The sequence below is a fragment of the Bos taurus genome, chromosome 2 (assembly GCF_002263795.3).
Source record: "Bos taurus isolate L1 Dominette 01449 registration number 42190680 breed Hereford chromosome 2, ARS-UCD2.0, whole genome shotgun sequence".
Classification (NCBI taxonomy): Eukaryota; Metazoa; Chordata; class Mammalia; order Artiodactyla; family Bovidae; genus Bos; species Bos taurus.
In genome coordinates, this window is record NC_037329.1 from 130,200,678 (window position 1) to 130,269,588 (window position 68,911).

At 54.9% G+C, this 68,911-nt stretch overlaps 1 protein-coding gene across 3 annotated transcripts; it reads right to left on the reverse strand.

Annotated features, from left to right (window-relative positions):
• Positions 1–24,923: 24,923 nt before the first annotated feature.
• Positions 24,924–59,803, reverse strand: EPHA8 (EPH receptor A8). 3 transcript variants are annotated; one of them, XM_059879804.1, is made up of 17 exons: positions 59,645–59,803; positions 54,250–54,314; positions 47,218–47,881; positions 39,419–39,574; positions 37,000–37,335; positions 33,854–33,978; positions 33,614–33,776; positions 32,228–32,321; positions 30,774–30,841; positions 29,715–29,879; positions 29,331–29,516; positions 28,954–29,015; positions 28,182–28,391; positions 27,063–27,212; positions 26,785–26,975; positions 26,343–26,516; positions 24,924–26,210 (listed from the first exon to the last, which is right to left on the reverse strand). In XM_059879804.1, the coding sequence occupies exons 1-17, from the start codon at positions 59,736–59,738 to the stop codon at positions 26,096–26,098; spliced, it is 3,018 nt and encodes a 1,005-aa protein (XP_059735787.1). In that variant the 5' UTR covers positions 59,739–59,803; the 3' UTR covers positions 24,924–26,095. The 3 variants fall into 3 exon arrangements, with proteins under 3 accessions (XP_059735787.1, XP_059735785.1, XP_059735782.1); XM_059879802.1 differs by lacking the exon at positions 59,645–59,803 and having other exon boundaries at positions 54,250–55,198; XM_059879799.1 differs by lacking the exons at positions 54,250–54,314; positions 59,645–59,803 and having other exon boundaries at positions 47,218–49,000.
• Between the last annotated feature and the right edge of the window lie 9,108 nt (positions 59,804–68,911).

Sequence of the window (68,911 nt, forward strand, 5' to 3'; positions counted from 1 at the left end):
CTCTGTCCTACCAGCAGCTCACAACTGTCCACTCTAGTACCTCAGGTCCAATTTCCCTTCTCCTTTCCCTGAACAGGGGGTCAAGCCTGGGGGCAGAGCCGGGATCTGGGCGCGGGTCTGTTGTGAGGGGTGGCTTCGGAATCTGGGCAAATGACAGCTGCTTCAGCCGGTTCCCTCCCGCTTTCCAGCCCTCTGCTGATTACAAATAAACACCCAGGCTACGTGGGAGAGTAATTAACTCTCCAACATGGGGAGAAAGTAATCAGCCTGGAGTTTGCTGCAGGTGGGAAAAGAGCAGGCTTTTCCTAAGGAGTATGCAAATACATTGGTAGTTTGTAAACCACCCCTCGGGCTCCAGGGAAAGGCTGTCAGAGCCGGGGGCGCCCAGCTGCTAAGCAGGGACAGGCACCGGGTGATGCTGCCCCTCAGCTGCTGGGGGGCCTGGCCTCTCAAGTTTATGGAGATCGGAGGGGTCAACGTAGGAGTGGGGGCCTTGCCTTCGGGGCTCCCCTGCACACCTGAGTCTTTGCGTCTGGAGCTCTGTGGGGAGGCAGAGGGAGAAACAGGCTCTGGGAGGACTGGCTTTGAATCCACCACTGGTCCTTGCTCATGTGACCCCGGGTAAGTCACTCCAACCTTTCTGAACCTCAGTTTTCTCACTGAAAGATGGGGATACAAAGACACACTTTTCAGGCTCGTACGGAGAGCTGGACAGACATAAAGCCTCTACCCTGGCCTGGCACTCGGGTGTTCAGCAAGTGGGAACTCTTATCAGAAAGCATCATGGTCCGTGTGGGCCACATGCTCCCGAGTAAAGGCCACGACCCCTCGCGGGACTCATGGGTGCCTGGTCTACCTTTCAGGGGGTGCAGTCAGCCTTGTGACATGTAACTTGAAAGGCTTCAGGAATGGCCCTTCCCTTCTGTTTCCAGGTATCTTATTTGGTTGGCCAAAAAGTTCATTTGGGTTTTTCAAAACTATCTTGAGAACTTTTTGGCCAGTGTAATATTGCCCCTGCCCTGCTTGAAATTCTGGACCTGGATTAGGGTAAGGAGAATGAGGGCCCCGTGGGAGAAAATTTAAGGAGGCATTCACTCAAGTAGGTGTGATTGCAGAGCTGATCCTGAGGGTGAGCACTGCCTTAAACACGCCCCGGGCACTTGATCCAGCTCATCCTCATCCAGGCTCTGATGAGACCCCACCTTTGTTAAGCCCTCTCTCAGAATTAAGCCTCACCCTTCAAAGAGATTCTGGAGGGGAGCAGGGAGGGAGCAAGAGGAAATTTTCTGAGTGATGGAAATGTTTTATGTCTACACTGGGGTGTCAGGGGCATAGCTGTACGTGTTTGTCAAAACTCACCAAATAGCTCATTTAAATTATGTGTATTTCACTGTATATACATTTTATTTCCATAAAATATAATTTTATATTAAATAAAATGTAGGTATCTTCTGGGAGACGTCTCACATTAATGTACAATTATGGTGATGATCAAGGTGGTCCTTCAGCTTCTGCTTGTATAACTCCTGTGACAGGGAGCTCACCACCTTTGGAGCCAGGACATCACTTGTTTGGCAGTAGAACTGGGATCTGAACTCAGATCTTACTCCAGAGTCCAAGGCCTTGAGCTCGGCTCTACTGACTGTCCCAGGGTTGTGTGTGCTCGGGAATCATCGTGAGGGTTGTATGAGGTGTGACATGTGAAATGTTTGTCACATATTGCTGAGATATTTAAGAGCTTCTGTACATGTGGAATTGTACTTCCCCAAGATTGCCCGGAGAAATATCAATAACCTCAGATATGCGGATAACACCACCTTTATGGCAGAAAGTGAAGAGGAACTAAAGAGCCTCTTGATGAAAGTGAAAGAAGAGAGTGAAAAAGTTGGCTTAAAGCTCAACATTCAGAAAACTAAGATCATGGCATCTGGTCCCATCACTTCAAGACAAATAGATGGGGAAACAGTGACAGACTTTATTTTTGGGGGCACAAAAATCACTGCAGATGGTGACTACAGCCATGAAATTAAAAGACGCTTGCTCCTTGGAAGAAAAGCTATGACCAACCTAGACAGCTTATTAAAAAACAGAGACATTACTTTGCCAACAAAGGTCTGTCTAGTCAAGGCTGTGGTATTTCCAGTAGTCATGTATGGATGTGAGAGTTGGACTATGAAGAAAACGGAGTGCCGAAGAATTGATGCTTTTAAACTGTGGTGTTGGAGAAGACTCTTGAGAGTCCCTTGGACTGCAAGGAGATCCAACCAGTCCATCCTAAAGGAGATCAGTCCTGAATATTCATTGGAAAGACTGATGTTGAAGCTGAAACTCCAATACTTTGGCCACCTGATGCAAAGAACTGACTCATTGGAAAAGACCCTGATGCTGGGAAAGATTGAAGGTGGGAGGAGAAGGGGACGACAGAGGATGAGATGGTTGGATGGCATCACTGACTCAATGGGCATGAGCTTGGGTAAACTCCAGGAGTTGGTGAGGGACAGGGAGCCCTGGCGTGCTACAGTCCATGGGGTCGCAAAGTCTCAGACACGACTGAGCAACTGAACTGAACTGACCTCATCCTAGCAGCTGGGTGGGATCTGGGACCGGTTCGGTACAGTGACATGTGAGCAGAAGGGACATTGCTGGCGCAAGTCCTCTAACACACTCTTGTCCCACTGCCGCTGTTGTGGAGTCCTCGTGCTGCGATGCTTGGAGCCACAGAGTCCAAGTGGCCTGGCTCACTGAGAGTCTGCACGGAGGATACCCGTCCTGGAGAATCGTCTGGACCACGACAAGCTTTGCAGGAGCAATGGGTAAACCTCGGTGCTGTCGAGACGCTGAAGTGTGGGTTGTTCCTCTAGCGTGCCTGCCTTGTCCTGGCGCATACAGCACAGGGTGGGCCTGCCACAGAATATGATGTTAATATTGTTGCTAGCCTCGTAGTCTGAATCACCTTCCTCCTCTTCATTTTCAGGCTGTCATTGTCAATGACAGCACCCTCAAAGAACCCTTCAGGCCGCAACATTTTCCGCTTATGCCCACTGAGCTGTCCAGGGTCCTGTCCTCCGTCTGAACTCTCCAGCACTGCTCAGACTTTCATCAGCTCTGTGTAGTCTAGGCTGGGCTGCAGAGTTTCTAAAATGAGAAATAACCAGATTCACCTTTGGAGAGCTTAAATTCTGTTGTGGGGAGGCAGGCGTGGAAATAACTCCCAAAGTAAGAGGTTTATCAGGTGCCAGAGAGTATAGAAACCGGAGGTGGGAGCTCCCAAAGGGTAAAACAAGTCACCCCAGTGCAGGAATCTTGGGACACTTTCTTGGAGGAGGAGGAGGGGAAAGGAGGAATGGGAGGGGGAGGGGGAGGAAATGGACCTGGGAGGGGTGAGGAAGGGGGTGGGCCTCAGTAGCTCCCTCTGGATACTCTGGGCTCTCATCACGACTCCAGTCTGAGTCCCAGTTCCTCTACTTCCATCTGCTGTGTAAGGTGAATCAGGCATTCTGGTTTTCTCATCTGTAAAATGGGGACAATAAAAACATACCTTTACAGGGTTGTTGTGAGAACTCAACAAGTTAATACATGTAAAGTGCTTACTCAGCGCCTGGTACTGAGCATGCAGTAATTGCTCAGTGAAGAGCTGTTATTATGACTGCGTTTGGCCCTTGCAACTACCCTGCAAGAAGACAGAAATAACCAGCATTGTCTCTGCCTTGCAAATAAGAACAAGGAGGCTCAGAGCACACAGCTCAGAAGCGGCTGAGCGCGGCCTGGCAGCTGTGCCTGCCTTTCACCACAGCCCATTTGGGGTTAGAATCTGGGTCCTCACTGCTTCCTCTGTCTTGACCACTTTTCCTAACTCTTTCCACTTTTGAGACTCCACTCTTCTTTTTCTTTAACGTTTATTTAATTTTTTAAATTGAAGGATAATTGCTTTACAGAGTTTTGTTGTTTTCTGTCAAACCTCAACATGAGTCAGCCATAGGTATAAATATATCCCCTCCCTTTTGAAGCTCCCTCCCGTCTCCGTCCCCACCCCACCCCTCTAGGTTGATACAGAGCCCCTGTTTGAGTTTCCTGAGCCACACAGCAAATTCCCGTTGGCTGTCTATTTTACATACGGTAATGTAAATTTCCCTGTTACTCTTTGCATACATCTCACCCTCTGCTCCCTCCTCCCCATGTCCATAAGTGTATTCTTTATGTCTGTTTCTCCACTGCTGCCCTGTAAATAAATTCTTCAGTACCATTTTTTCTAGATTCCGTATATATGGGTGAGAATATGATATTTATCTTTCTCTGTCTGACTTACTTCACCCTGTATAATAGGTTCTGGGTTCATCAACCTCATTAGAACTGACTCAAATGCGTTCTCCACTCTTCTTTTTTAAACTATGGCAACATATACATAACAAAAATTTTTTAACCATTTTGACCATTTTAAAGTGTGCGATTCAGTGACATTAAATACAGTTATATTGCTGTGCAGCCATTGCCACCATCTGTCTCCAGAACTCTGAAACTCTGTACCCATTAAACAGGAACCCTCTGCCCCCCTCCCTCCAGCCCTTGGCAGCCATACCCTATTTTCTGTCTCTGTGAATCTGACTACATTGGGCACCTCATGTAAATGGCATCATACACTATTTATTCTTTCGTGACTGGCTTATTTCACTTAGCACGAAACATCCTCCAAACTCCTCCGTGTTTTCACATGTGTCAGAATTTCCTTCCTTGATAAATCTGAATACTATTTCATTGTATGCCCATTGAGTTGGTGACACTATCTAACCATCTCATCCTCTGTCACCCCCTTCTCCTCCTGCTCTCAATCTTTCCCAGGATCAGGGTCTTGTCCAGGAAGTTGGCTCTTCACATCAGGTGGCCAAAGTATTGGAGCTTCAGCTTCAGCATCAGTCCTTCCAGCGAATGTTCAGGGTTGATTTCCTTGTTGGCCAACGGACTCTCAAGAGTCTTCTCTAAGCACTGCGATTTGAAAGCATCGATTCTTCGATGCTCAGCCTTCTTTACGGTGCAACTCTCACATCCATACATCGCCTATTTAGTATTTATTTACGGCTGCATCGAGTGTTTGTTGCTGCGCTCAGGCTGTCTCTAGTTGCAGTGAGTGGGGCTACTCCCTAGTTGCGGTGCTCGGGCTTCTCATTGCGTTGGCTTCTCTTGTTGCAGAGCATGGACTCTATGGCAGTTGTCCTCAACCTTTTCAGGACCGGTTTCATGGGAGACAACTGCTCATCTTCTGCTGTGCAGCCCAGCTACTAACAGACCATGGGCCGGGTTGGGGACCCCTGCTCTAGGACAAGTGGACTTCAGCAGTTGTGATCCATGGGGTTAGTTGCCTCACAGCATGTGGGATCTTCCTGGACCAGGGGTCAAACCTGTGTTGCAGTCAAATTCTTATCCATTGGACCGCCAGGGAAGTCCGCCTCTGATTACTTTACACCTTACATTACTATTGTCTGTGCTTGCCTGCGGAGAAGGCGATGGCACCCCACTCCAGTACTCTTGCCTGGCAAATCCCATGGACGGAGGAGCCTGGAAGGCTGCAGTCCATGGGGTCGCTGAGGGTTAGACACGACTGAGCGACTTCACTTTCACTTTTCACTTTCATGCATTGGAGAAGGAAATGGCAACCCACTTCAGTGTTCTTGCCTGGAGAATCCCAGGGACAGGGGAGCCTGGTGGGCTGCCGTCTATGGGGTCGCACAGAGTCGGACACGACTGAAGCGACTTAGCAGTAGTAGTAGTAGTAGTGCTTGCCTGATCTCACCAACCCCCTTCCTTCCAGAATAGGGAGCTTCCTTTAGCATGTTGTTGAGATAATCTCCCCTTGAAGGGAAGCAAAAATGGCAAAAAGGAGAGTCCTCCTCCCACCAACCTCCCCACTCCCCCCAAGAATGTGTCCAGATAGAGTGACCAAACACTCCTGCACTAGTGGGATGAATTACATGAACTAGAGGTAACGTGGCTTCCCCTGTCTTGTCTCACTCCGACTTTTTAATCTAGAAAAGTAGTGGCCCTGCTCACCTGCCAGGCCACCTCTGTCACCTGAGGGGTTGGGGCTGTGTGACTTCAGAAAGCTTTCGCTGCTTGTCTCGAATGCTCCTGCCTTCCACTAAGCTTCTGGATTCCTGAAAGCCCTCTGCCTGGTTTCATTCGCTCTGCTGTCTGGCTTTACTCAGAACCTAAACCTCAAGGGGGTTGGTTCTGGTTCCCCCATCTCCAGGCTGGGTTTCTCAGAGCCCAGGTGGGTCCTGGGTCTTCTGTAGCAATGAGGTGGTCATGACTTCCTAAGGCTTTCAGCCTCTGCGGAGGGCTAACTGGGGCTGCCACTCCAGAGCACCCCTCTTGGCTTCTCAGCAGGCAGGGGTGGCCAGGTTATTTTTGAGATAAAAGTTTAATAAATTGAAAGGCACGTTTTTCACTCTGTGGGTAATTAGCTGTCGCCGCTGTGCTCCCTCCTAATTGTCTCCCTCACTCCAGACGGGCGTAGATCAATAGGAAGCGGCCGCTGCATGGTGAAAGTCACAACTAATTAATTGTCGGGCGTGTGTGTGTCTCCATCTCTGTCACATCAAAGGCTCGGGGGCGGCAGCTGCCCATATTTCTGGCCCTGCTGGGCCGGGCCAGCCCAGCCCAGAGCCCCAGATGCACGTGACTACATGCCACCGGGCACGCTTCCTGCCTCTCCCCTGGGCAGTGAGGCTCCTGGACGAGGGGTCCCCTGACACCTCTGGCTCAAGGGCTTTCTCCGACAGCCAGCGTTTTCTTGGTACCCCATCCCAAACGCAGGCTCCACTCGATCTTTGCCCAGGTACGTGTCCCCTGGTCCCCTGCCTCACGCTCCAATTCATTCTCCTCCCTGTGGTCTAAATCCTCAGCTTCTGGAGCTCTGTGATGAGCTAGAGGGGTGGGATGAGCGGTTGGTGGGAGAGAGGTTCAAGAGAGAGGGGATACATGTATACATATGGCTGATTCACTTTGTTGTTCAGCAGAAACTAACCCAGCATTGTAAAGCAATTATACTCCAATTGAAAGAGAAAAGAAAAACAAAGTAAATGAAACATTAGAGAAAAAAAATCTGTAGCTTTTCTAGGTTAAAACTTTGGCTGTATTCAGAACAGTGGTTGATTGTCTCTGGTGGTGGAGTTAGTTATTGACTAGAAGAGAGGACATTCAGGGATGCTGAGAATGACTTACGTTTTTATCTGGGTGGTAGTTTCATGAGCTGTGGGCTTCCCTAGTGGCTCAGATAGTAAAGAATTGCCTGAAATTCAGGAGACCCAGGTTTGATCCCTGGATTGGGATGGGAAGATCCCCTGGAGAAAGGAATGGTTCCCCACTCCAGTATTCTTGCCTGGAGAATTCCAGGGACAGAGGAACCTGGTGGGCTACAGTCCATGGGGCTGCAAAGAGTTGGACACGAATAACACTTTCATTGGTGTGTACCTATATACTAAGCTATTTCGCTACACACTTCAGTTTAGTGCAAACTGTTAAACATGCAAGACTAATGCCTCTCCCCTATTCAGTATGAACAACTTTATGTGCCAGGCATGGAAACAGGATGGTGAGGAACATGGCCCCGGGATGATGAAACCACAGGCTCTGCTTAAACATACTTTCCTAAGCTTCACCATCAGCCTTGGAGAAAGACAGCGTGATCCCCATTTTATGTTTGGAGAAGCAGAGGCGTGAAGAGACTGTGGGTTGGAGGGGAAGGACCTGTGTGTGTTGAGGGGCTTATGTGCACCCCGCACAAGCTCAGTGCCTCACACACCTCCACCACTCCATGAAGGTGGAGAAATCTGTCCCATTTTACAGACAGTGAAACTGAGGCTCAGGCAGGCAGGGTCCCTTATCTGAGGTCACGCACCCTGGGGGTGCTGAATTGGGTCTGGAACCAGGGTTGTCTCATTTTCAACATCTCCCTGAAGGGCAGATATGGAGGAAGAGGGAAGGACAAGGAGAAGTGGGGGGGGGGGTGCTTAGGGGCCTGAGAGGGGATGAGCCCACGGGGTAGTACGCCCAACAAGGTGTGAGCGTGAAAGAGGTGGTGCTGAGGACAGACTTGTGGCCGCACCCACACACGTGCACACATGTCCAGCACTTCTGTTCCGTTCCATCCTTCCTAGTACGGCTCCCTGCTGCTTTTCTGGGGCCAGTGAGGCCAACCTGCCCTCCCCCATAGAGCAGGAGAGGAGCTGAGTGGTCTCACCTGCTCGGCACCCAGAGGGGGCTGGTGGGGGGTGGCTGGGCTTTCCTCCTCCATCTCAGCTGGGCTCCCAGCCCCACCCCAACCCTCCCCAGCTCAGCAGGTGACCCTTGGCCCTGGGAGGGGTCAGCGCCCCCCTACCCCGTCCTGGACCCCAGGGCCAGAGCTCCATGCTGTCGCCTACCCCTTCCCCCCTCCCCAAGCAGGATGATCCTCCCCGACCCGGAACCCGTCGGGTTGACAAATATTGTAAGAGCTTCGTTGCTGGTGGGGCGAGGAGGTGCCTGTCCTTCTGCCGGCTGCATCTCGGTGAGAACACAGCAGCGGGTCCAGCCTCCCCTGCCTGGCTGGGCGTCAGGGGAGGCCACCTCCGTGCTCCCACTGCCGGGGCCGCCTGTCATCGAGCCTTTGAAGTGGCGCCTGATTTTCCAGTCTGTCTGAAGTCGCTGGCTGTTTATGCAGCAGCTGGTCCAGCAAGTCCCCCCGCCGGGCCTTTTTCCATGACGGTGCCAGCCACCAGGGACTCCGGGAGATAGCCACCGGGTCTCTGGGGTGGGGGGAGGGGGGAGCAGGAGGAAGCTGAGATGCCATCTCTGTCTTCAGGGTCTTTTCTAGACTGAGGTTTGCTTATTTTTTGTTTAAAAGGACAAAAAAAAAAAAAAAAAAGTTTCCAAGAACCCTAATGTGCTATTCTCTTCAAAGAAAAAGGAATAAAGATTTTTAAAAAACAAAAAAAAATATTAAGGGCCAAAGGTAAAGCTTTTAAATGTCTTTGAACACTTTTACCGTGGTGGCAGCCACACTGGGGAAGGTGCCAGGCTGGGAATCCTTTCATGGATGCTAATGTGCCGTGTGACCTTGGGCAAGTCACTTCTCCCTGCTCGTCAGATCCCTGGTGAAGGTTGGACCGATTTTGCCCCCTTCCCCACTTTGGGGCCTTCTTACAGGCTATGCTGTTTGTTTTCCCCAAGACTCACTCCCCCAGGCCACCTCTTTCTTCTCAATATGAAAAGTCTTCTTTAGCCCAGGAAATCAGAGAGCAAAGTGGAAGGGCCCTCCAGGGATCAGACAGGCAGCATGATCCCTCTCAGACACAGGTGCAGAAAAATCTCCATTTGGGGGACTTCCCTGGTGGTTCAATGGCTAACATTCCTCAATCCCAACACAGGAGGCCAACACATTGATCAGGGATCAATCCCTGATCGGGGAACTAGATCCCACATGTGGCAACTAAGACTGGGCATGGCCAAATAGATAAATAAATAAAAATAAAAAATTTTAAAAATCTCCACTTTGAGGATGTCACAGCTGGGGATCAGAGAGGGCAAGTGACTTGCCCAAGGTCACACAGCGAGGGAGTCTGTGGCAGCAGGGTTGAATCTGTGTGTTCTAGCTTCCCAGCCGGTGGGGGATGGGGTTGCTTTTTCTCCTGCCTCATTAAGCAGTAGGAGGAAGTGCCCAGAGAGCAGTGGCCATGATCACATGATTTACATTTTTCAACTGAGGCCCTTGAGAGTGGAGTTTAAGTGTGAGAACTCTGGAGTAGAACAGAATTTGGGGTTCTGCATTCACCACCCCATTTATGTGGATCTTAGGCAAACAGTTTCCTATCTCTGAGACTCAGTTTCCCTAACTGTAAAATGGGCCTATTCCATGGGTTTCCTTTGTGCACAGCTATAAGGATTAAGGATAATATGTGGTTCCTGGCACGCATGGACCTTCCCTAAATCCGGCAGCTACTCCTGCAGGTCCTGAGCCTGGGGCTGGAGGCACATCTGTTTTCTCTGTCAAGCACTTGGAAAAGGAGGGCACCCAGGGCCCGTCTCCCAGGCCCAGCTGTCACGTCTGCTTTGCATGCCACACCCCTCCCTCCAGAGCCCCTTCCTGGAAGAGACAGGCGGCCATGGCGGGCTGTGCAGGAAATGTCAACCTCATCTCACTGAGGGGACTCTGCTGACACTGCTGAGATCCCTGGTGGGCAGAGTGGGCAGGGAGCAGCCCAGGGCCCAGCCTCGCTCCACGGGGCTGCCCAGACTTTCTTGGTCTCCCTGTCACAGCCTGGCTTCCACCGCTGGGAGACAGCCCTGAAGCTTACCTGGGGTTGGGGCACCCTCAGTCCAGGGGCCCTAAATGGAGCCTTAAGTGGTGGGTAGTTGGGTGGGCTCAACCTCAAGCAAGAGGTGCACAGGGCAGGTGTCCAGGAGGTTTGGGCTCGGGACTCGGAGACAGAATGAACTGGGCTGGAATCCTGACCCTGAGTCCACCACCTACAAACTGTGTGAGCTGGTGTGTGCATGCTTAGTGGACTGCTCAGTCGTGTCCGACTCTTTTGCAACCCCGTGGACTATAGACTGCCAGGCTCCTCTATCCATAGCGTTCTCCAGGCAAGAATGCTAGAATGGGTAGCCATTCCCTTCTCCAAGGGATCTTACCAACCAGGGATCGGACCTGGGACTTCCGCTTTGTAGACGGATACTTTACCACCTAAGCCACCAGGGAAGCCTGTATGACCTGGGTCAGGTCTCTAAACTCAGGTTCTTGAACTAAGAATAGGAAGAGGGTTAATGCCCTCTCCACAGGGCTGTTGGGGACACTGCAACAATCTTCCAGAGCCAGTACCTGACACATACAGAAAGCACCTAATAGGAGGAAGATGTATGAAAATTGTCAAGCTCTTACCCTCACAGCTGAGCATGGGATTCTTTCACCCATCCATTCATTCACTCAGTATTCAGTTAGGCCTCCTTGTGCACTTGATATAATTTGCCAGCCCAGTTCCAGGCACTGGGGAAGCATTACTGAACGTAGAAAACATCTCTGCCCTCCTGGAATTGATATTCTAGTGGGAGAGGCCCAGAGGGGACAAAGAACGGGGCTGGGCAGCAGTAAGAAGTAAAGAAAAGGACACAGAAAACCTGTGCTCAAATCCTGGCTCAGCCGCTACCTTGCTGTGTGACTTTGGACAGAGTGTTTCACCTCCCTGGGCTTCGGTTTCCACATTTGTAAAACAGGAGTAATTGCCCAGCCCGGCATCAAGAGATGAGTCTCCACTGAGGAACTAGGGGAAGGGGCTCCTCCCCACTGCTCAGCTTTCTTCCTGAGACTCAGGGCTGGGGAGCCAGAAGAGGATGGGGGGTCCCACCTACCACTTCTACTCAACCACGATGCCCAGCCCAGCATATCCCAAAGCTACAAACCTGGGAATGCCTGCCCCACCTATTCAAGTCTGGCCCTAAGGTGGGGGCAATAGCTCTGCATGTCTTCTCCAGCCCTAGACCCTCCAAACTAGGACCCTGAGATCCTGGTTCTTCCAGTCACCCTCAGGGTGCCATCTGGGGATCTAGGCAGCCTTGTTGTTGGAGAAGACCACCTTCATCCACTCATCCACTTTCTGTTTTAAGCAATCAGCCAGGCAACAAACGCTCATCCAGCACTGACTGTGTGGCAAGCCCACGCTAGGTCCAGGAGCTCAAGGGTGTGTCAATTTCTTTAGCAAACATTAAACATCCTCTGTTCTAGGCTCTGTGCCTGGCCCTGGGGACAAAGCGATTCATTGATTTGTTCAAGGTTTAGAGTGCCTGCCATATTCCCTATGCTGAGTGTCAAACAAATATCGAGGCCCTATTCTGTGCCAAGCACTATGACAGGTGCAGGGAACAAAGACCCAGGGGCTCCCTGAGCACCAGCACAGAGCCAGGTGTACCACACGGATGGGAGACGGCGGCCAGCATTCTGTATGCGGACCTGAAACCCAGAGTTTCTCCCTGTGGCTAATGAATCATTGGGCTTCACAAGAGAAGTGCGAACAGAACCCCTTGTCCATGAATTTGCTAATTGAGCTCCTCGAACTCAGACATTAACCTGCATTACCATAAATACTGCAGAGAACAGCCGTCCGCTATTGATGCTCAGTGCTAATGGAGAAAACCGGTCGAGGAATAAAACTGAAATGGAATCATAAAACCTTATTTTCACCATTAATTTGAACCTAGTCTTCCCTAAATACCTTCGGCTAAATCTTTCTATAACGTTCCAGGGCTGGGAGAGGGGGTGTGGGAGCCAAAAGAAGGGAGCGGCTGTGCTGTGGAGGCTGGGGGTGGGGACCCTGGAGCTGGAGGGCTGGGGTGGAGCGGCCCTGGGCTGGCTGGCCTGTCTGCTCTGCTTCACTGGGGGCCAGCCAGCCCTGGTCCACGGCAGTCAGAGGTGGGTTTTGGTGATGAGCAAAGCCGTCTCCACACATGGAGAGGAGTGAGGGGTGGGAAGAACAAGGTTGACGGAAGGGCAGACAGAGAGGAAGGCAAGAGTGACCCCTTGGCAGGTGGATAGGGGGAAAGCACAGGCGCTGAAAGACAGATGGGCTGCTGGCCTGACCAAAAAGACCGTTAAGGAACAGACAGACCAATAGGTGGAGGAGAGAGATGGGAGGCCGTCTGACCACTGGGAGGACGGACAGAGAGACCTGATGGCGAAACAGAGAGCAAGACCGATGGACAGACTGACAGACAGAAGGACAGCCAACCTGACCTGACCCACGAGAAGCCTGACGACCGACAGGCAGACGGACAGCATCATAGGCAGACAGACGGGCACAGTGACAGTCCGAGAAGCAGATCAAGGGGGAGGCAGGTGGCCAGTCTGCCCGTTGAGAAGGCAGATGGACAGATGGACTGAAGGGCCATGGCGAGCGGAGGCTGGGTTTGGGGCAGAGGCTGGTTGCTAACCCTCCCTGGATGCGCTTAGGGGGAAGAGAAGGGGGGGAGGCCTGGTGGATGTCTTCCTCTTGCGTGTCAAACCCAAACCCCTTGCGTGAGGGAGTCTGGCGTGCAGGGTGCTCCCCTGGGCCCCAGGCTTCCCGGCCTCTTCCCCTCCTTCTCCTCCTCCCAGCCACGTGCAGCGTCTGGCACGCAAGGCAAGAGGCTCAGAGTTGCTGATGAGGTGTGCTCCATGGTTGGAAGGGGGGGGCAGTGCCTGGACCCCTCCCTGGGTCACCAGGGCTCAGATCCAGCGAGGGGTCCTAGCCCTGGTCTGCCACCCCTTTGCCTCATGTGTATGCTCTAACCCTCACCACCACTCTCTGTGGAAGGTTCTACTATTACCTCTGTTTAACAAAGCATCAAACTGGGCTCAGAGAGGGGAAGTGCCTAGGCCAAGGACTCAGCATGAGGTGGTGGGAGCCAGGCTGCCCATAGGAAGCCCAGGTGGGCACCAATCCTCAGCAGTCAGTGGGGCTGGCAGGTCCAGTTTCCTTGTGTCTGGGCAGTGTGTCTACCAACCCCTGGAGTTCGCCATAGGAAACCTCCCAGCTCTTAGACAGAGGACGCTTCCTTCCTCTGGGATCAGCTTTTCCAGTGACCAAGATGCCTTTGGCCTCCATCTGAGGGACTGCCATCTGCCTCTCAGCTGGATGCAGAGTTATGTGGGCAAACCCCCAATAACCAGAGCCCTGATCACTCTGACTGTTGCTTGTTCTTTGCTCCATGAACATGGCTGGTTGGGAAAAATTTGAGACTCCCCTAAGGAGTACCCTGCTTTTCCATGAATGGAGCCTCAATTCCCATCCCCTTGATTTTTATCCATTTCTCTTTCAGGTCATCAAGTGCTCAGGACAAGAAATGCTTCCATTCATCAATATAATGGTAGTAGTAGTAGCAGCAGCAGTAGCAGCAGTAACAGCCATCAATGGAGTGTTCAGTGAGAGAAGATAAACTATGTTCTGAACTCCAGATACATTAACTCACACCTCACAGTGGGTCTGCGAGGCAGGCCTCTTCCCCATTTTACTGGAGGGAAAGCTGAATCTAGGTGGCTTCTCTACAGTCTCATAGTAAGAGGCAGAGCCAGGATCTAGATTCTGCTTAAACCCAAAGCCTGGGCTAGTTCTGCTGCCCCAGGCAGGCTTGGAGATGCAGCCGGAGCTTGGTGGGGCTTCTGAGAGCCATGACTGGACCACGGGCAGTACAGGGGGAGGGGAAGGGGGTGGCAGATGGTGGGGCAGGGCGGGTCAGAGAACCCACAGAGCTGGGAGGCAGGTGGCTTGGTGACTTAGAGACAGCTTCCTCCACCACCCTGGGTTGCTGTAGGTGAGAATTACTGTCCCATCCCTCATGAAAGAAACATCAGTGTTAATCGGATCAGGCCCCATACCCTGTGCTGGGCATCTCATCCATTTTTAATTTATTTCTTCCTTAAAACTTAACCCATGGAGAGGAGGTGGGGGAGGGGTAGCTGGGAGAAGGCTATGGAGGGATGTGGGCGAGAGGATAATTCCACACCTTCCGGATGCATCCAGGGAGGCTTTGTAGCACAGCAGTTTGGAATCACATACATGGGGGTGATTTCAGCTCATTACTTGCTAGCCATGTGACCTTGAAGAAGTCATTTCCTCTCTCTGTGCCTCAGTTTCTTCCTCTAGAACACGAGGCTAATGATATCCATGCCCATAGATTGTGCCAGGCACATAATAACATGAAAAAAAAAAAAGTGAAAATGAAGTTGCTCAGTTGTGTCTGACTCTTTGTGACCCCATGGACTGTAGCCCACCAGGCTCCTCCATCCATGGAATTTTCCCCAGAGTACTGGAGTGGATTGCCATTTCCTTTCTCCAACAATAGGCACATAATAGGTGTTTAGTAAACTGCAGCCATTGTGCCTAAGGGCTGGTCCAAAAAATGGAATGTTTTGTCATTCTCATTGCCTGGAAATGCCTTTCTTCCTGAGGCAAAATGATCCTTCACTGAAGGGACTCTGACCCTAATAAGGGGTTCTTAAGTAGAGTTGAAATCTCTCTTTCTGAAACCTCAACCTTCTGACTGTGGGAGGAAATATCCCAAGCCCGTTTCCCAGGACAGCCCCTCCAGGATCTGAAGACAATGATAGGAAATGTTCCCCTGTCCTTACTGGGGTCTTGCTACAGTTTCTAGTTGCCATAGCTTCCAGAACCCCCTTCAACATAGTATCTTCCCCTTAACACACCCAAGGGTTTGTTTTTCTCCTCCAGCACAGTCTAGCAAATATTACTGAACCAGGACATAAGCTGCCTCAGCTTCACTTAGTCCACAAGACACTGAATCAAAAGTATTTGGACAAGAAGAGAGGCAAGTCTCTAGATACGCCAGGCCAGCATGGAGCATGGCAGGAACTCAGTACTTCCAATAATCCAGCCTCAGTCCCTCCCAAAGTCCAGAGGTGGCCTTAGAGGCAGGCGCCTTCAGACGTAGCTTCAGCACCAAGGACAGCTCCACCGGGTTTGGCGGAAAGATTGTCCAGCTGGGTTTGAGGCTCAGCACAGTTCAGGCAAGGTGATGGCTCCAGACCTCAGACAACTGGCTCAAGGCCGGTAGTTATCTGGTTGCAGGGTGGAAGTGCTGAGTAACTGTTGAATGAATGCTTGATTGAGCGCCTTGGTTTCAGTCAGGGCCAAATTATGGAGCATAAATTCAGAAATTGGAGACCTTGAGGGGAAAGCAATTTGGGCCTGAAGTTGGAGGCAAGAGTCTTATCTCATCTGAGCCTTAGTTTCCCCAGCTGTGAAAGGATGGGGAGAAGAGTGGAGATATAGAAAAGGCCTGGTATATAATCCTTTTGAGACTTGACCTTTCTTGAGGATAGAGCCAGGAGTGTCTGCCTGGCCTGTGAACGATGCTGGGAGGATCTCAGAGGAGGAGGCAAATGCATGTGTTAAACTGGATTCCTGGGGCTCTGCTGTGCATCTGAAGTTGGGTATTCCATGTCTGGGATATCTCTGTGAGTATCCTTACACTGAGGCCAAGTGATTCCTATTCTGAGCATCTTGACGGACATGCAGTTCTGTCATTGGGGGAGAGACTAGGGGAGGGAGGGAATCAGAGGTGACCATCTGAGCTTGGCATGCGTGCATACACACACACACACACACACACACACACACACAAATGCTCTTACCACCCTCTACATACTCTCATACTGTCACCCTCTACACCACTCATATGCTCAGTCACACACTGATTCATGTCACAGTCATGGAAATGCATGTATATCACACACATGTATAATCACATATACAATAGTATTGAACGTGAAGTCACTCAGTTATGTCCAACTCTTTGCGACCCCATGGACTGTAACCTACCAGGTTCCTCTGTCCATAGGATTTTCCAGGCAAGAGTACTGGAGTGGGTTGCCATTTCCTCCTCCAGGAGATCTTCCCAACCCAGGGGTTGAACCCAGGTCTCCCACATTGCAGGCAGATGCTTTACTGTCTGAGCCACCAGGAAAGCCACATACAATAGTATACCGGCTCCAATCACACACATTTGTATGTTTCATGTATTTTGGTCGCTGGGTTCTACATACAAAGACATCCATTAACTTCAGCCACCCTCACTTTCACAGCTTATACTTACTCATCAGAGTCATACTCCAGAGACCCAGGCACACGCAATCCTAAATCAACAGTCATATATCCTCATGGAGATAATGTTACACATGCCCTTTTGCATAGTCACATGCCACCACATGCACAAAAATGCCTGTGCAATCTCTCAGAGTCACTGAAACACAAACCCATAGCATTAGGCACCACCCCACTCCCTGGTCTGCCCCATCCTTCATCCTCCTTGTCCAGTGAGCCTGGGCTGCTTTCCCAGGTGTGATCAGCTAACTGACTGGGTGACTCCTGATCTTAGGACAGGGTCCACATCCCTAACCACCCCCTCCAGCACACCTCACCACTGCCCCTCCCCGCAGGGGTCAGAATGACTTAGTTTGGCTCCTGGTTCACCACTCACCAGCTCAGAGCAAAGTTTCCTGTGCCTTGGTTTCTTTACTGGTATAAACAGGATGCTGACAGCAACCTTCTCATAAGGCTGCTGTGCGGACTGGAAAGCACGCCTGGAAACGCTTGTCACCATGTCTGGCACATGATACAAGGGTGGTAAATCATGACTCATTAGTATTAATAACAGTAAACCTCCCACGTAGGTTCCCATTAGATGCCACACAGACAGCCTTCTCCCCAGAGCCCCTTTCACACAGGTGGGTGGAGGTGGAGACAGTTACTTTCAGCATCCAAAGACGATGTCCGCTTTGGGAGGGGGGGGCTGCCCCGGGCTCCTTTCCCCTCACTGCCCTGGCCCCCACCCTTGGGTCACCTTGGCTATGCCCCCACTTGAACTTTCTCCTGATGGTTCCCAGCCTCCTTCACCTGGATCTGCATCACCTCGACCCCTGCCAAGGCCTCCAGCCCGCTTCTTCTTCCCTCGGGCTCCTGCTATCTCAAAGCCGGGAGGTGGCTTTCTGGTTTATTTTATTTGATGCTGGGCCCCTCACTTTTGGTATTCTGAGAGAAGCTCTTGCACTAATCTCCCCACTCTAAATGCTCGTCACATTTCTCTTAAAGCCACAGGAGCTCCCCCCACCCCATTCCCATCTTTTATTCATCACCTTCCACCAGCCCCAACACAGGAGACATGGAAATGCAAACCCTCCAAGGACTGCGAATTTCATGCCAGCAGCTGACCCTTCGCCAGCCGCCTAGGGTGGGAGAGATGAAGGTATCCTAACGAGGTGTCTAGGCATTGGGGATGGAGTTGGAGAGCTGGTCGTCCATGGGCCTGGGCCATCACCCCCTAGGCAAAATGAGAGCTAGGGGAACAAGGGTAAGGGGGCTTCCCTGGGGGCTAGGATGCTAGCCCACCCTTGCCTGCTTCCAAGGCCTCACCCACACTCACCAACTGCCTCAGCCTTGCACCATCCCAGAGACACCCAGTCACCCTCCTCCAGTCATAGACACTGTTCCCATGTCTTACCCTCATATCATCTCCTGATCCTCATGACAAGCCTGTGTAGTGTGTGGTGTATTGACCCCATGTGATGGGTTCAAGGTCATGTGGAAGGGAGGATGAAGAAACTGACCCTGAGACAAAGCAGATGCCCAGGGCCCCAGGAAGGGTCATTTGCCTGTGCTTCTATCATTCACTGAATTCTGACCATGATCCAGCCCTGGGCTGGGTACTGGGGTTGTCTGGCTACATAGGGACATTCTTGGCCTTAACCAGTGGTGATTAATCACAGTGCCATGTAAGTGCTTTCATAGGAAGCCTAAGGGTCTGTGGCGGAGAAGGCAATGGCACCCCACTCCAGTACTCTTGCTTGGCAAATCCCATGGACGGAGGAGCCTGTTAGGCTGCAATCCATGGGGTCGCTAAGAGTCGGACACGACTGAGCGACTTCACTTTCACTTTTCACTTTCATGCATTGGAGAAGGAAATGGCAACCCATTCCAGTGTTCTTGCCTGGAGAATCCCAGGGACGGGGGAGCCTGGTGGGCTGCCATCTATGGGGTCGCACAGAGTCGGACACGACTGAAGTGACTTAGCATAGCATAGCATAGCAAGGGTCTGTGGGCACTCAGAGAAAGGAGGCATCCAGCCCTAAGTCAGGGGAGGGGGGTACCAGAGTTTGAGAACTTCAGTATGGGGAGGAATTAGCCAGAGAGGAAGGGAGAGGAATATTCCTCTAATGGAACACACACAGCACAATCACAGAAGAGGCTGAGAGTGTTTACGAACCTGCAAGTGATTTCTTGTACCTGGAGGGTCCTCTGTGTGTTTCAAGGGATGAGACAAGATACACCGGTGGGGCCAGGTAAGAAAGTTCTGCTTGATGCCTTGGAACATCTCTTCCCATGCCTCCTCTAAACCCCAGCTGCACCGTCTGTCTTCCTCTCCCCAGAAGTTCCCTCAGAGGACTAGGAGGTTTGGCCAGCTTTGCCCACACTGAGGGACCAGAGGGTCATTCTTCCTGGTGCTTCTGTGCTTCTTCAGAGGAGTCCAGGTAGAAAAAGACTTGCTCCAAAGAGAGATGATACTAATGGTGAAGATTCAGACATTGTGTCTGATTAAAGGGTAGGGTCCTTATATATTTGAGAATTTCCTTTTGCTCCTCAAATGGCTCCTCTAGGTAATTTGTTTTCCTTCATCAGGTGGTTCCTAGAATGGTGATGCCAAGTACAGGAAGTAGAAGAGAGTCCAAAGCTGCTTTGGGAAGCCTTCCTTTAACTCATGCTATGAGAAGTTGGGTGGCCTAGGTTCAGAACCAGGGTGCGTCTCTAATGCTGTGCAAACTCGGGTGAATCCTCTCTGGGTAAGTCTAGGTTTCTCTATTTAAGAAACATAAAGGGGATGTTGCTGGTCATCCAGTAGCTAGCCTCTGAATTTCCACTGCAAGGGTGGGGGTTCCATCCTTTGTTGGGGAACTAAGATCCCACATACCACATGGCCAAAAAAAGAAAGAAAGAAACATGGAGGGTGTGGAGAACGAACAAACTGGTCCTCTCAAAGCTCTCTGATTTTATAATAAGAGCAAAGAAACTTATTGCAGTTTTCTATGATCCTATAATTTGGCTTCTCTATTTTCTTTAGCCTGTGAGCATCTTGAGGGCAAAAATTATCTCATTTATTCCAGAATTCACAGATTCAAGCAAGGACCTGTCACATAAGAAATGCTCGGTAAATATACAATCATTCATTTATTCATTCAACAAACATCTGTTTACATACAAATGAAAGCCACCAGTGTGCTGTGTGCTAGTGTTAAAGCATTGAGTAAATTAGATACCATACCTGCTTGTTGGAGTATGTTGAGTGATAAGGGCAGAAGATAAGTAAATAGACAATGTATAACTTCAACAGGTTTTAAGTGCTATAAAAAGAATAACCTTGTGTAACATAGCAGAAAGTGACTCAGGAAAAGGCAGTCGTTTTGGGGGTTGATTATTTTGAAGACATGGAGGAACATTCCAGGCAGGAGGAAGAGCTCATGCCAACACCTGGTGTGTTCAAGAAATCAAAAGAAGGGTTTGAATGAGGGGGAGGTTGGGTGGAGGGAGGTTGCTTTAAAGCTGGAGCAGGTTTGCTTTAGGCCAGGTGAGGACTTTAGATGTCATTATCAACTTGATAGAAAACTTTTGGAGGGGTTGTAACCCCTCCAAAAGAAGGGGTGTGTGTTGTGAAGATCCCTTTGGCCAGAATCCCTTGTGCAGAATGAATTATGGGGGTGAGAGAGGAAGAAGGGACACCTGTGAAGAGGCTCCCACAGATGTCCAGAGGAGAGGGGGTGTCGGTGGCTCAGACTTGGAGGCAAGTGTGGAATAAATGGTTAGATAGAACCCACCCAGATTCTATGACCTGCAGGTGCACCCAGTCACTGGGGTCTAGCACCCTGGACAGCGCACTCCACTCATTCCCAGAAGGGCTGATTCTGGGTTTCTCCCAGACACGAGATTCCTCAGAACACCCTCCATTGTGGTTTTAAAACATTTTAATTTCTAATTAGAAAATGTTCCAACATACAGGAAAATCAGAAAATACAGTAACATACAGGTATATGCCCACCCAGGTTAAATGGGTGTTAACATTTTGTCATATTTGCTTCAAAGCCCTCTCTCTTTTTAAAAAAAGAAAATGGATGGAACACGATCAATACAGCTCAATACCTCTTTCCTCCTTGCCTTTTCTCCACAGAAGTAACTAAGCTGAAGCTGATGTTTACCGTCCCGGGCATGTGTCATCTTCTATTTATGCATGCAAAACCTGCAAGTCTATTGTTACATATATTTCAAAAGTTTATATAAATGGTATAATACTGTACACATTTCTTTGCCATTTATTTTTTCATTCCATATTTATGTTCTGGAGATTTACCATATTGGGAACATGTTGATCTAGTTTGTTCATTTTAACTGTGATAGATGATTTCATTGTGTTTATAAAGCAGCTTATTTTCCTGTTCTCTTGCTGAGAGGCAGTTAGACTGCTCCTCACTTTTCTATCACATACTAAGATGTGGTGAATATCCTTGACCACATATCCTTTTGCACATGAATATGAGTTTCTCCAGGGCTTCCCAAGTGGTGCTAGTGGTAAAGAACCCACCTGCCAATGGAAGAGACATAGATTCAGGTTCGACCCCTGGGTTGGGAAGATCCCCTGGAGGAGGGCATGGCAACCCACTCCAGTATTCTTGTCTGGAGGATCCCATGGACAGAAGAGCCACAGTCCATAGGGTCGCAAAGAGTCAGACACAACTGAAGTGACTTGGCATGCACACACACCTGAGTTTCTCTAGGATGCATGGAAAACACTCTGGGTTCTGCACCCAGATTCTATGACCTGCAGGTGCAACTCATCCCCCAGCTGCTGTGAGTGCTGGCTGCTAGGGATTCACAGCTGCTCACAGCTTCTTGGGAACTTCTTTATTCAGGAAGTTATAAGTTACCCACCACCTTGCCCCCTACATTGGGCAGCCCACAGTCAATGACTGATGGATACAGCCAATGACTGATGGATAAGTCTTATCCGTCAATGACTGATGGATAAGCCAATGACTGGTGCAAAAGCCTGGCCTCTTTGCCTCAAGGCAGATTCACTCTGCAACGTTACTAATGCTTCAGAGCTCCCCATGGGGTCAGATTGAAGATAATCTCCAGCTGAGAACCTACCATCACTTAACATTTCTTCCTATCCTATCTGCCTGACCCTCTCTCTCCACCTGAGAGTCCTCCCTCTAGAAACCACCTGCACAAGGATCTCGGGCACTGCTTAGGGGACCTAACTTCAGACAGGCACACACCTAACCTAAGGCAGAGCCACTGTGTCTCAGATTTGCTCATCTTAAAACGGTTTCCAAATTGTTCTCCAAAGTAGTTGTACCAATTTACGTTCCCACCAGCAGTTTACAAACATTGCTGACCGCCCCCACCCACCACACTCATCTATTCCAGTGTTATAGACTAATTTTGCCAATCAGATTGTGTAATATGCTAATTTTTGTTTTAATTTGCATTTCCGTGCTCACTAGTGATATTGAGAATCTTGTTACTATCTTTATTGGCGTTCAAATTTCTTCCCCTGTTATTTGTCTGTTCACATCTTTTGTCCATTTGCTTACTGCTTTGGAATGTCTATGGTAAATTGATTCTTTGAGGCTTAAATTTTTTATTTTGGAGACTAATTCTCTCTTGGCTGGTTATCCAAGTTGAAAATACCTTCTGCCAGCTGTGGCTTTAACAAATTTGCTTATTTTTTTGTCATGTAGACATTTTTGACTTTAAGGAAATAAGATTTATCATTTCCTTTCATTTGTGTTTGTGTCTTATTTATTTTCTACTCTGAGATCTTCAAGTTATTTCCCTGTTTTGTTTGAAAAGCTTTGTACTCTGCTTTTTATACTTACTGATAGGACTTTGATCAACCTGGAACTTATTTTGTGAGTGGTGTGAATGGGGATGTACTTTTATCTTTTTCCATGGGAGTATTTAATTGTCCTAACATCACTCATTGACTACCGTGTTTCAAACACTCAGATACATTTGGGTCTGTTCTTGTCATTATTCTGCTCTTTTTCTCTGTTTCTCTATTCTTGGGACCAAATCAAATAATTTTAATTATTTAAAGCTTTGTAGCAATTATTGAGATCTAGCAGGGTAAGTTTTCCTTCCTCTTCCTCTTCTTTCTTCTTCAAAATTGCCTTAGTTATTCTGGGTTCTTTATTATTCCATATGCATTTTGGGATGACCTTGTCAAGCTGCAGAGAAAACCTCATTTCAAATCTTATTGGGTATAAAATGTATAGATTAAATTGGAGTCTACTGGCCAACTTGATAATAGGGAATCTTCTCACCATGAGCACAGTTTGTTTCTCCCATGGCTGTTATTCTTTCTTTCCTCTGTGTTCCACCCTTGCACAGGGGGCTGCCTGGGAAATGACTCTCCAAACCCTTCTCATCCTCCAATGCCCAGGTGAACACTCCCTCCTCCAGGAAGTCCTTGATGATAGCCCTGGCTCTCCAGGCTCGGTCGCCCTCTCTCTCTTTCTCCTTTGACATCCTCTAAACCTGCTGTGTGTACCATTTTCTGGACATAGCCTCCTGGATCTGATCGAGGGAACCATTTTTGGGCTCTCTGTACCTCCACCTGCTCTCAGCTTCTGAACAGAAGGGGCTGCATGTCCATCTTTGTATCCCCAACGGCACCCAGTCCATGGTGGGTGCTCAGTAGGCTCTGATGGTTGGTCCTTAGAGAAGACAGGTGTGTAGTAACACACTCTTCCTCACAGGAAACTGCTGGTTCCATGGGGCAGAGCCTGGAGCAGAGCTTGGGGTTTTAGAGGGATACACATCTGGCTTGAGATCAAACAGCTCTGGCTTATGTGAGGGTTCTGCCATATGGGACACTGGCCTGTCTGAGAAGGGTTGTTAGTGAGACTGTAGGGAACACACTACATGGGTTTCCTCTCTGGTCCTCCTTTCCCAAGTTGGAGGAGGGGCAGGAATGAAGACCCTTCCCTCAGCTGGAGGGGTAGCTGGAGATCACTTATTTGCTCACCAACAAGCCCCCGGGGGTATTTTCCCCAGATGTCTGAGCCACTGACTCAAATGGACACAGCTGGGCTCTGCTCTGTCTCAGGCCACCGGCCTGTCTCCTGCCGCTCTTTCCTCTCTCGGGGAGCAGAGGCGTGTCCTAAGCCCCTGATATAACTACGGAAGCTGCCTGTATCCTGTCTTCCCTTCCCTGCCCTATAGCACCCAGGTGTCTCAATGGACTCCCTGTTCCCAGGGCAGCTGTTTGCATGGGAAGGCCTTTCCTCACACAGTCCTCCTCCAGGGGAATCCCCAAGAGAACGCGAGGTCGGGGCAATCAAGCTCCAGGGTTAAGCGCCATCTGCAGTTCACAGAAGAGAGAATTAGGGATGCTTCCTAGCAGAGGATGTGCTTCGGAGTTGGACAAACCTGGGTTTCAATTCAGACTCCCATAAACTTGACTTTAGGCAAATTGACTTCTGTATAACTCAGCCTCCTCTAATAACAAAATGCGCACATGAATCCTACCTCCTAGGATAGATGAAGACCAGAGAGGGGGGGAAATGTATGGGATTCGTGCAGTAGGTGCACAGCATAAGGCTGCTCCTTCCTTCCCAGGAGAGGTCAGAGTTGTGGGGATGGAAAGAAACCGGAGACACAGGCAAAGATGAGGCAGAATTTATTCTCCTTGTGGGCGAGTACAAGGTTCAGGATGGAGCCCACAGAGAGGCAGGTCCCTGGGGTGCCCCACGCTATGGGCAGGGGCCACACTTTTCCAAGTGCCAGGCCCACTGTGTGCCCCCGGCCATGAGGATCCAGAGTCCAGGAACTGGGCAAGAGTGGGATGGTGGGAGGAAGACAGGGTCCTCCCCGGATCGTGTCCTGACCACGTTTCCGACTTCCATAGGAAGGAAGAACAGCTCGGCGATATAGTAATATAATATATAGAGGTGTAGAGAGCTGGCCGCGGCACCTGGGCGGGGCTGAGGCTCCCCGAATTATTGCAGGAGGGAGAGGGGGCTCAGTGCTGGCGTCTCCGCGGGACAGCTGTGCTGGCTACGGGGAGGGCTGGGCGGGGTGGGGGGCGCTGGGCTCGTCCCTCCCTGGGGGCTGGCAGGGCTCACCGAGTATCCTGCTTGGTGGGGTTCCGTGGGCCCTGCCAGCTTCCCCTGGGATGGGGCTTTCTCACCCTGGGTGTTTTTTTTTTATGTGCTTTGAAGACCATTTTTGCATTGTCAGGAGTGAGGAAAAAAAATATTCTGACATGGTAGAAAAAAGATATTTACATACCCTGGTGGGCCGCAAGGGGGAAGGTCAACTGAGTCGGTGGGGGCGGGGGGGTGGGGTGGGGTGGGGGCTTCCCAAGTCCCTCCCACCCACATCCGTCTGTGTGGGAGGATTTGGGGGAAAGAGCCCCTGGCTGAGGCGCAGCTCTGAAACTCTGAAGCTGCCGTGTGACCTTGGACAAGGCACACACTCCCTTGGTCTGCCCAGGAGGTGAAGGAGGGGTGGACTTGGAGCTGAAAAACTAGAATCTTATGGTCCTTGATCCTAGGCATGGGGCCGGGGGGTGGGGCTGGGGGAGCGCAGGCCAGGGCTGGGCAGTGACGTTGGCAGAGGCCCTTCCAAGTGAGAAGCCCTGGGCTGTGGAGGGGTACCAAAGACTAGGGGGAAGGTGGTGGCCCCTGGTCCCTGGCCAGGTAGTCAAGTTCAGCTGAGGGCATCGTGTGTGCGCCCTGGTGATGCCTGCACAGAAAGGGGCCAGGGAGGCTGGCCGGGAACCCTGTTTTCCTGTTGAAGCAGTGATGGGAGCCAGGTGGGGGAAGCAGGTGACCCCCGCCCCTACCAGCTAGAGGGAGGGCTCAGACCTGAGATAGAGCCGGGGGTGGGCCCACCCGGGCGGAGAACTAGGGTGGGCCTGGTGCTGGTGAGGTTTGGAAGTAGCCCCTAGCTCCAGCCTCCAGGTGTGCGGGAGGGGCTGAGCCTCTCCCCAGACCCTGTGGGTGCTGGGACCCGGGCCCACATTCGAGGGGCAGTGTCACACCGAGCTCCTCGCTCACACATCCTCACGCTTGTGACACGCTATCCACAGTCACACACACACGCGCCCCCAGCCTTAACGAATAAGCACAGTCACCAGAACTTGCACACATCCATGGGGGACCTGAAAGATGGGCACACACACACACACACACATGATCACACATGTTCACCAGGGCTCCCACGACCTCGTGAGAAGGTGAGTGCGCGCACACACACACTTGCACGCACACGGAGGCAGGTGAGCGACATCTCAGGGGCCTTGACGCTCCAGCTTCTGGGAAAGAGAAGGCCCTCTGCCCTCTGCTGGGCGCCAAATCCCCTTCCCAGGTGGCCTGACCCCGGATAAGTCCGGGTCTTGCGGCGGCATCCTCGGTCTCCCTGGCACCTGAGCGGAAGGCAGCTGAGGCGGAAGGGCAGAGGCCTGGGACCGCCCACCTCGAGAGTCCTCCAACGGCGGCAGACGGGGCCCCGGGGCTGAGTTTAGGTCAGAGGTGCCGGCGGGGCCCCTGGGTGCTGGTCAGCTGGGCCCTCATGGTCTGGATGCTGCCCAGGATCTTCTTCTGGTGGCCCATGAGGGTGATGCCCAGGGCCCGCACGTCCCTGGAAAGGAAGGCGGTGCTGACCTGGGAGGCTGGGACCCCTCCTGGGAGCTGCCGTGCTCAGCGGCTCCGCCTCTGACCCCGCCCCCTGCCCTCTGCCCTCCTCTGGTCCCAGTAGGCCCACCACACTCACTGAGCGTTCATACGGAGCACCATGCCCAGGGAGGAGTAACCCCCGGCAGCGAAGTGGTCCCGGTAGCGGCCCATGCGGATGGAGTCCAGCCAGTCTCCCACGGTGAGGCCCCCGCTGCCACCCCCGCCCCCTCGGAGGTCAAAGCAGCTCCGGGCAAAGGCGGGGGGTGGACACCTGAGGCACAGGGGCCCTAGGTAAGGCTCCTGCCAGAGACACTGGCAGACTGGAGACACTGGCACCCGCCACCGTCAGGTTCGGCAGCAGCTAAGGGGTTTACCAGGGCTTGGAAGGAGAGGGGTGAACAGGGGTCAGGGGCCCAGACTGGGTCTGGTCCAGGGGTCCAGGCTGAGTGGTCCCGAGGCCTGGACGAAGCCGGGGCCTTGTTCAGGGCAAGCGGGGAGGGCAGCCGGGCTTGGGCGGGGCTGGGGTGGGTGCCAGGCACCTGTGCACGGTGGCTGTGGCCCTGAGACTCTCAGGGCTGTGGATGAGAGAATCCAGGACACTGACGATCTGTGAGAAGCGAGGCCGCTGGGCGCGGTCTTTGTGCCAGCAGTCAAGCATGAGCTGGTGTAGCGCGTGGGGGCAGCCCATGGGCGCAGGCAGGCGGTAGCCCTCCTCCACGGAGCTGATGACCTGCGGGGGAACACGGCGCTGGGCTGGAGCGGCCCTCTTGCCCCCAGGCCCCAGAACGCCACTGCCCAGCCAGGCTCCGGCACTCACGTCCCGGTTGGTCATGTTCCAGTAGGGCCGCTCCCCGTAGGCCAGCACCTCCCACATGACCACCCCGAAACTCCACACGTCGCTGGCCGAGGAGAAGGTCCGGAAGGCGATGGCCTCGGGGGCCGTCCAGCGAATGGGGATCTTGCCTCCCTGTGACGAACACACGCGTGTTGAGAACACCTCCCCAGCCTGACCAGGAGCTGAGAGCAGGGGTCCGGGCTGGGAAACTTGCAGGCTGGTTGGAGAGACACGGCCTCCATGACCTTCCACGATCACCTGTTCTGATGCGGGGGGGACCTGCACACGGAGCAGGAGTGGAGACTGAACGAGAGACAGTGGGTGGTGGGCTCAGCACCCAGGAGATGGTCAGTAAGAGCTGGTCAACAGGTTGCCTCAACAGGTTGAGGCAAAGAACTGACTCATAGGAAAAGAACCTGATGCTGGGAAAGACTGAAGGCGGGAGGAGAAGGGGACAACAGGAGGAGATGGTTGGATGGCATCACCGACTCGATGGACACGAGTTTGAGTAAACTCTGGGAGTTGGTGATACACAGGGAGGCCTGGTGTGCTGCAGTCCATGGGGTCACAAAGAGTCGGACGCGACTGAGTGACTGAACTGAACTGAACTGAACTGATGCCTGAACGAGTATGAAGCTCAGACAACGTGGTCTAGCAGGTTTCCAGCTCCCCTTATCCCCCTTCCTTTTTTTGGTTACAAAATCCTTTCTCTAAGTGAAACCTCAGTAGGTGAGACCCTAAGGGCCTCTGATTGATTGACCCTCTGATTGAGGCAGACCTCTGCACTTAAGGCCCCTTTCAAGAAGCCCAAATCCCCATAGAATACATTGTGAAAATGCTGGGGGGTTTTAGCCAAACTTTAGAGACAGATGCAGAGTAGATGTGTAATTCAGAGAGAAGCCAACTCTCCCCAAATCTCCCGGTGAGGGGCCGTGGGGACCAGCCCTGGTGTCTCCCCAGTGGCACAAAGGTGGGAAAGCTTGCACCCATTTGACAGAGGGGCAAACAGAGGTGCAGAGAAGAGACAGGACTTGCCCCAGGCTGGAGGCAACCCTGAAATTTCCAACCTCCCTAACGACACGCGGGGCGTGGGCTACGCACCGTGGTGGTATAGGCAGCATCAGGGTCATCCTCCAGCACCCGGGAGAGCCCGAAGTCAGACACCTTGCAGACCAGGTTGCCATCAACCAGGACGTTGCGAGCGGCCAGGTCGCGGTGGACATAGCCCAAGTCTGAGAGGTAGCGCATGCCGGCGCCCACGCCTCTGAGCATGCCCACCAGCTGCACGATGGTGAACTGGCCGTCGTGCGTCTGCAGAGGGATGCGGCGCGGGCTTCAGGAAGGCTCCTTGAAGTTCACAAAGGGCCTCCCTGCTTAGGAAGCATGCTAGTGTCGAAGGCTTGTTCTCACGTCTCGTTTACCCTCACTGCAACCCTGAGAGGTAGGTAGGTAGGTGGGGTGTGAAGACTGGTCATCCACTTTGCCCAAGGGGAGAGGGAGACCCAGAGAGGTGTGGCCCTGTCTCTGACCACCCAACAGACACATGGCCCGGCAAAGGCTGGGAATCTCGGGGTTTCTGGCCCGCACCTCATGCCTCCCAGCTGGGTGGGGCCCTGGGAACCCACAGAGCCACTGCTCTTAGCCTGTGTGCAGGAGAGGGCGGCAGGACCCACAGCAGAGGGGCTTTCACGTGATGGGGGCTGAAAGGCACTTGGATGGACTGACCTGCTCCACGCCTAGCTCCCCCTTCCCCAAGTCTGTTAGGTCTAAGCTCTGGGGACGAGGGGGTATTTGGAGGCCTCACACGATCTCCCATCACCCAGACTGAACTTCCCTCTCCCGGCCCATGTGGAAAACAGAGTGGGGCACGCACCCTCAGGAATGCATCCAGAGACCCGTTCTCCATGTACTCAGTCACGATCATTGCCAGACGGCCTGGGGGGTGGGGCGGGGTGTAACAGGGAGGAAGTGGTTCTTGGTAGTGGATCAGGGCTGCAGGGCCGTGACCCCATGAACATGCCACCCCCTGCCCCACTATGAGCTGCCATGAGCTGGGCCAGCACCATGGGGCCCAGGGAACGTAGGGTTTCCACTAGGGTCCTGGGCTCTGGGTTACCTTCCCTGCCAAGTCATCCAGGGACCTGAACCAGGGGGACAGGGCAGGGCAGGGTGGTAGATGGATGGACCCAGAGCCCTGACCCCAGCAGGAGGGGCTCTGAAGGCTGAGGCTGTTTTCCGCCTGGCACCTACCGCGGGTGACGACACCTTCAAGGCGGATGATATTGGGGTGGTCAAACTGACCCATGATGGACGCCTCACTCAGAAAGTCCCGCCGCTGTCTCTCCGTGTAGCCGGCTTTGAGGGCCTTGATGGCCACGGGCACGTCCCGCTGCCCCGGCATCCGCAGCCGCCCGTAGCAGACTTCCCCGGACTCGCCTGTGGACCCAAGCAGGGCAGGCAGGGGGCAGACGGTGGGACCTTCCCCTCCTCCACCTGAACTCTGCACTTGACCCGTCTTGCACACCCACGTGCCTGGCCATGCCTGGCATCTTGGCGCCCTGCTCCCTCTGCCCGGCGTGCCCTTCTCCCAGGCACCTCCAGGACGTCCCCACATGCCCAAGCCCTGCAGCTCACCAGAGCCGATGATTTTCTCGATGTGGATCCGAGATGCCTCGATCTCTCGGGTGAAACCACGGCCCGTCCGGCCCGGCTCCTCGTAGGTGTGGGGTTCTGTATAGAACTTGGGCTCTGGAATCTTCCCTGGAGGGTGGTGCAGGGGCAGGAAGACCGGTGGAGGTGCTGAGGGGCCAGGAGAGAAGGGCCATCACTGGGGTCCCTGAGGACGTTCCCTCCCAGCCCTTCCCTGAGTCTGGGAAGGGTCTGAGGGTGGGGTGAGAAGCGTCTTCAGGAATCTCAGGATGTGGGGGGCAAACAGCAGGCGTCTAGTAAGTGCTTGCCAAGTGAAAACAGGGTCTCTATGGAATGGCTCTGAGATCTCTAGGGGATCTGGGGATTTCTAGTGCATTCTGTATGTCCGACATATTTCTGGGCTCACTTTCAGGGTCCTTAAGATCCTTTTCAATTGGTCAAACTAAGCCAAGGTCCTTATGAAGATCTTTCTCATTCCTAGGGTAGGAGTGTGACCAAGAGTGGTTTCACCACAGTACCGACTTAGGTAGATGGAAAGTGGTTCTCTAAAAGACTGGGTTAAGAAGGATTCTGAGGCCACATTCAGGCTCCATGGGAATCAGAACCATGATTGATTCTACCATGGGAAAAGAAGTGGAGTGTTGAGGTAGGTATCTTCATATCTGCCTTGTTTTCTGAGGTCTCTGCAGGATCCTGAAAAAGTTCTCTGTAGCAAGGGTTCTTGTCCACGAGTATATGACCAAACCCCCGCCCCCGCCAAAAAAAAAAAAAAAACCTGTGTGTGAACATGTGTGTGAGTGAAGAAATCTGTGCGGTTCTCTGAGATCTCTAGAATCCTCTGCAAACGCAACAAAGTGGAACCGCAGCATGCCCCTGGGGGCTGGGGGCTGGGGGCTGTGGAACATGCTGCTGTCTCTCTCTCCGGGGCTCTAGTCTCTTCTGCGAGCACTTTTTCCCTTCCCTCCTTTTCTCAGCCCCAGCCCAGCACTGACTCCTGCTCTGATCCCCCCTCTCCCCTCTGGACCCTGGGGCTCCTGCACTCACCCTGCCCGTTCTGATAATGCATCTTCTCCTCATCCGAGTGCTGGAAGGCCTTGCTGTAGCCGCAATGCCTGTGGAGGAGGACGGTCCTCAGCTTCAGCCCTGACCCCCATCAGCGACACGTGCGAATTCCCCCTTTCTTTCCCTCATCCCCTTTCAAGTCAGCTCCGGCCACCCCAGCCACTGCCCTTGGGACATCCTTGACATTCACAAACACGGCATGGGACTTCGCTGGTGGTCCAGGGGTTATGAATCAGCCTTGGAACATAGGGGACGAGGGTTCAATCCCTGATCAGGGAACTGAAGTCCCACATGCTGCAGAGCACCTAAGCCCATATGCCACAACTAGAGAGTCTGTGCACCGCAACGCAAGATCCCGCATGCCTCAACTAAACCCAATGCAGCCAAATAAATAAACATTTTAAAAATACTTCGTAAAAAAACACTGTATAGTTTACACAGTTGAGTCCACTCAGCCTTCGCGGCAAAGTCTATGGTATTCCTGGCTCAATTTTACACAAAAGCACTCCCGGCAGAGGGTCTGGGAGACGAGGCTTCTGATGCCAACTCTGCCACGTGACCTCAGCAAGCCCCTTCCCTCCCCTGGGCCTCAGTTTCTCCGTCTATGGATGATCTTTCCAATTCTCGCTGAGCAGGATCCGAAGCCCGTCCCGCCTCCCTCTGGAACCGAGTGGAGAGTGACTAAGAGCCTGGTCTTCAGTTTTCTAACAGATCTGTGTTCTGACACCGATTTAGCTGAAGTGGCCTCACCTCTCTGATCCCCCGTTTACTCCCTGCAGAACGAGGTCAGAATCTATACATCCCTGGGGCACCGTTAGGATTGAATGAGATGGAGGGGGTCACGCTGCAGGGAGATCCAGTGGGACTGGCTGGTGGGCGGACATGGCATGAGGGAACGAGAACCAAGGAGAATGGCTAGGTTTGGGGCTTGTCACACCACGAACAGTGGTGCCACATTCTGAGACGGGGCTTGGGGAGGAGCTGGTCTGGGGGTGCTGTGTGTCCGAAACACATTTGAGTAGAGGTGGGAGCGGACAGCTGGACCTCAGGGGAGAGGCCTGTGCGGATGCCACGCTTGGGGGGATGTCAGCATGAAGGTGGAATTCAAAGCCGCGGACCCTGATAAGGTCACTGAGGAAAGGTGCAGGGTAAGCGGGTGAGAGAGGAGGATCTGGATGGGCCGGGGCCCTCCAGCTTTTGGAAGCTGGTTAAAGAGCTGGAGATGCAGAAAGACAAGGCTGGACAGGTGGATGGAAAACAGGAGGTGGGCCTGAGCATGGAAGGCGGGAGGGAAAAGTGTGCCAGGAAGGAGGGAAAGAACAGGTCTATCCGTAAGGGAGGCCCGCCCCAAGCACAAAGCGTCACTGGCTCGGCGGGGGCTGGAGATAGGCGGAGACACAGGAGCTCAGGGTGGCCGGGGGCCCAGGACCACCCACCTCTTCTTGCAAATGAGCAGGAGGAGAAGCACAACCAGGCCAGTGATGAGGGTCAAGCAGATCCAGACGATGGTCCGGGTGTCATAGCGGGGCCCTGCGTGGGGAAACCAGGGTCGTGGGGGCGGTGTTGCCTAACGTCTTATCCCTGGCCTCAGAGGTCTGGCAGCCTTCCTGGGGCCCAGTGGCAGCCTCCTCAGCTCTGAGAGTCGGGGCACAGGTTGCACCTGCCTCTGCCCCGACCCTCCCCTCTACAACCTGCCGCTTCAATATCCTGCTTCCCAACCTGGTGCCACCACTTCCTGGGACGGTGCGACCCGGGCAGAGTCACTAGACTTCTGAGCCTCAGCTTTCTCACCGATGAGTCCAAAACCACCTGCCCTGCCTGTTACTGTAAATGACGAAGCTGGGTGTACAGTGCATTCTGGCCAATTAACCCACAGCTTCTCCAGGGAGATCCCAGCATTACTGTGAGTTGTCAGACCGGAAAACTGAGGCCCAGAGAACTCAAGGAACTTGCTCAAGGACACGCAGCATGGAGTCAGGCAGGATTCCTGCTTGGACGGTGCCAACGTGGTGTCAAACCTAAAAGCACTTGAGACACACAAGTTCCAGGGCGTGCCAGGCAAGCGGCAGGGCGTCAGCTCAGCCGTGGAAACCCGCTGTCCTAACACTGCCCCCTGGAGGGTGCTGAGCACAGGAGAAGACCCCAGTTGGCTGGACATGTGGGGGGGTGGGGGGGAGGGCGGAGAGCAGATTCCCAGGCTTGAATGTGCGCTGCAATCACCCCCAAGGGTTTTGATCCAACCAAAATTTCTGGGGCTCCAGTCCCAGGGTTTCTGATTGCAAAGATGTGGGGTGGGGCCTGAGAATGAGCATTTCTGACGCTTCCCAGGGGCTGCGGTGACTGCGGGTCCTGGACGATGCTGTGGGAACCGCTGTTCTGGAGGCGGGGGGTGGAGGGGGAACGATACTGGGGAAGGAGCACAGAGCCTGTCCCCAGGCTGATCAGATTCAAGTCTTGCTCTGCTGGGTCACCTTGGGTAATCTGTTTGACTGCTCTGACGCTCATGTTCCTCGCCTGAAAAATGGGGAGGTGGACACTGCCAACTCCCTAGAGGGTCTCAGGGCCGATTAGAGGGTCATCCTGTCAGCAAGGAGCACCAGGATCCTGCCAGTCATACTGATGCTCGGGAAAAGCCCGCAGATGATGGGCTGTTATGAGCTCTGTCACCCGGCGTGTGTAACCTCCCTTCTCTGAGCCTCAGTTCTTTTTCCACCTATGAACATGGCAATCGCTTCCCATACCGCCCCAGCGCCAACTAGCTCCTTTCCTCTGACCGCCACGACCCTGGCCCCGCGCCCTTGCCCCTCACTCCCTACACTCACGGGGTTTCCCGGTCTCCACCTCCATGGCCTGGCTGAAGCGGCCACAGCCGGCCGAGGTGCGAGCTCGGACCTGGAACACGTAGCGGGTGCCCGGCTTGAGGCCCGAGACAGTGGCCCTGGTGGTGACCGCCTTGAGGGTGGAGTAGCTCTGCATCTCCTTGTCCTGCCCGTGGGAGAGGGGCGGTCAGCCTCGGTCCCCCGCCTGCCGCCCTCCCCTGCTCCCGTCCCCGTGGGTGGTACCTTCTCGTAGTACTTGATCTCGTACTCCAGGATGATGCCGTTGGGCTGTTCTGGCTCCTGCCACAGCAGCGAGACGCTGGTCTGCCCCGCTCGCTCCTGGCGAATCACCACCACCTGAGACGGGGCTGGGGCGTAGAGGATTGAGGGGAGGGGGGACTCGGTTAGGTCAGATGGATAGATGGGTGATGCTGAGGACTGACCTGTGTGTCCCTTGCCCAGGCATGGCCCCGGGATGCTAGCTGGGACCACACTCACCCTGCCAAGTGTCCTGCCGCTGCCCCAGGAAAACCAGTCCCCTCTGCTCCTCCTGGCAAATGACCGCCAGGCAGCCTGGTCAGTTACGCAGGGTCAGCGCAGCCTGGCTCCCATCTAGGATGCTGGGCTGGGCTGGACCCACATGAGGCCTGACCACCCCAACTTCCACCGCCTCCTCCCTGGCCAAGCCGGGAGGAAGTTTGCCGGATCCCGGCCAGCCCTCCCGAGCAGCGCTTCCCATCTGCCCTGACGTCTGTGTTGCCACGTTGCCAGCCCCTGCCCAGGGCCTCGGGGGGTGTGCGGCAGGACCTCAGGACTGCTCAGAGAAGGAGGAAGAAAAGGAGAAGGGAGGGAGAGTCAAAGGAATGGGCACCCTCACTGCCTGGGTTTGGAGGGCGTGAGTGGGGTGGTGCTGGCTACTTAGAGAAGGGACATGAGCTGACCTGCTGCCCATGTAAGCTCAAGTACCCTGGCTGCCACACTAGATCACCCTTGCACCCCCTGGTTCATTCCCTCATCCTCCCATTTCATGCCCACCTCCTGCATTCTGGGCAAATGCCTCTGATGTGAGCCTGATGGGAATGTCATATGTCAACCCGGCCATAGCCAAATGGAGGGGACTGCTCTCGGAGCTGTAACCTCGTCCCCCCTGCCCCCTCTGGCCACAGCCTTCCTGTTTCCTCGCTGCTCACCCTCCAAAGGCTGGAGGACCCCTGATAAGAAGTCCTCACTCAGGGCAGATGGGGCTGGGTGAGTAGGAAAGAGAGGAGGGTCCTGGACCAGTTGGGGGTCCTCTAGCTTTTGGAAGTTGTTAGAGAAGAGTTGTTGGCCATGAAATTAAAAGACACTTGCTCCTTGAAAGAAAAGCTATGACCAAACTAGATAATATATTAAAAAGCAGAGACATTACTTTGCCAGCAAAGGTCCGTCTAGACAAAGCTATGGTTTTTCCAGTGGTCATGTATGGATGTGAGAGTTGGACTATGAAGAAAGCTGAGCACCGAAGAATTGATGCTTTTGAACTGTGATGTTGGAGGAGATTCTTGAGAGTCCCTTGGACTATAAGGAGATCCAACCAGTCCATCCTAAAGGAGATCAGTCCTGAATGTTCATTGGAAGGACTGATGCCGAAGTTGACACTCCAATACTTTGGCCACCTAATGGGGAGAACTGACTCATTGGAAAAGACCCTGATGCCGGGAAAGATTGAAGGTGGGAGGAGAAGGGGACGACAGAGGATGAGATGGTTGGGTGGCATCACCAACTCGATGGACGTGAGTTTGAGCAAGCTCCGGGAGTTGATGATGGACAGGGAAGCCTGGCGTGCTGCAGGCCATGGGGTCGCAAAGAGTCAGACACAACTGAGCAACTGAACTGAACTGAACTGAGAAAAGAGGGGTTGGCAGAGACGGAGGACAGGCCAGACAGGTGGATGGAAAGTGGGGGGTGGGCCTGGGCATGGAAAGCAAGAGAGCAGGGGAGGGAGTGACCACTGCAAGCTGAATTTCTAGGGACGGGCGGGCAAAGGCGTCCAATTGGAAGTGCCCAAAGGTGTCCACGGAGGAGAGGACACAGGTGTGTGAGCATGACAGTTCTTTTCAGGAAGCTTCCACATGAAAAGAAGTAGTCTGGTGGCTGGAAGGGCATGTGGGTTCTTGGGAGGCTGTTCTTTTTAACAATGGAGCCCCTGAGCCGTGTGAGTAACTCCGGGTTCTCCTTCACCCCCGACTAGCTGGTCACCTGCCTCAGCCACGGGCAGGGGCAGGGCGTAATCCTCGCTGAGTCATCAGCATCGAGCGGAGAGCCTGGCATCTGATGGGTGCTCCACAGATGCCAGAAGAATGAGGGTCTCTTGGGAGGATGAAGCCTTGGCCTCTGGGAGGGAGGTGCCCTGGGCTCTGGGCTGGGAAGCTTGTTTCACCTGGGAGCGAGACAGACCTGGGTTCGAATCCTGACTCGACCACTTTTATGCGAAGACCCTGGGTGGCTCTGGGCCTCAGCATCCTCCTCGGTAACACAGTGGGAACGGAATCGCTGGGCCAGGCCTGCGTGGTGTTGGAGGACACGAAAGTGGGAGGGGTGAAGAGCCACAGGGAGCGTGCCAGGGGACTGTTAACGGGAAAGCCGCCACAGAGGGCTCTCGGGTCAGGCCGCTGCTTGACAGGCAGGACCCACCAGAATGCGGAAAGAAAGGGGCTACATTCAGCCCAACGACTGACTAGAAACAGAGAGCTAAATGGCTGTTGCCCAAACTAGTGTGGCCAAAACCATCCCAGGGACAGCAGTGGCCGCTGTTCTGGAAAACGACAATCAGAGTGACTTTATTTTTTAATGACATTTATTGAGCACGTACCATGGGCTAGGTGCTGGCCTCAGCATTTTTATTTCCTTCACTTAAGCCTCATGACAGTAATCGCACAGGTATGATTATTCCTACTGCAGCAGGGAGAACAGTGGCAGGGGGGAAAGTTCTGGAACCCAGGCCTCGGATGGTCATGCTGGTCTACCTCGGGGCTTTCTGGATTGCTCCCACTTACAGGAGAGCTTCTCAGGTGGCGCCAGCGGCAAAGAACCCGCCTGCCAATGCAGGAGATGTAAGAGACATGGGTTCGATCCCTGGGTTGGGAAGATCCCCTGGAGGAGGGCATGGCAACCCATTCCAGTATTCTTGCCTGGAAAAGTTCATGGACAGAGGAGCCTGGTGGGCTGAAGCCCACAGGGTCGCAAAGATCATGTGTTCTATTTTTCTAAGGGCATGAAAAGCCTGTAGCTCGGCGTCCTGGTCAGGAGGACAGGGTTAGACAGGTGGGCACTTGCCCAAATGCAGCCTGCAGCTCTGAGGCTGTGGAGGGCGAGGGCTGGGGAACTGGGGGACCAGCACCTCCGCCTACCTGCCTGGTTCGTGGTGATGTTGACCACGGCGGCCCGGCGGGGCTCGGGGCTCAGGTCGGACACGCCGTTGACTGCCTCGATCCAGAAGGAGTAGTTCATGTGGGCCAGCAGGTTGGCCACCAGGAGGCTGGCCTGCACCAGGCTGGTCTGCTGGGGCACGAAGCGGGTGCCACTCCCGCACGTCTCGCAGTGGCCCAGGGCCCACGGGCAGCGGCGGCACACAGCGTTGTAGGTGATGTCACTGCGGCCGCCCCGGTCCAGGGGAGGGGCCCACTCCAGGGTCACAGACGTCCCGTTCACGCTGGAGATCAGATTCACCGGTGCCGAGGGGGGCCCTGGGGCGTACAGAGAGACAAGCGGGCCTGGTGGGTGTTCTGGGCTGGTCTAGCTTCCCCCACCAGATCAGGGAAGAGCTGCAGTTCCCCGCGATCCCTCGGGATGAGGGCACACCCACTGGATCCTCTGGAAGCTCCCCGAGGGCAGAGCTGGTGTCTCTGCCCTCAGAGTAAGGAGCGCAGTGTCAGGGTCTGGGCACGGAAGCCACCCTCCCCATGCAGGACCACAGGGATACTGGGGTCTGCTTCACAGAAAGTCTGCTTCACAAACTTTTCCTCCAGAGTCGGGGAGAGGCTGCACACAGCAGTCCCCCCGGGTGAGATGCTCCAGGCACTTGCATTCCACACTCCACTCCTTAACCCCCGCCTGGACTCCATGTAAAGGACACGGAATGCTGTGGTGGAGGAGAGTGGAGCCTGTGTCCCACGAGACCCCTCCCTCCCCACCATCCCAGGGTGGGCCCCCCCAGCTTGGTCAGCACAAGGACATTGAGGAAAGGGGTGGGGCTGAGGGCTGGGGGCTGGGGTAGGGTCCCGGGGGTGGGGGTTTGAACAGAGGTGGAGGGGGGGTAATGGAGACCCCCGAGGCTCAGAATCCCAAACAGGGAATCTTGGATTTTAAGAAAACAGAATCTCAGAATCACAGAGAAACCTTCGAATCTGCAGGGTATGGAAGGCAGATGTCTAGCCTATCATAAGCTTAACATTCCTAGAAGTGGAGGGCACTGCATCGTGGATCTGGGGAGAAATTGGAGTCCAGCCAGCTGAATGCAAGTGTCCACAAGCGAGAGCTGGGCTCACTCGGCCTGAGGAGCCCAGAGTGGTCACCATGTCCCTCGCCTTCCTCTCTGAGCCTGCAGGTGCCCCAGGGGGCAAAGGGACACAGGAGGGGAGGAACCGTGGAGGGAGGGTGTGTGTGTGTGGGTGTGTGTGTGTGTATGTGTGATGTGGTGTGTGGGTGTATGGTATACGAGTGTGAGTGTGTGTGCATGTATGGTATATGAGTGTGTGTGTGTGTGTATGTGTGGTGTGGTGTGTGGGTGTATGGTATATGAGTGTGAGTGTGAGTGTGTGTGTGTGTGCATGATATATGAGCACACCTGGCCCTCACCGGCCTCTGCAGGGGGCCTGGGGCTGAGTGGGGATGGAAGCGGGGGCAGGGGACATGGAGATCACGCTGGGGGATAAATTCTAGAGCAAAGCTCCTCAGCGCCGTGTCAGGCCCCCCTCACGCCATCCCAAGAGCCCAGGGCGGGTGAAGTGGGGAGAGGCTGAGCTGGCTGCAGCTCCTCCCAGCTGGGCTGGGGGTGACAGGCCTCTCCGGGTGAGGGCAGAGACCAGGAGGCCAGTGAGGAGCTGCATCGGCAGAAACACTGACAGCCACACAGCCCTGCGGGCCTGGGGTCCGGGTCCCTCGGAGTGCCCCAGGTACGGGCATGCGCACACGCTCTCCAGGCACACGTCTCCCTGGCTGGCCAGGTGTGTACACGCCAAGCTCACAGAGCTCCACGGGAACTCAGGAGGCCACTGCAGGTACCCAGATGCACACACGTGTGTGCACTGTACACCTGGGGGCACAAGCACTTGATCAGCTCACACTCTATGCAGGCATCTTCTGTCCCCCCCCCACAATAGCAGCTCCTAGAACTCAGGAGCTCCTACCAGTGCATCAAGGTCATCACTGATGGGGGGCATCTTCTGATACTCGCCTTGTCTCAGGGGCAACCCCCTCCACACCGCTTGCCCACCCCAGCCCCCGGGACACTGGCATGACCACTGGTTCAGAAGATGCCCATGGTCACCCAGTGCTGGAAAGGAAGGAGTCCAGCTCTTGGTCCGCCCTTCAGAGCAGAGAGGACAGACCGAGGGAGGAAAGGCAAGATTTCCCTGGAGAGATGGCAAGTGACCGACGACAAGAAGCTGTGGGCCCAGAGAGGTCAAGGGCATGGTGGAAGGGTCGGAGTCACCCCCGGGCCCAGACCGATCCCTGGCCTGACAGTCACCTGTCCCTGCCTCACCCGCAGAGACCTGGCTCCCTGGGGGCACGGGGTCCTGGTCTCTGGGGCCATGGGGCGGTACTCACGGGTGCAGGCGGCGGACGGCGGGTCCAGCGCCGCCCGGTAGTAGCTGAGGTCGCAGCGGCAGGCCTGGGCGGCAGGGGCCGCAGAGTGGCTGTGGGGAGGGCAGCGGGCGCAGAGCTGGTCCCCCGGGGCCGACTTGTAGAAGCCCAGCTCACAGGCTGTGGAGGAGAAGGTGGCCTCAGGTAAGCCAGCCGGGCCCTGCTGACGGGCCTCAGGGATGGGGCTCTCAGGCCCAGGGCTCCCAGGGGACAGTGGTCCAGACCTTCAGCATCACCCCTTTCCTATCTTATCTGCAGGTGTGGGGTCTGAAGCTCAGAGGCAGCTGGTGACTTCCACAGGGCTGCACGCAAGGCAGGGGCAGGGCAGAGGCTGGGACCCTGACACCTGAGAACAGCCCCACAACTGGCTCAGGAAGAAACCTCTCTGAAGGCCCCTCATCTCCAACGACCCCTCCCGCCCAGGCTCCCAGGCTTTGTCCCCCTCACAGGGCACCACGAGCCTCGGGGGCAGGGGTCACGGCTAAGAATCCAAAGAAAGTGAAAGAAAGTTGAAGTCACTCAGTCGTGTCTGACTCTTTGCAACCCCATGGAGTGTAGCCTACCAGGCTCCTCCATCCATGGGATTTTTCCAGGCAAGAATCCTGGAGGGGGTTGCCATTTCCTTCTCCAGGAGACCTTCCCGACCCAGGGATTGAACCCAGGTCTGCCTCATTGTAGGCAGATGCTTTACCATCTGAGCCACCAGGGAAGAATCCAAAGGGGGCCAAAAAACCCCAGGAATTGGTCCTGCGTTGGGCGGGGGGGACAAGAAAGCCACCCAGGGAATGGGGGTGGGCGGGAAACATGGCTGGAAAAAACGAGTGATGAGACCAGAGGTCCCCAGACGTGCGCAGACATGGAGGCGTCCCTAAGAAAACACGGACCCTGGGCCATCACAGTCACCGAGTTAGGAGAGTGAGGGGTGTGGCCTGGGAAGCTGTGTCTTACAAGTGCCCCAAGCGATGCCGACCATCTAGGAATTGCGGGCTCCTGACGCTCCCAGAACCTGCGTCACCGTCGCCGTGGCTGGGACTGACGCATCTCGCATCTGACCCTCTCCACCCTCTGCCTCACCCGCCATGAGTCTCTGCCCTGATGGCCAAGCAGCCTCCAGCCCCACTGCCCCAGCCCCAGCCCACCCCATTCCTTCTGCCCGTTTCCAGGAGAACCTCATCTACACCAGGCTCTGAGCTGGGTGCCAGAGACACAGCCTTGAACAAGGTCCGCATGGTCTCTGCCTTCAAGAAGCTGGCCTTTTTCAAGGTGGGGAAGACTCAGTAAAAGCAGCTGTGATCATTTCCAGAAGAAAATAAAAGCTGAGGATGTGGCAGACGGTAAACGGTGGGCGGAGCGACCGGCCCTGAGAACAAGTCAGCCGTACAGGGAGAGCAGTTGAGCGTGTTGGGGGTTCTCGAGTGACACTGCCGATCCAAACCCTCGCAGGCTCCCCGTGGCCTCAACAATAAAGCCTGGCATTCAAAGCCTCCTGGAAGCCCCCGTCAGTGCCACCTCTCACACCCCCCTTTCTCAGGTCGAACTAGAGGACCAGCCAGTCTCCGTACTCCGTGCCTCAGGGCCTTTGCACATTCTGTACCCATTCTCCTCATCTCCCTGTCGAATTCTTTCAAAATTCCTTTTCACTGTGCCTTTGATGCAGCCTTTCTGGACACCTCCACACACACACAAACACATACAGGCACAGACGCGACCACTCCCCTCTGTCTTTGCATCCCTGCTTAGTCTGACCACCTGCAACACTACGGCTGTGTTTTTTTCATCTGTGTATCTGACTCTCTCTCCTCGAGGGCAGATGATCTCTCTGAGTAGGGCCTTATTCATCTCAGAGTTCCTAGGGTCTGGCCCAGCGTAGAGCTGCCAACACTGGTGGGAATTTTCAAAGTGAGCTAATCCTTCCATTATCTGCTCTGAGCAGAGACAGACCCCAGGAGTTCAAGAGGACCAAATGCCACCCCGAGCGGCGGCTCCCAGCTCCACCTGTGGAACGGAATGCTTTGAAACAGGGACCACCAGGAAACACTGGGCTCTGTCTCTGCCGAGTCCTGTTTGGGAAAACTTGGGGCTTGAGAGAAGCTTCATTTGATTTGATTGTATCTCTTGATTATAATAGCTAAACTCTAGTTAATTTGTAAAATTCTACAAACTTGGGAGGAAACTTGCAATCAGGAGACATGATGATGTCCTTAAGTTGCTTCCCAGACTCAAGAGACTGTGAAGCCAGAAGGCTGGAGAGTCGGGGAGAACGTGGTTCAGTTTTGAGACTTCTTCCCTGGCCTCTGGGGAGGCCCCTGACTGGGGCCAGGTGCTTGGAGTTGTGGGGGGGCTCCTAGCTGACATCTTGTGACCTTGCCTCTCTTCCTGGGAGCCCCCCAGGAGGCCCAGTGCTGGGGTACAGCCCAAGAGCGTCCTTCTGAGCCCAGGAAGCAGGCAGAGGAAACAGGCTTTACACTTCGCCAGCAAATATTTATCCTATCTGTTGGTGAGCTAAATGACGTTCTATCACACTGGAATCATCCGATCCACATTGATTAATGTCGTGGGAACCACCTGCTTATTCTGTCTCTCGTCTGCTCCTTCACCCACATTCACCGAGCTTCTGCGATGAACTGGAGACAAACAAGAGCTAACGCTGCTTTCAGGGAGCTTTCTGAGCAGTGAGGGGGCAGACCAGTCCATGTGCGGTGTGACATCTCCGTGTGACACATAGCACTGAGGAAGCGCCCCAGGACAGCCTTTGTGTTTGGAGTCCCGGACCATTCAGAGTTCAGCGGGTCTTCCGTCAAGAGCAGAAACTCAGGAGCAGGCTGCCTGCTGGGCTCCTTTGCTCATGCAGTCCCCTCCCTCCCTGAGGCTAAGTGACACTGGGCAGGTTGCTGGGCCTCAGTGTCTCCATCTGGAAAATGGGGATAAGAATAGTTCCCACCTCTGAGGGCTGTTGCGAGAATGACAGGAGTGAATACATGTGAATTCACGCCAGCACAGTGCCCGGCACTTGTTACTACCACCCTACTTAGTGGGCATGAATACAACTGTTTGGCAGAGAGGAAACAGAAGCTCGGGGGAGCTTGAGGGCCTCGCCCCAGGCTCCCAGCTGAGCCAGGATGCAAACCCGGGTTGAGAGGGAGCCTCCGGAGCCGGGGCCTTTCCCCCACCAGCCTCTCAACACCCGGCCTCGGCTTAGAGGCAGCTCCGCCATCCCGCCAGTCCACGGGGGGGTGGTTCTCTCACGCTCGGCTAATACCCATATGGCTATAAAGTGTCAAGGCTAGATTAATCCGCTCAATGAAAATAAAATAATCTTTAATAAGAATACTAATCACCAGGCCTCGGGGAGCCCGGAGACCTGGAGGCAGAGCCGGGAATTAATGGCCGAGACAGATGGAGCGGCTCTGGGCTGGGGCCCGCAGACCCAGGGAGCTTCCGGCGTCTGTGGTGCCTGGTGTCGGCCGCAGGCCAGGAGGGGCTCCCACCCCTGCCGAGGGCACCTTGCCCGGGCCGCCTGTCAGGCCGGCAGCTGCCGGGGGCCCCGGCCACCTCTCTCCTCTCCCCTGCGAAGAGCTTGAGATTTGACAAATAAGGTGTCTGCCGGTGGCCGACCAAAGGAAATTAATTCTAAATCAGATTTTAAACACAGTCAGGAAGGCAAAGGAGCTCGTTGTTCATGCTGCCCCTTCGAAATGAGATGCTCTGATATTTATAGAAAGATGATTAGGGCCGCAGAGGGTGGCTTATACTCTGCATCCAGGTGGCAGAAAGGACGGTGCTAGGGACTTGGGACTCTGGGTGGCTGCTGCGTTGTACGATGTTCTGAGAGGCCCTTCCACTCTCTGGATTCAGGATGGGGGGGGCGCAGCCACGTGGGTGGCGGGGGGAAGGTAAGTGGGTCAGGAATTGGGTGGTGTGGGGAGTTTTCTGGTCAGGAGCTTGGGAGATTTGGGATTCAATCAATACTGCTAGCTGTGAGCTCTCGGGATGTTCACTTGGCCTCTCTGGGCCCTTTCCCCCACTGGTAAACCACACTAGCTCCGCCCGGCTCTGACGTGCTTCCGTGGGTCCCCGAGGCCTGAAGGCGGTCTCAGGAAGGCTTCTAAAAAGCCACGTGATTGGGCTGGTCCCCTCTCCTGGGCTCTACTGTCATCTCTGTAAAACCAATGGCTGCCTGGCCACGAGGGTGAGACCACCGAGACAGGAGCCTGACGGCTGTCGCCATAGCCCTGGCCACTGCTGCAGGCCTCAAGCTCTGGGTCCCTTCTCCTGTCGCTAGAAAGAAGGTGGAGGGGCACTTGGGCAGGGGAGGCCGGGACCCCCTTGCTCAGCCCTGTTTGCTCAGAGAGAACTGCCCAATGGAGAAGGCCAGGGCCCCACGGGTCTCCGGAGGTCCCTCTCAGGCTGGGTCTGGGGCTGCAGCTTTGAGGTCATCTCAAGTAGATCAGCAAAGGCACGCCCAGTCTGTGCCCAGCTCCTTTTAGGCCCTAGCCCTCCCAGTTCGCGGGCTACCCACCAAGGAGTGGGTGGGGGTCCCTGGGCCCCCACAGGGCCGCTGGCCCCGGGCTCCCATTAGGCGAGCACCTCAGTTTTGCACCTGTGCTGCTTCTTCAAAGGAGGCCAGCAGACACTGAACACACCCACCAACAGGGTTGAGAAACGCCTTTCCCTGTGTGATTTAAAACTGGCATCCTGTCCCCAAACCCCACTGCCTGCAGTGCACGATGAATTAGTATTTTTTTTATAAAACCTGTAATTATCTTGCAACTGGCATAATTATGTTGTATTGTGATTTAAATGTAAAAATCAAAACAGGCTGCAATTCCCTAACCCTGCTTTGGCATTACTTTATTATTTTTTATTAATGTGCCAGAAGTGTGAGGAAATGGGAGTGGCCTTGACTTCTCCCAGCTCTGGGGACGTCCGGCTGCTCAAGCGTTGGGGTTTTCACCAGGACTCCTGCCCTTGACATGCTGTGGGTCCTTGGGCAAGATGCATTCCCTCTCTGGGCTTCGCTTTCCATCTCCACCAAAAAAGGAGGCTGGAGCAGTACCTCTGAGTGAGGCCCCCACCCTGAAGTCAGGAGGACCAGTCTCCCTCGAAGGGCAAGGATGCACGCTGGACAAACAAGTGGCCTGGTGTTCTCCCTGGCTCAATCCAGGGCTGGAGACAGCTGACCTTGAGCAGGTATCCACAGGCCGGCCCACCCAACTATTACAGCTTATATAGTCCTGGTTACTAACTGTTTTAATGTTACCCCAGGGAGGTGGGAAGCAAGGCTTTGCAGAGGGCTTTATGGACAGAGGAAGCTGTTCAGGGCTCTGGAGTGAGAAAACATGGGATCAGATCCCTACTCTGCTACTTAAGTTGAGGGGACTCAGTTTTCCCCTCTGTGAGATGGGGATACAATACCTAGCTTTGAGGACTATTGTAAGGATGAGAAGCTGTGAACTCCCTGGAGACAGGGATGCCCTGTGCCTCTGTCCCCTATGCATGGATGAGTTACTGACATGATCTGTATGAAGTGCTCGTTAAAGTGCCTGGCACATAGCAAACACTTGAAAACTTGTCTCTAAGAGATTTTATTATCCCCATCAGAACACAGGGATGTTGGGAACTGGGTCTAGTGGGGAATGCAGTCAGGATGGGCCAGGGAGAGGTGAAAAGCCTACACGTAGCTCAGAGCAAGATAGACCTGACTTGCTACAGGTCCACCTCTCATCAGCTCCACCTCTCATCAGCTGTGAGACCTAAGCAGGACACGATCTCTTGGGCCTCAGTTTCCCCATCTGCAAAATGGAATTATAATACCTGCCTTGCTACAATAAGCCAATGAATTAATGTCCTAGGAATCCCCTTGGAAGCTGTAAAGGCGATAGCAATGTTTGTTGCTATTGTTACCCAGCAGGAAGTTGAGAAGTACAGGGATGTCTATGAAGGAACCGGGAGAGGCTGGAGGACTGGGGAGCCTGGCAAACTAGGCCACAGAGGGTAGAACCAATCCGGAAACAGGCAAACGTCCTAGAAGATGCTTTGGAGTTTAGGGTCCAGGAGAGTGAACTTATAGCAGTCAGCAGGGTAAAAAAAGATTTAAGGGCTTCATAGACGGAACTAGTGGTAGAACCCACCTGCTAATGCAGGAGATATGAAAGACATTGGTTCGATCCCCAGGTTGGAAAGATCCCCTGGAGGAGGGCATGGCAATGCACTCCAGTATTCTTGCCTGGAGAACTCCATGGACAGAGGAGCCTGGCGGGCTAGAGTCTACAGGGTCGCAAAGAGCTGGACACAATGGAAGTGACTGAGCAGAAGGAAACCGGACAGCCCCAGGGAAGGGCCAGAAAGGGCCTGCTGGCTGGATGGGAGAATCTGGTCCTGGAGTTCCTGGGCAAGACGACTCCTAAAGTGGACGGGGTGGTCTCTGAAGCCCCCTTGAGCATCATCTGAAACGGCCAGCCTGTGTCCTGCTCCTGTGAGCACCCAGGGGCCTTCCTGCTGGCTAGGACAGAGGCATGGTGCTGAGAGGCCTGAGGGTCCCTCTAACTGTGGTCCCGGGGCCTGTGTAGGAGCAGCTAAGGGCTTTGAGGATATTCTGAGTGTCTTTCAGGGCCCCATCCCAGTCTTCCCCGAGGCTGTCTGGGGCACAGGCCCTGGTCTCTCTGATCCCCACCCAGGAACATCTTCCCCAGGAGAACCAGTGGTTCCCACGGCAGGCTTCACCAGGCTGGGCTGAGTGGCTGGCCTGCCATGTGTCCAGCCCCTGGGGAGATCAAGGGATGGCAGAGGGCAGCCAGGCTAGGACCAGTAACAGCTGGGGCACCAGCTGTGTGAGCTCACCAGCCCTCCCGGTGTTCCTGGGCTGTTGGGGTGCCTGGCTGCACCGATCCGAGATGCGTGTCTGCTGACCACACACACACGCACACACACACACACGCACACAGCCTGGACTCTGGGCCCTGCTCCTGGTCTGTGACATGGGAACCCCAGCAGAACACCTGTGGGAACAGGTGCTATTTCAAGACCCAGAGGCTCTCGGCTGTGCCCTCCCCCACATCTCTAGCTGAGTTCCGCCTGCTCGCGGGCAAACACACCCAACGCACCCGGACACACCCTGGCTGTCCCCGCCCGCCTATCTTCACAATGCCCCTGTACGCCATGCGTGCGCTCACCCCGAGCCCAGATTCCAATCGACACCCCCTCCTCAATACCGTAGCAGTTCAGTGGTCCTGAGTCTGGACTCTGGAGCCAGACTTCTGAATTCAAATCACAGCTCTGTGACTTCCCAGCTGTGCGACCTTGGGGAAGTTACTTTCCCTCTCTGGGCTTCAGCATCCTTGTCTTTAAAGCCAGGATAATAAAAGCTCCTATTTCACTGGATAGCTTTGGGGATTAAATGCGTTCATACGTGAAAAGCGCTTAGAATACTGCCGGCTGTGGTAGGTTCCATCGCTGTCCCTAACACGAGTAGGTACCCAGTTAGTACACTGCAGTCACACAGGTGCCCAGAGATGGAGCTCTGCACAACACCCACGGAGGAGCTACCTGGCTGTGGTGTTTTTCCCTCCCGGCAAGACACATACAGCACACACACTGGTGGCCTGGAGACCCAGGAGCGCTAGGGCTTCATGCTTCCTCCCAGGTGCTGTGAGCACCACCCAGACACCTGCTGACTGAGCCAACCCTGCCTGCCACCCCCACCCCCCGCCAGCCCTGCCGGGACTGAGCCCAGCTGTCAGCCCACCACGCAGAGGCGTGCTCACCCACGCAGGCGTCCCGCCGCTCCTCGTAGCCCGCACTGCACACGCACTTGCCGATGGGCACCAGCCACTCGCCCTCGGCGCTGCAGTACATCTTGGGCGTGTCCCGCTCCTCGGAGTGCCGCACGCACTGGCCCCGCACCTCCACCAGCGAGGAAGAGTCGGCTCCCGTCACCGCCTCCGAGAAGGCGGCCAGGTTGCGCACCATGGTGGGGCACTTCTTGTAGTAGATGCGGAGGGACAGGATGGCCAGGCAGGCGCCGATGTCCTGGAAGGCCAGGTAGAAGCCGCGCTTGCTGAGGGGCCCCACGCCGCGCACCTCCGTGTTGAGCTTGAGGCGCCGCACGCCCAGGTCGGCCCCCGTGAAGCTCTCGTCGGCCGCGATGGTGTCGATCTTGAGGAACTGGCTCTCCTGCGTGCTGGCGCCCAGGTCGCGGTCCGACTCCAGGTAGTAGAGGTTGAAGGTCTCCTTGCAGGTGCCCAGCACGCCGGGCATGCTGTTGCAGTCCCGCAGGGTGAACTTGATCTCGGCATAGACACGCCGGGCACCGTCACGGGGCACCCAGCTGGTCCGCAGCCAGTTGTTCTGGTTGGGGCTCATGACATTGCATACCTGGTACGTGTGGATGGGCTGGAAGGACTCGTCCACCTCGTTGATGGAGTCCCACTGCGGGCAGAGAGACCACAGCCGGCTGAAACGAGAGGCAGCGGCTGGCCCTCTCTTGCCACAAGCCACATGCACGGTGCTAGGGGAGGTCTGGGAAAGAAGACTGAACATTCTCCAGCCTCAAGGGGCTGACCTTCCAGTGGACTGTCAGCCATCAAGAGGCCAAGCACCCCACACGTGGTTATGGGGAAGGAGTATTAGTCACTCAGTCGTGTCCGACTCTTTGTGACACTGTGGACTGTAGCCCACCAGGCTCCTCTGTCCGTGGGATTCTCCAAGCAAGAGTACTGGAGTGGGTTGCCATTCCCTTCTCCAGGGGATCTTCCCGACCCAGGGATCAAACCTGTGTCTCGTCCATCTCCTGCACTGCAGGCGGATTCTTTACCGCTGAGCCACCGGGGACATCCTGAGGAAGCGTTATCTGTTGCCTTTTCACAGAACCAAGGGGTTCAGACCTAGAGCCGTGTGTCCAGGGTCACATGGCTAGTGAGTGATGACGCCAGGACTGGAACTGATGCCAAAGCCACAAAGCTCTGACCTCGTTTCTACACAGCTACTCTGTCACTCCCAGAGTGGGGTGACTTGCGTGGGGAAGTCAGTAAGCCCACCGCTCTAGTTTTCACATCAGCTGCCAGAAAGATCTTTTTAATTGCATGAAGCTATGTTTTACCCTGGCCTCAAATCCTTCAGCAGCACCCCCCTGAACTGGTGCTTGTTGAGTGACTGTCTGATGGATGGATTCCTGTGCCTTGCTGTGTGTGATGTTCCCTCTGCCCCCACCACCGGCTGCCCTGGCTGCGGGAAAGTTGAGTATGATCACTTCTGTGTCAGGTGCCAGCCAGGCGTCACTGATTCAGAGATAAACCAGTGACCATCACTGACACAATCAACGGAGTGAAAAGGCAACCTGCAGAAGGGAAGAAAACACCTGCAAACCACGTATCTGATACGGGATTAGTATCCAGAATATATAAAGAACTTCTACAATTGAAACGCGAAGAACCAGACAGACCTAATTAGAAAACGGGCAAAGGACACGAATAGACTTTTCTCTAAAGAAGATACACAGATGGCTGAAGCGCACGTGGAAAGATGCTTAGCGTCACCAAGCATCAGGGAAATTCAAATCAAAACCACAGTGAGGTGCCACTTCACACCCATTAGCTATCATCAAAGCAACTGAAAATAACAAGGGTTGGCGAGGATGTGGAGAAATTGGAACCCTGTGTATTGCTAGTGGGAATGTTAACTGGCGCAGCCACTGTGGAAAACAGTGAATGCCAAGAAACTAAACATAGAATCACCACAAGTTCCTCTTCTGGGTGTGTACCCGAAAGAAACAAAAGCAGGGACACAATCAGAGATTTGCACACCCGTGCTTATCGCAGCCCCAAGGTGGAAACGCAAGTGTCCCTCTGGATAAGTGGACAAACAGAATGTGCCCACTGATACAGTGGGGCACCGGGAAACTCTGACACGTGCCACATGCAACGTGGGGGAACCTTGAAGACCTTATGCTGCGTGAACTAAATCAGGCACAAAAGGACAAGTCCTATATGCTCCCACTTGTATGAGGCGCTCACATCAGGTTCCTAGAGACAGAGAGTAGACTGGTACTTACCAGGGGCTGAGGCGAGAGGGTCATGGGAGTTATTATAGTTTAATGGATACAGAGTTTCAGTCTGGGAAGATGAAAGCATTCTGGAGATGGACGGGGTAACGGTCACATAACAGTGTGAATGGACTTAATGCCACTGAACTGGAGGCTCACAAATGGCTAAGATGGCAAATGTTGTGTTAAGTGTATTTTGCCGCAGGAGGAGAAGGGGACAACAGAGGATGAGATGGTTGGATGGCATCACCAACTCCACGGACATGAGTTTGGGTAAACTCTGGGAGTTGGTGATGGACAGGGAGGCCTGGTGTGCTGCAGTCCACGTGGTCGCAAAGAGTCGGACACGACTGAGCGACTGAACTGAACTAATGAAAAGAATTGCACAAGAAATACTCTCTCCCCGCAAGCCCCTCACATTCTCACAGATAGAGTGTGGAGGGTGTGGGTACTCAGGCTGTGGGCACTCAGGCTGTGGCAAAACCTCCTGCAGGGCTGAGGCTGGACCTTCCTGCAGGGGTGGGAGAGAAGAGCCCTAGCAGAGGCTGGCAAAGGCCAGCAATGTTCAGCAAGCCCAGTCTGGACACAGAAGAGCCAAGCCGAAGACACAGAGTTGAGAAATGAAACAGGAGTCGAGAGGTCTGGGTTCAGTCTCAACTGGCTGTGTGACCTTAGGCAAATGGCCACTCCTCTCTGGGCCCCAGCTTCCTTAGCGGCAGAATGCTGATCGGCCGGGAGTAGTCGCTGTTGGGCTGAGTTCAGTGGACTCCTCAGGGTTCTGAGGAGGGGCTGGGGGCCAAGGGCGGACGGAGGAGACAGGCTCTGGGGTTGCTGTCCTGGGTGCACCAGAGACGCAGGGCTGTGATCTCGCTTGGGCCTCTGTGGGTATTGTCTCTGAACTAGGGACCCTATTGCTTAAGCAGGGGTCAGGGAGGGGAGTTTGGGAGGAGGGGGGAGGAAGCAAAGACCACTCCTCACTGTGCTCTGAGAATCAGCAGGGTCCCGAGCTGTCCCACAAGCACTAGAGTGGGGATCTGGGGCATCCTGAGTCTTCCCTGCCTGACAAAAACCCCTCGATCTGACTTCATCTTGGTCAGCTATATGGTCTCAATCCCCAGCCAGCTTATCTGTAAGAGGGGCTTAGAAAGGCCCCACTTCAGTGAGACTTGAGAGGATGAACGGAAAAAAAAACTGCCCGGTGCTTAGCTTGGGCCTGGCCCTGAAGGGGACTGACACGATGCTGGACTGCCATCATCCCAGCCCCCCATGCCTGCCTCCAGGGACCCCTGGGGAAGCAGACCAGGGCGTGCCAGCCTCACCTGAAAGACTGTATGCTTCCTGCATGCCCCCCACCCCAAGAAGGGCCCCCATGCTGCACCCCACTCTGCAGCCGGGGCTCTGGGCAGCACTGTGTCACATCTGGGGTTAAAGTCGTTGTCACAGTTAATGGAGCACCGAAGAGCCAGCCAGCCGCTCACTGTCTGTTTCCTGCCAGGGACCCGGATAAATTAATCAGCTCGATCCCAGTCTGCTCCAGCCGCCCGAGCGGGGCCAAAGGCCTGGCTTAGCCTCAGGGGCTGCCGCAAACACAGAGAGTGGCACAAATTCCTGGCGGGTGGTACAAGGGCAGAATCAGCCCTGTTCTCTACCTGGGGCACCCCCACTCCATGCCAGGTGCCATGCCCACCCCAGCTGCCTCTCTGGCCCCTGGCACATACCACACCCCCGCCCCCCATCCCCACTATCCCTATGGAACTCTGTCCCCTTCCAGGAACCGAAAGCAGCAAACCAGCTGTGCATCCCTGGGCAGATCACATTCCCTCTCTGAGCTTTGGACTTCTCATAGGTAAACCGAGGTAGCTAACACCTGCCCCTTTTAGCTACTCCAGGGGCTGTTGAGGATCAAGAGACAATAAAAAGGAATATTCACGAGTGGCTGTTAATTCACCAGGTGAGGTGGAGCACGACCCAGTGCATGGACGGAGGGGTCCGAAGAGAGGGGTGCAGCCTGGTTAGAAGCATGAATTCTGGGGCCAGACTCCCCAGATCTTAGCACAGACGCTTAACCTCTCAGAGCATCTGGTTTCTTGCTGGTACAATGTCCTTTTCCTGCATCATCTCTCAGATGACAACTGCAGGGAGCAGGTTCTGTGATCATCCTTGTGTTATAAACGAGGAGGTGGAGGCGAGGTAAAGGGACTGGCCTGAGTCACGCTGATTAGAGGCTGCAGAGCACCGGCTCATCCAGACCCAGCACCGCTGGCTTTAGGCTATGCGGCCTGCCTGATGGTCTGATAACTTGCTGATGCTGGAGACAGTCATGGATGACCCTTGTACCCAGGTGCTTAACAGACTCCAGAATCAGAGGATGGATGGAATCGCAGGGACCATCAACCTCCACCCAGCTACAAACTTATTCAACAAAAGATTCCCAGGCCCCTCCCCAGACCCCTTGGACGGGGCACCTGTATGTTTCACCTGCCAGCTTGGCACAGGTTCAAGATCCAGAGCTTGGAAACAGAGATCTCATCTGGCTTTCTCTCTCCTCTGGGCAAGCCCCATCTCCAGGCCCCGTACTGAGAGGAGGTGGTCCCTGTTTCAGTAAATAATGCAGGATCGGTTCCCAGCCCTTCACAAGGTGACACAGGGACTCGGTGAGGGCTCCAGGCCCAGAGATCTGAGCTGGCATCCGTCACTTGAAACCTGCCTGACGGTGGAAAGATTTTTTCTCGCTGCTCTGAGCCTCGGCTTCCTCATCTGTGAAATGGGATGGCTGTACCACTTGCAGTATTAGTAGTGGTGATTAAACGAGATAACGCCCACAAATTGTTAAGAGCTATGTGACTTCTATGGTCGTTCAGACGGTGAAGTGTCTGCCTGCAATGCGGGAGACCTGGTTTTGGTCCCTGGGTCGGGAAGATCCTCTGGAGAATGAAACAGCAATCCAGTCCAGTACTCTTGCCTGGAAAATGCCATGGATGGAGGAGCCTGGTAGGCTATAGTCCACGGGGTCGCAAAGAGTCGGACACGACTGAGCGACTTCACTTTATGTGAATATAAGTTATTTGTTCTAATTCTCAAGCGAAATGAGTAACTCTGAACCACTCTTTTTTTAGGGGGTTTTGCTTGTCTGTTTTTGGCCGTGCCATACAGCTTGCAAGATCTTTAGTTCCCCAACCGGGTACTGAACCTGCACCTTTGGCCGTGAAAACGCGGAGTCCTAACCAGTGGACAAACAGGGAATTCCCTGAGCTACTCTTCACAGCATCCCGCAAACAAAAGAACCTTGCATCACCAGCAAAGTCCAGTCATATTTCTCACCACGCACCCCTGCTTAAAATCCTTCCTACTTCTTGTTACCCTAAAAACCAAGTCCTAAGTTCTGAGTGGGACAGAGGGACAGAGACATCCAGCGCCAACCAGGGGTTCAAGTCCATTCCTGCCCAGCTGCTGAGTCTCAGAGGAGACGCTGACCCAGCCCACAGCCAGGCAGTCGCCTCCTCTTGGGTCAGCCCCTGCCACTGGCAGAGCCGGTTCCCTGCACCAAAGCCCTTCACACGCATGAGCACCCTGGGAGACAGCCAGGAGGGACACACAGAAGAGCCCCTCAAGGGGAGAGGCTGAGGCCCTGGGGGGTAAAGGGACACTCCCAGGGCCCAGCCTTTGTCTTCAGGCAGGGCTGCCGTGCTGAGGCACAGAAGGGGTCCCTCCTGGCTCTCGGGAACCCTGGTCTGCCCCTTCAACTCCCTGAAGCCTGGTGCATGGGGACTGATGACAACAGACTCAGCTTACCGCCACCTGGGGACCAGACCCCCAGAGAGAGAGGAGCTGGGATTGTCCTGACCCCAGTCACAGTCCCCAGACAGCCCAGATTACAATCTTACCCCAAAGTAAAGAAATACTCAAAGATCAGCTCAGTGTCATTGTCATCATTAATATTATGATCACTCTGTCTCCGGAGCCATGGAAGCAGAAGTGTTCATGAAAGAAGTTATGGGTGCCAGACATGTTTGTGTCTATGGCGGGCATGTGTGTTTCTGATCATGTTTATAGGAGGAAATTTATGTGAGATATAGCCATAATACACACTAATGACAATGATAATGATAATAATACATGAAATGGAGGCCTGTGCTGGGCATGGTGCCAAGACCACGTGTCATCTCCCTTAACCCTCCCAGCAAACCCCAAGAGGTTGCCACGTGCTCATCCCATTCTACAGACAGGGAGACTGAGACTCATGGAGGTGAAGTGGTGACCCAAGGACACTCAGCTTGTGGATGGTCCCACCAAGCTCATGGGCTTGCATTGGCTTTACCACCCTGCCTTCCTGAGATTTAAGAGAATCGGGGGGACTGGGCAGTGCATCCTTGGCTCTGGACACTTGGGGTTACCATGCCAACGCCCCAGGAGGGCAGAAGGGAGTCACCTGTGAGTACAGGGATCTAATGGGCTGAGCCCAGCATCACCATGGAGGCCAGATGGGCCTGGGACACAGATGTAAGAATCCCACATTCAGGCCTCAGACTGGAAGAAGGGGGAGCCGGCCCCGGACTTGGTTCTGGAATTCCAGAAGTCTGCATGCGCTAAATTTAAGAAGTCAGCAGCTCTGTCTCTGACTGCTGTGCATCCTTGGGTAAGTCCCTTCACCTCTCGTGGCCTCTGCTTTCTTTTGATCTGCCTGATGATAAGACCTGGGCATCACGGCCTCTCTGTTCACAGAGGGACAACACTGGCCCCACTGCCCATCACTCACCCCGTGAGCCGGATACGTGAGCCAGCCCCAGTCCCCGTGGATGGTGGACGTGTCCAGCAAGTTCACTGCAGAAAAGAAGATAAGAGCACATCAGATCCCTGGGCCCCCCTTCCCCAGTCCCCTAGGACCAGGGTGGCCTGGCCACACTGGCCTGCTCTCAGCCCCGAACACTCCAGCTCCAGTTTCTGGGTCCTTTCTCACCTCACTGGCCTTCAAGGCTCAGTTCAAGTTCTTGCTCTTTCCTGAAGCCTTCTTCCACCATCACAAAATATAATCTTCTCACCTCCCAGAAGACTCAAGTCTTCTCCGAGTGCTAGGCTGCCTCGATTGGGGGGTGCAGTGAGATGCCAGATGTCTGGGCTTGGCGGTCTGGGAGGTCTGGATCTGAATCACAGCTCTGCCAGCTGGGAGCTGTGAGTCCCTGAGCAAGTTTCCTCCATCCCCGAGCCCCCACTTCCTCCCCTGTAAAATGGGGTGACAGTGATGCCTGCCTTACAGGGGGCTGTGAAGATGACCTGACCCTGGGCCACTTACAGGACATGGTGGCATTCCAAAGTACCCACTCATGTTTGCACTGTAAGTCAAACCTCCACCCAGAGAACTGGACCCAGCTTTCCCATCACCAGGGTCCCCAAAAGGCACCTCGCACCGAGCAGGTCTTCGGCGCGAGGAGGTCCTTGGGCATGGAGGGCTTTGGAGGAGGAAGCACTGCCTCACAGGGAGCACGTAGTGTATGCTGGGCTCTGCTAGGGGAGCTTGCAGTGCCTCATCTGTGGCCCACACGGCAACACCGAAAGGTACTCATTCCTCTGCCCATTTTCCAGATGAAAACACTCAGCCTCAGGGAAGATCAGGACGACGCCTGGAGCTCCACAGGTGTGACTCCTGGGCTGGCACCCAGAGCACCACAGACAAAGCCGCCAGCCCTGGCAGCTTGAGCCTGAGGAGCAGGAATCTCTGGGTTGTCACAGTGGCAGAGAAAGGAGTGCTGGCCCGAAAGGCAAGTTTACTCTAAGCCAGACCCCTGAAGGGGATCCTGCAAAGAACCAAGAACAGGGTAAGAAAAAACCCTGCTTTTAGAATCAGACACTGCTGGGCTCACATCTCAATACAGCTACTTGGTAGCCGGTGACCTGCACTTCACTGCACCTCAGTTTCCTCATCTGTAAAATGGGGATAATGATACATAAGGGTGGGCGACAGTAAACTGCACGCCTGGACCCCATGCTTCACCAAAGCTGGCTCCTGTTCCCTGAGTCCTGGCCCCTGCCTCTCTCTTGGTACCTAGGAGCAGTGAGCATCACTCACTTTAAGGTGATAAAGATGCACCAAACTGGGAAGAAATCAGGGCTGCTGTGTGTCCTTGGGTAAGTCCCTTCACCAATCTGGGCCCCTGCTGCCTTTGATCTATCTGATGAAAGGAGTCTGGGCTCCGAGTCTCACAGCTTTCATTTCCCTTTCTCTTCTATCTACCCACCTCTCCCAGCCAGCAATCACTCCAACCAACCTGATCTGCTAACTTAGGAAGGCCGCAGAGGGTTAAAATGGGCCTTCCTGGAACTTTCCCGAAGAGAGGGTGGGTGCTGTCCTCCGGCCTGAGATTTGCATAGCTCTGCGCCTGCCCCTCAGTGATGGAGACAAGTGTCATCAGGAAATGTTGGGAGTGCGGATGCTCTCATGCGCTGATTTTCCTCCTCTTCCTCCCCTCACTCTCCCCACCCAGAGACGGCTGGGGGTGTTCCAGAGGCCAGCTGGAAAAAGGACTTGCCAAGCCAGGGAGGGCCTTCTGAGCTCTGGCTTGGAATCCCCCCCAGGGGCGGGGGGGTGGCCGGGTGGGACCAGGGGATGGAGGCAACGTCCACAGGAGGATCTCCCTTCCCCAAGCCGAACCGGCCCCACGCCAGGGCGGCAGGCAAAGAAGCCTTCCCGCCTCCCTCCCTCCCCGGCAATGGCGAGAAAACTGGGTCAGGAGCTCTCTCCTCCTGCTGGCGGGTGGGCGGGGGAGGGGCTGTGCTGCAGTTTACCCCAGACCAGCGGGCTGAGTTTGGGGAGTGGGGAGGAGGGGTGTGGACAGGGACCTGTGGGCTCCCCCGCCACACCCCACATCCCAGATGGGGGTCTTGGAACTGAAGGGCCCCTGGGCCAGCACCGCCCAGACACAACTCAGACCTGCACCCACCCAGGGGCCGCTGGGACTTCTCCCCCTGATCACCCCGACTCTAGAGGCAGAGGCCTGCAGACCCCCACTTTCCAGGCCTTCCCTCCCCTCTGGGAATCCCCATGATCAATCAGCCATGATCAATCAGCCAAGGCGGGGAGCGGGGGAGGGGGGGCTCAGATAATCCAAAGATAAATCAAAAGTCGATTCTATTGGATTCAGAAAGAGCGACCAGATTCCAAGGCTGCTTGTTCCAATTCCTTCCAGACCGGCTTCTGTCCATCCCCTCCCTGATTCTCTCTCTGTCCCCCTCTTCCCCATGTCCTGTCCCCTTCTCCTGGGGGGACACAGAGGTCTCTCACAGGAGGCTCCAGGCCCACAGGAGGTCTCACGGGGCTGGAGGGAAGTCCAGGGCTAGGCCCCTCCTGCAGGGACCTGAGTCCCCTTGGAGAGGCCAATGCTTTGGCTCACCAGGGCTGGGCTTTCTCTGTCCTCTTGCGCTGCTGGACTATAGGTCTGTGTGACCCCTGGGAAGTCGATGACCCTCTCTGGGCCCATCTCCCCACTTGCAAACGGAGAACTGGACATTCGGTGTCTCAGGGCCTTCAGGGAAACAACCACTTAACCCCTCTGTGCCTCAGTTTCCTCATCAGCCAGATGTCTGCAGGCGTCCCTCCCAGGCCTACCTGCCGGCCTGTTCTGGGGGATCAAATGGGTCCCTCCCCTCCTCTGAGAAGCAGAGATAATTCCTAAGCCTTTCCTGTTTGACTGAGGAAGGTATTATGCGATTTCTTTTTTTCCTCCCGTGCCGTCACCTTCCCCCATTCCATTTCACTGAGACTAATACTTAAATTGATTTACATTCCCGGAGGACACGGCGCGTGGTGGTGAGGCTGGAGAATTCGGGGTGGCCAGGGGATGTCAGCTGGGATGTGAATGCCTCGGAGATCACCCCAAATTGGTGGATAATCCACGTCAAAGAGTGATAAGGGGCTTTGAGCCTGGTGGGGTTCGGGGGCACCCCTGCAGGTGCAGGTCCGTCCCCAGCCCTGTGAGGGACCTGGCACAGGGCACTTGGGTAGCCTGGGGGCACTGTCACCTCTGCAGGACCCCCACTGGGGAAAGAGTTCCCTCCCTGAGTTCCCACAGTCTCCCCCGTCCGGTCCTGGCCCTGCACCAGCGCACAGACTCCTGGCTGTCCTGCGTGGAACCCAGGCCCCAGGTCTCCACCCAGGACCTTTGGACCTGCGAGGGTAACCTGTGCCCAGGCAGGGGCGCCCTGCTGTGCTGATCAAATAGGTGTGGCCGGGCCCTGGCACCAGGCCTGCCTGCCTCCCTCCCACCCTTGACAGACGTCCCCCACTTCCTCTCCTGGTGACCTTGCCTCCTCCCCAACTTCTGCCCCTCTCCGGACACAGCCTCTCTCCCAGGCCAAAACAGTCTGCCCTCTGCTCAGGAGCTGGGTCAAAGTTCCCTCCTAGGCGGATCTGGGGTTTGCCAGTCTGGCATTCTGGAGGGTGCTGGATCCTCCTCAAAGAAGAGGGTTGAAGCACGGAGTTGGGGCTGTACCACCCAATGCCCAGGCACTCGCTGTGGGCCCTTCAGAATTCCCCCGGGCATCCAACCCAGAGGAAACTGTGCTCAGGCCACAGCTCCCAGACCTCCCAGGCCCCTTGTGTCCCCTTCCCTACTCACCCCTCAGCTCCCGTGCTCTGGTCCCTGCTCCCTGTGTGGCCCGTTTCATTGGTGGTTGAGTTTATGTATATCTGTGTGTGTTGGTGCTGTGCACATGCATTTCTAGGGACACGAATGCGAGTTTGAGGGTCTTTTCATACATGTGGTGTCTGCCCACAATGTGCATATTTTCACACGCACGAATCTTTACATGCACATGCGTGCACCTGTGTACTGGCCGCACTTCTGTGCATCTGACTATAGGGGTGTGGGGGCTGTCCACGCACATGAGTCTCTGCGGGCCTGTGTCTCTCTGTGTGAATCCCAACACGTGGCTGCTGGTGCATGTGTGATTGTGGGTACGACTGTGTCTCTGTGAGCTGCTCGTGTGTGAGGGGTGGATTGGTGGTGTGTCTAAGCGTGGATGAGGAACACCGGCTCTGGAGCTCCCTGGAATCTGGGAGTTCATCCTGCCAGGCTGAGGATGCAGCTCTGGAGCCAGGCTGTGAACCCTAGGATTTGCACAGAGCCCCGGGTCAGGCCTTCTCCTGGCAGAGCTGCAAGAGGAGAAGGGGTCCTGGGCAGGGGTCGGGTGAGGAGCAGAAACCAGGGCAGCATCCTGAGCTGGACCTGGGGTGCCCGGTGGACTAAGGGGTGAGTGTGTGTGTGTGTGTGTGTGTACACTCACGTAGGTGTGCAGCCCTAGGTGTTGGGGGAGCCTGACAGATGCCCCCTCCCGGCTTCCCTTATCCCCTCCCAGATCCTTTTGGTTTCTACCGCTCAGCCCACACCCTCATCCTGCGTCCCCCCGGAGTGACCGGACTTCCCCAGCCTTGTCCCTGGACAAGACCCAGCCCTCCGGCCTTGCCCACCTCAGTCTGTCTGCAGCCTGCTCAGCCCCCTCCTCCCGGGCCCCTTCTCCCCACAGCCCACCGAAGCTGCTTCCCCTGGGGCTGGCTGCTGTCCTTCGCCCCCACCCCCAGCCCTCCAGCCCAGCCCACTTCCAAGACCCTCATTCCCTGCCCTTCACGCCCGTCTTCCCCCAAACCCGGTCCTGTTCTCTGGTCCTCCTGCCTCCCTTCCTGGTCCCCATCCCTGGGCGCCCGGCGCTTCTCTTCAGCCCCCTGAACCTCCCCCTGCATCCTGGGTCCCTCTGTCCTCTGCCCCACCGCGTGCCCTGCCCTGCCTCCTCTCTCCCCTACATTGCTTCTCTTGTCTGCCGTCCTCCGGTCCGGTCCCTTCATCCCCAGTGTCCGATCCGCAGTTCCCTGTCCCCAGCTCCGAAGCCCTGAGTCCCGTCCCCCTGTCCCTCGTGCCTCTCTGTCCCTCATCCTCAAGCCCTCGGGTCCCTCTCCCCCCAGCCCTGTCCCCGGCGCTCCGTCCCCTGACCCCGGGTGTCTCGCGGTGCCACCCCTCCCCACCCAGATCCAGGGATCCCAGCCCCTCGGGCACTGGGGTCGAGGGGAAGGAAGTTGAGCCTCTCGGCGGGCTCGCTCCGGCTGCCGCGCGCGCCGCGCCCCCGGCCCCTCGGCCACCCCCGCCCCTCCAGCCGCCGCTGCTCACCTTCGCCGCGCGCCGCGGACACGCAGGTGGCCGCCGCCGCCGCGGCCGTGACGACCCAGAGCGCGGGGGGCAGGCGGCCCCGGGCGGGGGCCATGGCCGGGCCGGGCGGGCGGGCGGGGGCGCCGCGCACCCTGGGCTCGGCCGCGGCCGCCCGCGCGTCGGCGCGCTCCCTGCTCTCCCGCACACCCGGCGGCCGGGCGCACACACCGGCGCACACGCCGGCTCGCAGCGCACACGCGGGCACCCGCGCCCGCCCCTGCCGCCGCCCCGGGCGGGGGCCGGCCTGTCACGGCGCCGCCGAGCCAATCAGCACCGAGGCGGGTGCGGGGGGGACACGGAGCCCGCACCGCGGACACCTACCCGCGGATACCTCCGCCCGCCCCACGTGCGCACGCTCGCGCCAGCACCTTCACCCCGCGCCCGGCGTGGACTCAGCCGCCGCGCACCCAACCAGGGGTCCGGACGCCCGGCAACACACTGACCCACCGGTTGGGGTCGGGGGAGGCCCTGCGTGGATAGACACGGACACGCTCACTCTTACACACGTGACCCTCAGGCACACGCATCCCCCAACAAACTGCCTTGCACGCGGTGATGTGCACACACTAGTTCACGGACGGAGGCTCAGACACTGGCTTAGAGACAAACTCACGAGTGCTTTTAGTTAAAAATGCTCTCCCCTGCCCCACCCCCCAGTGACTGGGCACCCCGAATTTAGGTGAGGCCTTAGAGCCCCTTGATCATGCGCTCGGCACTCAGGGACCCGACCAACGTTTTAGGGCTGGCTTTGAGGAAGTTTCTAAACCTCCCTGAGTCTCAAGGTCCATGTCTGTAGAACAGGGATAAGAGGGTCTGTGTCCTAGAGTGGATGTGAAAATTATATGCAAGGACCCAGGTAAGGTGCCCCGCCGTCCGCCAGGCACACAGCCAGGTGGCCAGCTTGGCTGAAGGCGGTTACCATTCCCTGCTTCTCCTCCCTTGACCTTCCCCACTCCAGTTCCAGGCCCAGGATTAGGGATCGCCTCCTGGAGGGTTGGGGGAGGTTGGGGGGGGGGAGGCTGCAGTCTGTTGGGGAAGGACCGGAGAAGGGGCTCCCTCCTGAAGCTGACTCTCTCCCCAGGAGCACCGGGTGGGCCAAACTGTCTGGGAAGCAGAGATCTGCAGTCCTGGGGGCTGGCCAGCAAGTGTGTGCCCACCAGGGCAAGTTCCACCTCTGCCTCTGACTTCCATCTGCCGCTCAGCACCCTCTGAATGTATTTCCACTATTCTGCTCCCTGGGGAAGAATTGGACCCATGGCTGGAGGTTACACAGGATGATAAAGGCCATTTGGGGATTCTCTCGGCGTCGCAGACCCTGCTTTAACCATTTTATAAACTTGCTCTACTTTAAGCCTCGCACAACCCTGCAGGGGAGGTGCAGCTAAGAAAACTGAAGCGCACAAAGGCCATCATTTGCCTGAGATCGCACAGCTGGCTAAACGCTGGAGAGGTACTCAGATCCAGATCTGCCGGACTCCAAAGCCCACTTCTTTTCCTGTGCGTCTTTCTTTGTTACAGAAAGGGGAAGACGGCTTGTATTAGGAGCCCTTTTTGAACGGCTCAGACCAACTGCCTCAAAGATGTAGTTAGCCCCTTGTTACCAGAGGCATTCAAACCGACACTGGCTAGAGACTGCTCTAGGAGGCTGGGGTTCAGGGGAGCAGACTGGACTAGACCCAGAGAGGCAGACAGGCAGGCACGCTAATGAAACCTGCCAAGGGAAGTGTTCCCAGCTCCAGTCAACTTTGCCCTGGGGGTATCAGCCCAGTTTTCTGCATTTTCAAGAGAAGCTGTATATCTGGGCTTTTAGTATTTAAAGTTACTAATGCAAACATTTTAATTACAAGTGTGTGGAAATCTGCGGAGAGGTGTCCATAGGATGCAGTACACTTGACCTTCCTTCTGAGCTTCCTTCAGACAGAAGAGTCTCTGGCTGGCACCTGGCTCCTGGGCCACTGGGCTGTGGGCCAGGCAGGGCAGAAAGAAGCAGGCAGTTCAGGATGCAGTCAAGGCACTCCTGGGCATCCCCTACTCCAGCCAGGGCTCCCAGAAATATTCGCTGGCAGAGGAGGCTTTGTAGGGGACTGGGGTTCTCCATCCCCAGGTGGAGACCAAGCCCGTTGAACCTAGGCTTTGTCCATTTTGCAGGTGAGGAAGCTGGGGAGGCCTCTAAGGACTTGGTGAGAGTGAGGGGGAGTTCTCTGTCAGGGGCCTGCTCCATATTCTGAATCCTCTTGGGCAAAGTGAGAGAATTCCACCAGGTGTTCCATGGGCTAAGAGCAGTTTGCTTTCTTTTATCTAGCTGAGCTTCTGATACCCCCACAATGACGTCTCCTGGGGTCTCTCGTCCCACACCTTCCCTTCTGCCTGTCCCGAGTTTCCAAGTAGCAAGTTGCCAACCTGCCCATGGGGAGGAAGCAGCCATTGACCATCTCCACAGCCATCCCAACCCCCGCCACCCATCTTCAGCTCACCTGCAGCTTTCCTTCACTGTGTACCTCCCAGGCTGGACCCTGCGTCCCTCTCTCATAGAATTCCTGCATTCCCCGCTCCCGCCCCCATTTTAAAAAGGAGCGTGAGTTTTGTGAGGGTTGACTGCTGGAGCGGGAAACGACGAGGCACACTAGCGGACTCCATGATGCTTGTGGAGTGCGTCACCCCCTCCCTACCGGGTTCTGAACGCCCACGGCAGGGTCCCTGCTGGGTCCTGATGCTTTCTCCTGGTGCACAGTGGGTGCTCCGAGAACCTTTGCTGAATGATCCAATACACCTCGAGCAGATGCGTGGAGACCCACACCCTGCTGGCCCAGTGCTTGAGGCCATCGTTGCTGGAAGGCCATTTCTGGTTTACAGAACATCCTGCTTTCTGGATTGCTGTACAGCTGTGCTAACTGGACCTGCTACGTGAGCTTGACCTCAGCTCTTCCCAGGGGGTGAATCTGAACAACACTCAGCCCTCCCATCAGCTCAGGGGCGCTTTGGGACTTTACTATACGGAGCAAGATGGAGGTGGGGCAGGCAGGGCTGGACCTGACCAAGCAGGGAGGCCACAGAGCCAGTCCTTTCCCAGCTCAAGGCCCCTCTCCGACCCTCGTTTTTTTCCTTCTGGGAGTGAGGAGAGAAGTCTGGAATGTCTGGCAAGCCCCCCTGTTACGTTCTCCATTAGTCTCCATTTCTGGGAGAAATACCCTCCCAAGAGTATTTCTTCTCACTGCACCTTTCTGAGCCTGTTTCCCCAACTGTATGAGAATAAGGAGAAAAGTGCGTAATGAGGATGGATATGCCACCAAAGAGGGTTGCTCTGAGGCTCACATGAGTTCACAGGGGCAAATGTGCTTGGAGACCTGTCAAAACAGCTGAGGTTAGAAGGCATCACTGTTCTTTAAGGGAGGGGGCGGGAGCCAGGCTGTCCTTTGCTCCCGAGGGATGGGCCCTGCAGAGTGCCCCTTCGAGCACAGGGAGAGGAGATGTCCAGCAGGAGATGGGTATGTGGGGGGCACTGGCTGGTGGTGAGACCTCGCTCACCCTTGAGCCACCCTGACCCCTACCCTGATGTCTTATTGCCCCATCTGTCCACGCAGGGCCTAGACTTCTGCAGAGAAAGGCCTGCCCCTTCTCAGCCTCTGCCTGGTTCACTCTGTGAGGGGACCGGAGGGGTTAGGAATCCCTCACATTTGCATAGAAACCTCTCCTTCTCCCCAGGGCCAGGATCTGGGATGAGCCAGGGGTGGGGGTGAGCCATTGGAGATCTCAGGAAGATCCCGCTTCCTAACGTGAGGCCCCGGGTTGCTTAGGGCCTCAGTTTCCCCATGTGTGACCTGCTGGCTCTACTCATTTTCCCAACTGCCCTGAATATTCATCGGAAGGACTGATGTTGAAGCTGAAACTCCAATACTTTGGCCACCTGATGCGAAGAACCGACTCATTTGAAAAGACCCTGACGCTGGGAAAGATTGAAGGCAGGAGGAGAAGGGGATGACAGAGGATGAGATGGTTAGATGGCATCACCGACTCAATGGACATGAGTTTGAGTAAACTCCGGGAGTTGGTGATGGACAGGGAGGCCTGGTGTGCTGCAGTCCATGGGGTCGCAAAAAGTCAGACACAACTGAGCGACTGAACTGAACTGAACTGAATGGTCATGAAGGGAGCATGGAGCTGCCCCCCACCATACTGGGCTGGTGCTGGGGTTCCCAGGTCATAAGATAGGACCCTACCTGTGATGTGCTCCCAGGCTGGAGGGAAGGCAGCCTCCTGGGGACAAGTGAGGAAGTCACTTTCATGACATAGCAGCGATTCACCCGGACCACAGGAAAGGCGTTTAAACTCAGGTGGTACAACGGTAAAAATCTGCCTGCCAAGGAGAAGACGCAGGTTCGATCCCTAGGTCAGGAAGATCCCCTGGAGAAGGAAATGGCACCACTTCAGTATTTTTGCCTGGGAAATCCCATGGACTACGGTCTGTGGCGTTGCAAAGAGTCAGACATGACAGCGATTGAAACAGCAGCCTCAGCACTTCTAGAGCCAGGGCAGGAGTGCCTAAGCCAGCCCCGTCAGCTGGAAATATAGTGTAGTGTGCCACATGTATAACTTGATTTTTTTCTAGCAGCTCTATTAAAAAATAAAAAGAGGTGGAATTAACTGTAATAATATATTTCTTGCGGGCATGTTGCCCGGTGTGTAATATTAATTTATTAATCAATTCGGTAATTCAACGGTGATGTATTGAGTCCCTCCTGTGGGGCTGTGCCAGGTGCTGGGAATAATGTAGGCGGGCCGCACAGAACTGCGGTCTAACGGGGAAGCAGATCATTAAAGAGGCAATTACAAAATCCCCCTCCACGTAAGGGAATATTTCAGGAACCATAGGCACCAAAACTTAAGATTTACAATTTAAAATATTAAAAAAAAAAAAAAAAAGTTCTCTTGAAGCAGAACACAGCGAGTGTAACTCAGCCCTTTCTTGGGCGCTCACAGTCATGGTGTGAACAAAGAATCAGTGAACCTTGATGTGGAAAAGGACCTAGAGACGAGTTGTCAAGCCACTGCTGGCGTGGCCATAGGAGACAGAGGTGCCCTCAGCGTCGCAGACGTGGGTGGGCCTGTTTTCCCTTGTCCACGGAATGAGCCCAGGCTTCTCTGCTTGCTAGCATCTCTCTCTCTGCCCTCTCTCCAGGCTGTCAGCTGCCTCTGCTCTCTGGGCCTTTGACAGTTCCCAACTGCCTCCTAAACTGCTGCTTCTTATCTGTTGTGGACTTAAATATGAACACTGATTAGCATCGTACGTAAAGGGAGAGTCAGTGGTCAATGGGTTCTAAGCGAGGATCTTCCCGTGAATAAAGAACATGAGATGAGTGTCCATGGTCGTGGCTGTTGAGAGGCCTCTTCTGCTCATTCCGGGCTGTTCGTTCTCAGGTTGGAGGGTAAATGAGGTGTTGTTATAAATACATAAGAGGCTTATTAATGGCCAGGCATGCACAGACTAATTGCTTCCTCCTGTTTACATATAATCAATCACTTCCACAGTTTGGAACCAGTGGCAAGCAGCAGAATGGAGTAGAAAGATGACGAAATTGGGATGAGCCTCAAAGGTTTGGGCTTGCTCCATCCTTCATGCTCAAGTCTTTCTTGTCCTGGAAAAACAGAACCAACCCTCCCTTTATTACACGTCCCCCCTGCCCATCCTTCTCTCCTCCCCTTCCCAGCAAACTTCTTGAATCATCTGTCCTCACAGACTCCACATTTTACTCTCTCTGTCCCTCCTTGTCCATCGTCACCTCCACAGTCCCCCAAACGTCCCCTGCCCAGATGCACGCTCCGTGATTCTCTGTCCCGTGGCTGGTCCTCCTCCGACACCACCATCCACCCAGTTGTACGTATCAGGAACCTGAATTTAACCCTCTTCCTCCTTCTCCATCAGCTGTGTATCCAGGACATTCCAAGTGCTTTGATTTTACCACCAAGTCTTTATAAAACTGTTTTTATTGGAGTATAGTTGATGTACAATGCTGTGTTAATTTCAGGTGTACAGCAAAGCGAATCAGTTACACATGTGCATACATCTCCTCTTTTTAGATTCGTTTCCCATATAGCCCATTACAGAGTATTGAGTAGAATTCCTTTGTGTTATACAGTAGGTTCTTATTGTTGTTCAGTTGCTCAGTCGTGTCCGACTCTTGGCGACGCCGTGGACTGCAGCACGCCAGGCTTCCCTGTCCTTCAGTCTCTCTCGGAGTTGGCTCAAACTTATTAATCACCTATTTTGTATGTGGTAGTGTGTGTGTGTCAATCCCAATCTCCCAATTTATCCCTCCCCCGCAATCCCCGAGTTGGACTATAAAGAAAGCTGAGCACCGAAGCATTGATGCTTTTGAACTGTGGTGTTGGAGAAGACTCTTGAGAGTCCCTTGGACTGCAAGGAGATCCAACCAGTCCATCCTAAAGGAGATCAGTCCGGGTGTTCATTGGAGGGACTGATGTTGAAGCTGAAACTCCAATACTTTGGCCACTTGATGTGAAGAGCTGACTCATTGGAAAAGACCCTGATGCTGGGAAAGATTGAAGACGGGAGGAGAAGGGGACAACAGAGGATGACATGGTTGGATGGCATCACAGACTCAATGGACATAGGTTTGGGTGGACTCCGGGAGTTGGCGATGGACAGGGAGGCCTGGTGTGCTGCAGTCCATGGAGTCACAAAGAGTCGGACACGACTGAGTGAATGAACTGAAGGGAACTGAACCTCAATCCCCTGGTAACCCTACGTTTGCTTTTTCCCTCCGTGACTCTCCTTTGGCACCAAAATGTATCATGACCGCTTCTGCTCCTCACCTCTGCTAGCATCCAGGCTGCGCCCCCATCAGCCCCAGCGGGACAGCTCTAGGGACACATGGCTGGCCCCCATCCACACCCTCTAAGCCCCTTCGGTGGAGCTCCATGCCACGGCCATAAAGACTGGCCAGCACAAACTCTCATGCTCGGTCCCTGCCCCAGGGCCTTCCTTCCCTGAGTAGAGCGTTTCCAGAGCCCTCCCCTGCTCTCTCCAGACAGAGACCCAGATCCTTACCATGCCTGCAGGACCTGTCCTGTAGTCTGAACCAGCCACCTCTCCAGGCACCACCTCCTCCCTGTCTGCACGCACAGCCTTTGCGTAGGGAGCGCCTTCCCTTGGACCTCCCCCCACCCTCCAGCCCCTCCTGGTTATCCTCAGAGAAGCCATCCCCGGGCCCCGGCCCAAGTCCACTCTCTAGCAAAGCCCTCCAGAGCTCAGCTCAGTTTGGGAATCCACCTGCCCCGTTCCTACAAGAGCAGGGCTCATCTTGGCTGGCACTGGACACAAACCTTCAACACGCAGTGTGGGGCCGCCTCTGTGAGGACTTTTTGCCTTGGTCCCGGCACCCTTTGTCGGGGAGGGCCTGGCCCAGGCCCGGGAAGGGGGCTAGATCCTTTCTGCCCCCTACCTGCCTGTGTGACTGCAGGCAAATGACGTGACCTCTCTGGGAGCACAGCTCAGCGTGGTGGGGAGGTCTCCACGGGCTCTCGACATCTGGGATGATGTGGCAGGATATTCACTATTCTTATTAATCTTAATAGCAGCCCTTTGAAGCAAGTTCTATTATTATCTACACTTTATAAATGAGGAGAGTCAGGTGGAGGTGAGGTGACATGATCCATCCAAGGTACCACAGCTGTGAAGCGGCAGACCCAGGGTTCAAATCCAGAACTGTGGTTTTCAGAGCCTGCATTCCCGCTGTGGTGAGGCGGAGGGGAGAGGGGAGAGAGGGATAGTCAGATGAGTGGGAGCTGCCGACTGCTATCCCGGGCGATGATTTGTGGGTTACGGAGGCGGGGGGGTGGGGGGGGGGTGGGGTGCGGGCCGTTCCCGGAGCTGTGTGTCTTTGGGAGGTCACTTCACCTCTCTGAGCCTCAGGTCCCCGCCTGAAAACTGGGACACCAGCACCTGCTGTTTCGGGGGGCTGATGACTTAGAGGGTGCCTGGTGCCCAGTAGGCCCTCCTGCCTCTGCTCCCTGCCCGGCCCTGAGACCATCCTCTGGGGAGGTAGGGGTGCCCAGAAGTGATCAGAGTGTGGCTTGTTATCAGAAAGAGGAGCATTAATATCCCTGGTATTAAAAAAAATAACCTTATCATCATCATTCTGCTTGTCAGGAGGAGATGAGCCCCCATTGGTATTCTGACAGAAGGGAGCAGCTCTCTGTGTTTGCAGGAGACAGTCAGAGAAGGAGGGAGGGAGAGAGATGCAGAGAGACAGAGAGACACACTCAGAGAGAGAGCCCCGCGTGTGCGTGTGTAGGAGAATGAGAGTGCCTGGGTGACACGACTTGTTGGGGGTGGGTGGGTGGGGATGGCACCTCAGAGTAGGGAATAGCTTTAGGAGGGTGACTTGGTAATACCCAATATCGAATGTATTGAAATGCTAAGCAGCTCTAAAGATCTCTGTCTGATTTTCATTAAAGCTGCTGAGGCAGAGGGTGTGATGGGAGGGGCAGGGCCTCCCTTGCTGCCTGGGAGGATCTGATTACAGGAGCCCCCCAGGGTTGTGACCAGCGCCGAGGCCACACCCCCACCCGCTCTTGGGCGCCACCGTCACTGCGGTCACCGCAGGACCCGCAGCACGGGGACGCCCTGGCCCTGCATCGCTGGGTCATTGAGCAGCCTCGGTGATCACGGCTGCTCCAAACCGAGGGGCACTGCACCCCACCCATCCTCCTCTCCCTCTCTCCCGGCCACACCAGCTCCTCTGCCACAAGAGCACTGTGACACTCCCACCCCATCCCCTCCACCCAGGTTTCTGAGGTCCCGAAGTGTTAGGATGGTGGGGCGGGGTGGGGGACACACCAGCGGCCCTCCAGTCTCTGCCTGTCTGAGAGAGCTAGAATAGATCCTTTCAGGGCCTTGCAGCAGGAATACCGACAAGCTGCTGAACGGCCCAAAGGAGGGACAGCTAAACAGGTTGGTGATGGTGCACTTGTGGAGGAGGCGGGGAGGAGTCACAGGCCCAGAGAGGGCAGGTGATCCCCCCAAGGTCACACAGCCAGCAGCAGCCACATGTCTGGGACCAGCACCCAATCTCCTCACCCCCTGTCCAGTGCTAGGGCCCCCACATGAGGCCACCTTACCATGGAGCGTTTTTTAGGATGTGGAGAGGGGGCTGGGCCGAGGGTTTGATCACAGGTCAGCCTCAGGGAGAGGTGCGGTGGGGTGGGGCT

Bases quoted from the DNA above. Each gene is read 5' to 3' on its own strand.
- EPHA8 (XM_059879804.1), bottom strand. From the start codon at position 59,738: ATGGCCCCCGCCCGGGGCCGCCTGCCCCCCGCGCTCTGGGTCGTCACG. The intron at 33,979-36,999 runs GTAGGCGGAGGT...TCTACGCCCCAG, and splicing joins CATCACCACGAACCAGGCAG to CCCCGTCTCAGGTGGTGGTG. The intron at 29,016-29,330 runs GTAGGTGCCAGG...CCCACCCCCCAG, and splicing joins TGAAGGTGTCGTCACCCGCG to GCCGTCTGGCAATGATCGTG.